Genomic DNA, 71,884 nt, shown 5'->3' on the forward strand with positions numbered 1-71,884 from the left:
TTAGGAACTCTAAATTTTAAATTTCAAAATCTATAACCTTCAAACACATATTTTGGGACACTAAACATTTTCAAATTAAAAACTTCAACTACAAAGTTGTAGATTCTAGTGAGAACTAAAACTTTTATATAGACTATGTCAACAATTTAGATTGTTTGATAATTTTAAATTTCATCAAAATATACACTCTTACAACAATATTTTGGGAACCTAAACAGTTTTAATTCAAAAACTTTTCAACTACAAAGTCGTAGATGTCATGGAGAGATACATTTTGATATAAAATTTGTCTTCATCCAAGTTCCTATAAAAAGTTATAAATTAATTTTGGTGTAATCATTAACCGAGGTAGACATCTCAAGACACCTGCCTCTGTAAATCAATTTACGGAGATGGACGCTTATAATGACCACCTCCAAAAATAATAAATTAATCGAGGTGGTTGGCTTACGTTGCCCACCTCGGTTAATGGAGTAATTGGAGATGGTTGTCGTAAGGCAACCGCCTTAGTTAATCATGGATTAACCGAGACAATTTGCTACATTGCCCACCTCGATTAAGCATTAACCGAGGTAGTTGGTGGACCGACTGCTCGGCCACGAATATTAGAGATGGCCAACCGGCCCAACCGCCTCGGAGCCTATTATGAAAACATCTCACACAAGATTTTGTGTAGTAGTGGTGGGGTCACAAATCTGTGGAGCTAAATATTTTCACCACCAGTTCAGTGCATAATCTGGAGGTGAAAATCGTGGTGCTCTCCACTACTGACCATACACCAAATTGGTGGTGAAAACATTTAGCACACCAGTTGTCACCCCACCGTGCACCACCTGTTTTGAACCAAGACATTTGAGGGATGGGGTGCAGATCAATTGATCAAGAAGTGAATAGTGTAGTCACTATTGGCTCAGAGTATGATATGGCCTAGACCTTTGGGTTGTGTTTTGCAGCCATGTCATACGTTGAACCGGCGGTGATCGCAGGTTACACTGATAGACAAAGAAATAGCACAACCTTCATACTATATATCCATTAAAAAATAAGATGGTCAGCAAGAATAGGACTATGAGAAGGATGAGGAGCAAATGATGTTGACAAACAAGTACAGGCCACATAACGTCATAGTTCACGCAGCCGTAGATGCCATTCTAACATTGGTTTAGCTTGTACTACTCTGATGGACAAAACTAAGAGGTCGAGACAACTATAACATGAGGTGTGACACAAGATTCTTACTACCCTCAGCTCCCAGAATTGGAGCATATGAGAGGCATCAACAAGATTCAGGAGTTGAGGTTTGTTCCCTTAGAGGACTGCTACTAAGACCCACAGAACGAGGGCCATTTTGGACTATAGTGCATGTTAGTTTTCTCATGGTCATCTAAGATGGAGGCATGAAGTTATGTGCTCATTGCTAAATAACAATTGAAGGCCAAGAAAAATTTGTAGGAATCACTGAGGAAGAGATGAGGGCCCATTTAGCATACATGCTAGGACTATTGGGCCTATTGATAGATCACAAGAATATGTGCTAGATTAGGTGAGAATATTCTTTACTACTTTGTGGATACCACGAGGATGTCAATACATTGAATTTATGTTCACAAAGGATCACCACCACCTATGTAAGAAAGAAATAGTTAAACCTCTAGGTGTTGGACTAGTTCCAAACACTCAAGTTCATCCATTATATGTTACCCAAGAGCACTACCTCCTCCTCATGCCCTTGTAGGTAGGACATTACCAGTACCCACTGGAATTGAATTGGTTATTTTAGACAGTTGTTCAGTATTGACTCTTTGAGGATACTAGGAGAACTCACACCACTAACATTTGTTCTTTTCCTCGCCTTCGAGAAGTCCCTATACCTAAGAGCTAGATTTGCTAAGGCAATCACAGTAATGCAACAGTGTTTCCTTTCTTTAGTGTTAGGCCACACTCCATTTGATGTGGTAGATTTGCTGGTTTGTGAGTGGGAAGACTAGATTGCTAACGGATTCAAGGGCAAGAGGAGGGTTCTGCATGTGCATGTCATTTGTTACCTGTAGACTAGGACTTTTGGATACATAGAATTGGAGATGGTCCTGAAAGAATTGAAGAGTATATGTTCCTTAAATACAAACCTCCTAGTCCTACTAATAGACATAGAGGATTCTATGGTCTGAGGATAGCATATGACTAGATGACACTAGCTGATCTAGCCAGTAATGAGGAAGCTGACTTAGCTTCGAGAAGGAGAGGCACATTCTGGACTTCAAGGTTTGATTAGCGCTGCACTACTAGGTAGCGATAATCAAGTACAAGGATTATACATTGCCTCAACCACCCATTCCCTAAACAGCAAGGTTCAAATGATCATGTAGTGGGATCTAGTTTTATGCCATCGATTGAGCCAAAAATAGCACAAGCACAATTCTAGCTGATTTAATCCCTATAAGATGAACTAATTCAGATGACAGAATCACAAGAAAACATGTTTGTTGCTATGATGAGAAAATAATAGAATCATAATGAAGCATTGGCTTCATTATTTTTAGGCCAGCAGCAATGCTTGAGTAGCCAAGGAAGGACAAAGAGCACAACAACTATCAGTTTGCTTACCTTTTCCACTAGATTGCTATGTTGCCGCCTCCGCTTATGCCACCTAGTATGATAGTTGTGTGACTATGTTAGTGATCCCTCAAAGGTTCATCGTCCTATGCTTCATGATCCCTAAAAGGTTGTTGTTATGATAGTTGTGTGACTTTGTTAGTGATTGATTCTCTCTTGGGTTTCTTTGGCATCTGGGCAATCTCTGGTGATGTGCCCTTTGTTCTCCCCATGGTAGAAGTAGTATTTCCTTTGGGGTTTCTAGCTTGTGTTTTGGTTCTTGTTCTAGGGTTTGCTCTAATTGCCTCTGCTATTGTCTTGTTGGTGTGGAGGCATGTTATCTTAGCTAGGCTGCTACTGGTTATGTTGGAGTAGTTGCTGATTTTGCTAGGAGTTGACATTGAAAACCTGTTGGTTAGGGCCTTGCTGAGGTTAGTTTTGACCTCAGTCAATCCTGGGAGGTTACTTACTATTTGGGATTAAGTTTGCTGCTTGAACTAGTTTTGCTCTTCCATTCTTTTGCGAAGGACATTATCAGACCTGAAGTATTTCTCAAACTCATTGTACAATTCTTCTTTGGAAGAAGGTTTCTACCTAGCCAATTGTCTAGCAAAGGTTCCAATGCAAAGGCCCTTGATGTCTGCCTCAATTTCTACTTCTTTGGGTACACTAGGTGCTCATGCTTTGATGTGCACAAATCTTTAGTAATACTGCTTAAGGGAGACTCATTGTTGTTGTTTGCATTGAAATAGATTGTTGGATGTCAAGGACTTGTTAGTAAATATTTTGAAATTTGCCATAATTTTGTCTCAAAGGTCTTCCCATGAGTATACAGACTTGGGCTTGAGCATGGAATACCATGCAAGGATGTTCCCTTCTGTCATGGTGATGAAGGATTTAGCTAGCATTGTCATTTCCTCTGGCAGATGTGATAGCTACCTTGAAGCTCATTATAAACTCATGTGGGTCTCTTTGCCCATGGAACATGGGTAGGGATATGGGTTTGTAGGTGGGTAGCCACCATGGTTTGGTTTGTAGACCTTTGAACAAGGGATATTTGTTGTCTATTTGTTTGGAGAGTGCGATGAGGGTTGATTGGTGTGCTAAAGATTTGCTAGGGTTGAGGGTGTGGCTAGAGGTTGGATTAGCTTTGTGTAGCTGGTGGAGGGTTGTTGGAGTTATCGGTTGATGGGGGAGGTTTTGGCAACAGTCAAGTTGTTGTCTAACCTTCGTTGCTTGTTAGGAAGCAAGGGTTCTCTTTGATTAGCAGCAAAGGTTGTAGCCAACTTGTCCCTTTCTTGTTGAGCTCTCTGTAGCTCGGCCTGCAACTATTGAAGTAACTACTTTAGTGCTGGGTTAGGGATTGTCTGCTCTCCACCTTGGCTCTAGACTGGTCTACCATAGGTACTTCCTCTTCTCTGACCTTTGCATTTTCCTGGGGATTAGGGGGTTGGCATACATGTTGCGGGTGTTGCACTTGGGCCTTCCCATGCGGAGGCCTTCCTTTTGGTTGGCACTGTGGGTTTGTGTGTGGCCTAGCATGGTGAGTGCTAATGTTGTGAAATTAGGGTCACAACAAGATGAAGGCAAGCATGTTGTGGATTTTCCTTCGATCACTAAAGACTTTCATAGAGGGGCGAAGTCCTTCGAGGTTAGAGACATGATTATCAAGGAGCTTTCTAGGGTTCTGAGCCCAAAATTCACTCTCTGCTTCATTAGGGGTTGAGCCTTCCTTTTTATAGTGTACAACTACATAATTTCCTTATTACAATAATGCTCCTATGCAAGCTAAGGCATATTCTAGTATATTTCTCTATTCAGAGTTCCTCCTTCGGGCCTTAGTACCATTTATATAGTCAACCTCATTTTTTGATAGGCTCTTGTCGAGCTGGACCTCTAGCCCAGTATGACCCCTAGGCTGGCATCTAAGGCTCTTTGCCATTAGGTGTTTGTCCTCCTTCGACTGGTGCCTCGACCACCAATTGCCTTTGACCATTCTGGCATGCCTAGGTAGTTCAAAGGCTTCGCTCGTTGTTTGTCTTGGCTCGGTGATCTTCTAAAGGTTGGAGGAACCGACTGAAGGCTTCCTGATGAGAGTCAAACATAGGGGCATGCTAAGTCTCTCAGAGAAAGACTCCCAATCGAGAGACCCCACCCCCACCCCCTGCCTGTAACATCTCGCCTCCATGAGGTCGGGCCTGCTTACATCTAGCAGCTTTTCTAGAACATAGTCAGCCCTCCCCAGTATTTTCTGCACACTTTGTCCTCACTCATGTGCACCCAGGAAGTACTTCATTATTGGTCATCCATCTCTAAATTTCTCTAAGCCAAGCACGCTTAACTTTTGAGTTCTTTGTAAATAGGCTTCCAAAAAAGAAGTTGCAACTTGTTTGTATGAGTATCTTACTAATCCTATTAATCCCTGGGCCAAGATGTTACATCCTCACCCTCTTAAGAGACTGACGTCCTCGTCGGTCAACCCCAAGCCAGGAACGTCCTCTCTTGGCCACATCTATGTGTCTAGTGCCAGCATATATGTCATGCTGTGTGACCACTCTAGGGTCCACACCAGCCATGCGCACCATGTTTGCGTAACTATGACACACGTGCCTGTCAAACCATGAGAGTCGGCTTTGATACCAGTTTTAACGTCTTGCCTCCATGAGGCTAGGCCCACTTACATCTCGCAGCTTTTCTAGGACATAATCCGCCCTCACAAACCAACACTAGTCTTTTCTGCACACTTTGTCCTCACTCATGTGCACCCGGGAAGTACTTCCTGGTCGGTCACCCATCTCTAAATTTCTCTAGGCCAAGCACGCTTAACTTTTGAGTTCTTTGGAAATAGGCTTTCAGAAAAGGAGTTGCAACTTGTTTGTATGAGTATTGTTGACGGTTCTTAAGTATCAATTTTAATTATCAAATAAACAAGAGATAGGACCAATATGCAAACAACACCTAGAATTAGGGTTTGATCTGACAGAATTCCACGAGTTTTGTTGTTTATCTATTTCTACAGGGGGTTATCAGGAAATAAGAAAGAAAGGCCCACATGTCGGGATTACATAGAGATATCAACGCACCGCGCAATTTTCTACCATCTAGAAGACTCCAGAAGCCACGGGAACAAAGCAGAGGCCGAAAGGGGCCTGGCCCAAGGCGCCCGCCCTGAGGACCAGGGCGCCCGCCCCCCTCTAGACTCCAATCGGGACTCTTTTCGCGGACGACGCTCCACCGACCTAAAGGATCAAGGATAACCGTCCAATCAATGTCGGTTTGATCCAATGGCTCACGTTCACTTGAGGGGACTATAAAACCAGACCCCCTGGCTCCTGGAGGAGACAAGTTCATCATAGATTGAGAGGAGCCCTCGAAGGAATACCTCTCCTCTAAATAAAATTTCTTTTAGGCTTAGCATCCAATGTGAGTAGAAATAGATCTTCTAGTTTCTACTAGATTGAGAGAGATAGAGTGGAGGTGTAGATCGGAGGAAGCCCGACCTGTCCGTGTCTACTCCGAGTTTGTACCTGCGGGATCAAGTTCTCCTAACCCAAAGCTTGCTCCTAGGATTCTTCAGTATTTTGACTTCTAAATTCTAGTAAGTTCTTGCTTTATTGTTCTTTGGTTTATGAGTTTACTTTAATCTCTTCGCGTAGAGTTTAGAGTAATCATCTCTAGCGTAGACGTGGTGTTTGGGCTAGGATACTCATAGATATTCCCTGACTAGCTAGACCGTGGTAGTAGCGAGGAACGTGACATTTCCGAGTTACCTTTGCAGACCATATCTCGTTAGCAGGAAGAATAGGGTTTATAGGTGCGGGTTGAACATCCTTTGTGGTGTCTAGATTCTGTTAGTCTCCCCAATAGAAGAGTAGATCATCCTTACCAAGGTTAGAAGGAGATTACGGTTGTAGTCTTCTCTATTTATCACTCACATCGAGAAACATTCTTTGTAGCCTAAAGGGTTAGTAGTAATAGACCAGATTAGTCAGATGCACTCTTTCTCCTGGTGGTAAAAAAATAAATACGATACTCTGGATAACCTCCCGGGTGAAGTGCTCACCGATATTCGTGCGCTTGCGGATCCATTCCTTATTGTGTTCCCAAATATTAACAAGCATTTCTAGCGCCGTTGCCGGGGGGAAAGACGGTTTGCTGAGATAACCTTGAGTCTTACTACTAGCTTGTATCTATACTTTTATCTTTTCTTATCGTTTATATTCTGTATTTATTTTCTTTACTCTTACCTTATGGAAAACCAAAATTCTAAATTGATCCATGAATTTGCAACACCTTCGAAAACTGACCTTTTACCATGGGAGTCATCACAGCCTATCCAAACATCCCAATATAAGTTAAGTTCTAGGTTGATTGCCATGATTCAAAACCTATCTTTTTCGAGAAAGGAAGACGAAAACCCTTACCTTCATATTAGAGATTTTGAGCAAACATGTGATTGTCTTCGCATTGAAGGCATTTCTAATAAAACTTTACGTTTGAAGCTTTTTCCTTTTTCTTTAAGGAGAGAAGCTAGACAATGGTATAGTCAGAAGGTAAGTCAACAACAAGGTGAATGGGGAGTTTTACGAGCCAACTTTTGTCTAGATTTTTATTCCCTCGACCGTATCGGCGACCTTAGACTCGAAGTCCTATATTTTCAACAAAAAGATAATGAAACTTTGGGAAAATCCTGGAAACGTTTTTCTGATCTTTTAGAATCTGGTCCAAACCTTAATCTTGAAGACCCTGTTCTTTTATCTCACTTTTTTCGAGGTCTTCAGAAAGATCATAAACAAATGCTACATACAATGTCTAGAGGTTCTTTCTTTCGCATCCCTACTGATAAAGCTAGAGTGATCCTAGATAGAATCCTAGAAGCTGAGATGGATAATACCCTTCATGATGAAACCCACGAAGCCGAAGTAGACACTCTGCCAAATTCTTCATCTCCTTTAGCTATCCCAAGTTCTGAGCCACAAAAGGAAGAGATTCCACCACCGGACTTCATGCTGGATATAGAATCTGATCTTTTTGCCAATTTTGGAAACATTTCAAACTACCATTCTACTAACAGACCTCAAAACGGCCATCTTAGCATTTGTTTGCCAAGTGAATATCAATTGAGAGAGCTTATCTCAGTCATGAGTAGCGAGTGGTTGGAGGAATCAGAGCTTTCCTCTGATGTGATCCGTTTGGACACACCCTCTATAACTATACGTTGTGTTTATAATTCTGATTGATTTGATGCTCTCTATAATCCTGTTGTGGGGATCAACATAATGTCTGAATCTTTTGCACTTAAATTATTTAAAAATCTTTGTTTAACCCCCACAACAAAGGTCATAAAGGAACCTTTGGGACGATTAGTCCCCAGTCTTGGAATTATTAATGTCCTACCTCTTACGGTAGAAGGCTCCATGGTTCATTTGAACTTCTACATCTTTGATACATGGGACTTCGATCTGTTGATAGGACAACCTTTTAGAAGACTTCTTTATGAGGGTCATACTAGAAAGCTACACATTTCTTTTGGAAAACCCTTTAAATTTCCCATAACAATTTCACACTCCTTAAACAATAAGGCCGAGTCATATCTTTTGCCTGATCCTATGGAGGAGGTAAAGGCTGCATCTCTAGAGCTTTTAGATGAACTAGACTTAGAAGACGAAACTCCTTTCTTCACAGAAGAAGAAGCTAAACCTTCTGAACCTGAACCCTTAGATGAGTTTGCAGAAACACCTAGACCTCCCATAGAGCTTAAAACTTTACCACCCGGTCTTATCTATGCTTTCCTCAACAATAATCCAGAGTTTCCTCTAATCATTAGTGATAAACTCACTCAGGAGCAAACTCTGAGATTAATGACCATTCTTGAGAAACTTCACTCAGTTTTCGGCTACTCACTCCAAGATCTTACAGGAATTAGTCCTATGATTTGTACCCATCGAATTCCAATAGATCCTTCTGTTTCACCTTCTCGAGAGCCTCAACGTAGACTTAACAACACTATAAGAGAGGTAGTTAAAAAGGAAGTTATAAAGTTGCTGCATGCAGGGATTATATATCTTGTGCCACACAGTGAGTGGGTTAGCCTAGTTCAAGTTGTGCCTAAAAAGGGAGGCATGACTGTTATTATGAATGAAAAGAACGAGCTAATTCCGCAACGCACCGTCACAGGATGGCGGATGTGCATAGACTATAGAAAACTAAACCAAGCCACAAGAAAGGATCACTTTCCCTTACCTTTCATAGATGAGATGCTAGAGCGATTAGCGAACCATTCGTTCTTCTGCTTCTTAGATGGATATTCAGGGTATCACCAGATCCCGATCCATCCCGATGATCAAAGCAAAACCACTTTTACATGCCCATATGGAACTTATGCTTACCGTAGAATGTCTTTTGGGTTATGTAATGCACCAGCTTCTTTTCAAAGATGCGTGATGTCTATATTTTCTGATACGATTGAAGAGATTATGGAAGTATTCATGGATGATTTCTCTGTTTATGGGAAAACTTTTGATAGTTGTCTTGAAAACTTAGACAAGGTTTTGCAAAGATGTGAAGAAAAGCACTTAGTCCTTAAATGGGAAAAATGTCATTTTATGGTTAGGGAAGGAATAGTGCTGGGACACCTAGTGTCTGAAAGAGGTATTGAGGTAGAAAAAGCTAAAATTGAAGTAATTGAACAACTACCTCCACCTATGAACATAAAAGGAATTCGAAGCTTTCTTGGCCATGCTGGTTTTTATCATAGATTCATAAAAGATTTCTCATTTATTGCTAGACTACTTACTCTTTTGCTAGCCAAGGATGCTCCTTTCGAATTTGATGATGCATGTCTAACATCTTTCAATTTATTAAAGAAAGCACTCATCTCTGCACCAATCATTCAACCCCCTGATTGGTCGTTGCCTTTTGAAATTATGTATGATGCTAGTGATTATGCTGTGGGGGCAGTTTTGGGACAAACTAAAAATAAGAAGCATCATGCAATTGCTTATGCCAGTAAAACTTTGACAGGAGCTCAACTTAATTATGCAACCACTGAAAAAGAGCTTCTGGCTGTAGTCTTTGCCATTAATAAATTTAGATCTTATTTAGTTGGAGCTAAAATAATTGTTTACACTAATCATGCTGCACTAAAATATTTGCTCACTAAAAAAGATGCTAAACCTCGCCTGATTAGATGGATCTTATTACTCCAAGAATTTGACTTAGAAATAAAAGATAAAAAGGGAGTGGAAAATTCTGTTGTTGATCACTTGTCTAGAATGTATTTTAAGAGTCCACAGGAAACCCCCATCGATGATTCACTCCGGGACGACATGCTCTACGGGATTAACAGGTCTGACCCCAGGTATGCAGATATTGTTAATTTTATGGTTTCAGGGTATGTACCACCAGGAGCAAACAAGAAGAAGCTTATTCAAGAAAGTCATTCACATATATGGGATGAGCCATACCTCTTCCGAGTATGCTCTGATGGCTTACTTAGGAGATGTGTGACCACTGAGGAAGGATGGAAGATCATCGACAGATGTCATTCATCACCATATGGAGGTCATTATGGAGCATTCCGTACACATTCAAAGATCTGTCAGTGTGGATTCTACTAGCCTACAATGTTTGAAGACATGAAGCAATACATCAGAAGATGTGGGCCATGTCAAAGGCACGGAAACATAAACACAAGAGATGCCATGCCACTCACCAACAACCTTCAGATTGAGCTCTTTGATGTTTGGGGAATAGATTACATGGGTCCATTTCCCCCATCAAAGAAGTGTGAGTACATCTTGGTGGCAGTTGACTACGTCTCCAAGTGAGTAGAGGCACTACCTTGCAAACATGCCGACAACATCAATTCAAAGAGGATGTTTGAAGAAATTATATTTTCAAGATTTGGAGTTCCCAGAGTAGTGATAAGTGATGGAGGAGCACACTTCATCGACAAATGCTTCAAGCAATATCTATCAAAACATGGAATCCGTCACAACGTTGCTACCCCCTATCATTCTCAGACAAGTGGCCAAGCAGAGACTTCCAACAAACAAATCAAGAATATTCTTCAGAAGACAGTAAATGAAATGGGAACGGCATGGAAAGACAAGTTACCAGATGCACTCTGGGCATACCGGACAGCATACAAGACCCCAATTGCAATGTCTCCATACCAATTGGTGTACGGGAAGACTTGCCACCTACCGGTTGAGTTAGAATTCAAAGCACATTGGGCCATAAAGAGATGGAATATGGACCTAGATGTCGCTGGAAAACATAGAAGAATGCAATTATCAGAATTGGAAGAATGGCGAGAGAAAGCATATCACAACTCGAAGATCTACAAAGAAAGAGTCAAAAGGTGGCATGACAAGAGAATCAAGAAGGAGTTCGCACCTAGAGATAAGGTATTACTTTTTAATTCTAGGGTGAAGCTTTTCGGGTATGGAAAACTCTAGAGTAAATGGAAAGGACCATTCAAGGTAATCAATTCATCATCCCACGGAGCTATCACACTTCAAAATGACGAAGGTACGTTATTCAATGTAAATGGTCAACGTCTTAAATTATTTTTATAGCCCAATAAAGAATTAGAAGAAATTGACGTAATTCATTTTTACCTTTCTATGGAGAATTAGAGACCGACCTTTTTGATGTGACGTTTTTGGGTCATATATATATTTTCCTAATTAAGTCTGCATCTAGAAACACGCTCGAGGAAGCGGGCCTGCAGAGGAGCCAGAGAGAGGGCGGGCGCCCTGATCAAGTGGGCGGGCGCCCAGCTCCTGCCCCCTCTCGGTCCCGATTTCCTCCGTTATGGAAAACACACTTATGGTAATCCGAATAATCCCTCAGATGGAAAATCTCTCACGCACATCGACGGGAGTAACCCGAACAACCCCTAGAGGCACTTTTTGACCCCCTATATAAACAGACCCCTGACATCAGTTTTCAAACACCAATCCACCCAAGCCTTCTCTTCTTCTTCAATTAAAGCTTGTTTAGTCCCTCGCTGCTCCAATGGCCGAGAAGTTCCACGATGATTAGGAAGTCATCCCCTTCAACCTCAACATGAAGCCTGTGGAAGACCCCGACGCCCGTGCTCTCGTCCCGGCCAACACAGAGCGACAGCTAGAAGCCATGCCATTACGCCAGCGCAGCTTCGCCCAATCCTATCATGCTCAACCAGTTCTCACCGCACCGCCACAACCCCTACTTCTCAAGGGATCATCATCCAAGACGAAGACCACCATCAAGGTGCCAACCGGCACGAGGATCCTTCCACCCAGACCCAATGAGAGGGTCGTTGGAGTCAAGACCAACCGGAGCGATGAGATCAGCAACATTCGCTACACTACGGAGGAAGAGAGACCTTACTTTGAAGGGATTAGAGCAGCAAAAGTCTGTTTCATCCCTCCAAAGGCAGCCCCGAAGCATGCTCTCAATGCTTTTGAGACACCTCCCAAGCGTCACAAGACCATAGTAGATATTGATGAGGACGTTCGCAGGCTAGACAGAGTCATCATAGACCTCCAGTCGTCGGTTAATTCCCTCACTAGGCAGCTCTCTAACCACAACACCGTTATACTAGGCCTTAGGCAGGATCTTGCCAGTGCCAATAAGAAGATTAAGGAATTAGAGCTTCGCTAAGTTATCTAGAGTAGATCTTGAGGTAATGCATCTTAGTTATTTATCTTTAAATTCGGTTTAGGTTTACTATTATCATCAGTTTGCTACTATTATCATCGGTTTGCTACTAGTTATTTGTAATAAATGTCTCACGATTAATAAAGATTATTATTATTATTATGTCTTGTATGTTTCTACTTTACTTTTGTGCAAGAAAGTAGAAAACAAGTATGGGGGATATCCCTCGACATGCCAAACACACTTCGACTACACCACTCCACGATTCAGGTACACACTCTGCACACTTTACACATACACATATCTTGGATTATGCAGAATACTGTTTCCGACATGATAAATTAAAAAGATTAAAATGTTTCTAATCATGATTAATCTCACTCTCTAATATGTCCTGAAACATGCAATTATTGAAAAATCATTTTAAAACCCTGTGTTACTAAGTCATTCTGGAATGTGAGATGGTAAAGTATGAGTTTCTTATTCTTGATATCATTTTTACTTGAAGAATTTATTTCAAAATCTTCAAAAATTCTAGCTACCATCCTCAGTGTTTTATATGCCTACTAAAACTGAAAATTAATTATAATCATAAAAGCTATCTACTCTGTATTGAGTTTGTTCAAAATGAGTTAGACCCTTGTTGAGAGATTTATCATGCTCCTAAGATCAAGACATTTATTCAGAAAGATTCACTCTTCCGAAGTATTATTGCATTAGAGGCATGGGCTATGCAAAAATAAGGATATTTTGAGGAAATAAAAAGGAGCAAGTGCTCGACAACCTCGCAGAAAAAATGGACAAGTGTCCGGCAGTAGAATTAGGGGTACCTCGGTATCCACTTAAAAAAAAGAAGAAGATAAAATGATAGCCCATGGTCCCTCTAATAAGCAATATGCCAGCAAGAGTTGACAAGTTTTTATTTAGTCTTTGATCTAAGAGTATGACATTCCCCTCCTCGGATCCCGTTTTGATCAGGCAATAAATGCAAAGTAAGTATGCTTGAGAATTTTTGCAAATTAAAACAGCCTCAGTGAGATATATAAAAGATAATGAGTGACCTGAGAGAACCGATGAGGATAAAAGGTATGCTAACTTTCTTTTCAAAAAAATATAAAAAAAAACTCCAAGTGATAGGATTGAGAAGAAAGGATATCTACTCTTAACCATATATTTCCCTGACTACAGTACTCAGTGGATCTTAATACCCTGCGAATATGAAGAGAATGTTTTACAATGTTTTACCCCAGATATTTTTCTTAACCATCCTTTTCTCGAGGACGAGTAAAAGCCTAAGTATGGGGGTATTTGTTGACGGTTCTTAAGTATCAATTTTAATTATCAAATAAACAAGAGAAAGGACCAATATGCAAACAACACCTAGAATTAGGGTTTGATCTGACAGAATTCCACGAGTTTTGTTGTTTATCTGTTTCTGCAGGGGGTTATCAGGAAATAAGGAAGAAAGACCCACATGTCGGGATTACATAGAGATATCAACGCACCGCGCAATTTTCTACCATCTAGAAGACTCCAGAAGCCACGGGAACAAAGCAGAGGCCGAAAGGGGCCTGGCCTAGGGTGCCCGCCCTGAGGACCAGGGCGCTCACCCCCCTTTGGACTCCAATCGGGACTCTTTTCGCGGACGACGCTCCACCGACCTAAAGGATCAAGGATAACCGTCCAATCAATGTCGGTTTGATCCAATGGCTCACGTTCACTTGAGGGGACTATAAAACCAGACCCCCTGGCCCCTGGAGGAGACAAGTTCATCATAGATTTGAGAGGAGCCCTCGAAGGAATACCTCTCCTCTAAATAAAATTTCTTTTAGGCTTAGCATCCAATCTGAGTAGAAATAGATCTTCTAGTTTCTACTAGATTTAGAGAGATAGAGTGGAGGTGTAGATCGGAGGAAGCCCGACCTGTCGGTATCTACACCGAGTTTGTACCTGCGGGATCAAGTTCTCCTAACCCGAAGCTTGCTCCTAGGATTCTTCAGTATTTCGACTTCTAAATTCTAGTAAGTTCTTGCTTTATTGTTCTTTGGTTTATGAGTTTACTTTAATCTCTTCGCGTAGAGTTTAGAGTAATCATCTCTAGCGTAGACGTGGTGTTTGGGCTAGGATACTCATAGATATTCCCTAACTAGCTAGACCGTCGTAGTAGCGAGGAACGTGACATTTCTGAGTTAGCTTTGCAGACCATATCTCGTTAGCAGGAAGAATAGGGTTTATAGGTGCGGGTCGAACATCATTTGTGGTGTCTAGATTCCGTTAGCCTCCCCAATAGAACAGTAGATCATCCTTACTAAGGTTAGAAGGAGATTACGGTTGTAGTCTTCTCTATTTATCACTCACATCGAGAAACATTCTTTGTAGCCTAAAGGGTTAGTAGTAATAGACCAGATTAGTCAGATGCACTCTTTCTCCTAGTGGTAAAAAAATAAATACGATACTCTGGATAACCTCCCGGGTGAAGTGCTCACCGATATCCGTGCGCTTGCGGATCCATTCCTTATTGCGTTCCCAAATATCAACAAGGATCTTATTAATTCTATTAAGCCCTAGGAAGGGATGTTACACCGCCTAACCCCTGAGGATCGCTTGGGGGCTATACCCATCGGTTACGCTCAAGCGTACCCTCTAGCTGAGGATCAAGCAGAGCCCGAGCATGCACTTTGCCCTTGTTTAGGGCTTGGGGCTCAGTAGAACCCTAGTCTCCCGACCAACGGTAGACCGAGCCTGATCCCTAATTTGACCATAGCCCAAGTTAGTGCTTGGGCATGAATCCTATGCTCAGGCATCAACCAGCCCATCAAGCATCCAAGGCTCGAGGGCTCCCTAGCGCCATTCTTTCCCACTCTTCCAATAGAGTCACGTAGGCAGCATGACACAAGAGGACACATCCCTCCATCGGCTCTAGGGGCATTGGGGCTCCCGGGCCCGCTCGTTAGCCCCCTAAGCCAGTTGCCTTCACCACTAAGAAAGCCTTGAGAAGGCTCACCCAGTCAAGGCCAGAACAAGCAAACAGCCCCTGACGGTCAGATGCGTTAGGGCCAGAAGAGTCAGGCAACGCTCGAAGCTTCCCTGACTCCACGACAATACCAGGGTCCATCCATGCCATAGCAGCGCCTTCCTAGACTTTGGTACACATAGACTACAGACTAGAACCCCCAAACCACCTAGTACCTAACCTTCTTCGGTATATAAGGGGGTCAATACATAACACATAGACCCAGAGCATTCCAAGCTCAGCCTAGGAATGACCGAGCATTCCTCTCCCTAGCAACCCGGCAAGAGAGGGGAGCATTTTTCTTCCTTGCAGGGGAAGAAACCTCACTGCCAATGAGCCTAAGAATAGCACCAAGCGATACCCTGCCAAACCTCTTTCTCTTTTGTTGTAACCCCCTCAATTTGAATGCTCTTGAATATAAAGAATAACCACCACTAGATGTAGGGCTCTGATAGCCTAGGATACATCACCGTGTCTTTTTTTGTGTTCTTGAATCTACCCGAGCCACTGGAGACCCACAACAAACCCGTGACACTTTCCACTTAGGAACCTCCAGCAAAGATTCTCTCGGGCCTTTGCTACTCCGTTGTCGGTACTGGCTCCTAGCCTACGGCTAGACCTTTGTCGGTTTTCCTGCTCAAATCCATACGAAGGTTGGTTATATGTTAGTATGTCTTCGGGCACGAGGCTTCGCCCAGCGAACCTACCAGAGGGTGATCTAGTGATAATGCCCAAAGGGCCAAGCGAGCTAGAGTGGCAGCAGGAGACGAGAGAGAAGTGACCGGAAGGTTTCATCTTGATGGTGACGTTGGGGCGGAGGTTGGTCTTGTGCACGTCGTGGATGCCCTTGGCAGCGTTGATGTTCATGTGTAGCACTGCTGACTTGTTGAGCACCACGACGTTAGGGTACGGTTCAGCACACGGAGCATGCAACATGGCTGCTGCCTTGCCTCGCTTGCTTCACCCATAGAGGTGTGTTGTTATGAACCAAGGCGAAGGGGGATGGGAGCAGAGTAGGGAGCAATAGGGTTCTGGGCGAGCGCGGGAGAAATGATACCAGCTAAACTCCCAAGTCCCAAGTCATGTGAACTTTATATATGTTGTACTACCCGAGAGACTCAATGCAAACATCCCTAATTATATTCGTCCTACAGCCGTTACATGCAACTAAACACTGCAGCGCAGCACTTTCAGCTGATGAGCGTCTGGTGAGCGTCACCCCTAACGCGCGACTATGTGCTACAGCACACGTTATCCAACGGCCCAGTTCGTGAAGGGTATTCACCCACCAATGAATTGAGAGAGAAGGGAGTTGACAACACAGATGGACACGTGTCATTCGTGGAGAGGTCGGTGTTGCAGCACATAGTTGTAATAATGTGTTTCTGCACGCACGAACACACAAAACGTGATGAGGCGCTGCATCGTCTCAGCCCTATAGCTTCATGCTTTGCAGTAGTCGAACCTTGAAAAGTCTGATGGAACTGAGTCTAGGATGTACAGTAGAGAGATTAAAAGAACAGAGGCAGCACGTTAGTAGCAAAGGCCGCAAGTTCGCACGTTGTTTGTGGTAATAATAAATTTATATTGCAAATACTCAGCAGTCCGTCCATCCATGATTGACCATATCAGGGATGGGATTGACAATTTGGCAGCACATCAACGTGGTAAAGGCACAGTTTGATGCAACAAGGGAATAAAAAGAAGAATAAAAGAATGTTATATGTTACACCCAGAATCGTAATTTGCTGGCATATGCAAACACCAGCTCACTTCCATTCACACGCAAGACCTTTTCTCATGGACGTGAACACTTTCAGTGTTGTTTGCTTCTACCAACGAAACAAACGCTGCAGGCACAATTCAAAGGCAGCGTTAGTTTGATGAAAAATGAGATAATGAAACTTGCAGTAGTGCAGGAAACATAGTTTCAGAGCACAGAAATCAAGTGTCTTCAATCCAGATTGATTTGCATATTAATTTCCAGTACAATCATGGAACTAGGATGACAGTATTAGACCATTATGTTTAAGTGAAAAAAACGTTGTTTTGTTTTCAGAAGAACGGATCACAGCTGTAAGTGCTTTGGGCACATAATGTTTTGTCATGAGTTTTCTCTCCAGGTGATTACCTTGCTTTTCTTCTTTTTCTTCTCAATGTATGCAACTATCTCCATTTGACGCTCAAGAGTCTCCTGCAAGGTCTGCAAAAACTCAAAGTCAAAGCAAGTTTTTGAACAGGCTAATTGGTTCAGAAATATGCTATAATCATTTGCTTCGTAGTGTTTCAGGTTATTGTTTTTGATACAGAAATATACGAAACCAGCATAATGATTAAAATTACTAATTACATAGTTTGTGGTTATGGTGTGGGTGTGGTAAAGTAAAACAGGGTTTTCCATCAAGGTGCAGATGATACCTTCTTTGTAGCTGCAAGCTCCTCTTCCAGTGCACTAACGCGGTTGACAGCAGCCTGCAGAATGTCCTCCTTGTCAACAGGCATTGATGCAGGTTTTGTCAGGAGTGCAATGACCTTCTCCTCAAGCTCGACGAGGCGCTTTGCGGAGACGGCATCTTCAGCTTCCTTCACAGCCTCTTCTGATAGCTTGGGTTGCTGCCGCTCTTGTATTTTTGATTTACTTTCTGAGAGGGTAGCAGGCTTACCTCCACCTATGGCAGCGCCAAGTACCTTCCCAGGCATGTTGCGGGTCACACGGACCATCGCTGCAATGCTCATCACAAGTGCTATGATGCCAGCATAGATTGGGGGCTTGGATTCATTAGAGGCATTTATAATAGCTGATAAAGAATAATGTTTAGTCAGTCTATCAGCGAAAGGAAACTTGGAGTATCACTATAATTCGTCAAAAGTTTGTTCATTCATAAACTTGAGTGGTGGTGCTAACCTTTGGTGATGGCAAGCTTCTCATCTGCTGGTGTTCCCTGGCTCTTGCAGATAGCGTCTATGGCCTTTTCAACCATTGGGACATCACAAGAATAGGGTGATCCAGGGGTCTGAAAAAGTTCACCAGAAATAAAAATTAAAAAGTGAGCATTAAGTTTGAGTTTTCAGCTAGCAATCCGTTTAAGTTTGGATGTTGATGTTCAACACTAAATTTCTAACTATAAACTTTGCACTATTAATGTCTTTGTTCATTATTGAATGATCAACAATCATGACAAGAATGACTTACAGGATGTGAAGTGGGCATAAGTTCCTCGTGAAGAGGTGACAACTGAGGATGTTCAATTCGGCTACGGGAAATTTTCTGTGACTGAGAACGCTGACCATCTCCAGCTAATTGTGTTTCCGCGTCGAATAAAGCTTGTTTCTTGATTTAAAAAACATTAAAAATAGATAGGAATAAATACAACCATTATGCAAATATGCAAGTTGTTTTCTTTGTTTTCCCGTACCTTAGGATACATGTCATCTTCACAAATCATTTTCTCCTCAACCTCAAAAGAGGACATACTGTGTGATCCACACCTCCCAGCACCACTTTGAACCATCTTCACATCAAAGTGGCATTAGGAATTGAGTTAGTGCCTTTTCCTTAAAAATTCGTGATTTATATTCAAGGTGACAAGGTTGAGGTCAAAGGACCAGATTGGACTAGTCCTCACCTTCATGATTTCGGGATCCTTCCAAGGGCCTTTATCAGCCTTCATGCAACCACCTTCACACTGGCAAGTTCCACCAAAAATTTCTGGCAACTCACTGAATAATAGAAACGTGTATATTTCAGTGGGCAAATGTGCCATAGAAGTTAGTTGACGAGTTCAGTAAAGCTAATAACTACAAATTAGAGGACTGGTTTCTTACCTAGCATCAATCACCTCAAGAAGCTTGCTCTGATACTTGTTACCCAGAACCTATAGAAATATGGAGATGATATTCTAGTTGAGTACTGGAATCATAGCTAAAGAACAAAAGTACAAAAAGATGAAAAAAAAATACATGAATCTTTGCAGTGGTCTTTGGATCAAGAAAGCTCTTCACTGTGCCCCATAGAAGCCGGAATCCCTGGCCTGCATTAATGATGAACATCCGGCACAGGGTCTAGCACCAAAAGAGAAGATAACTGGCATGGTAAGAACAATATTGTTTACAAAATTCAGATCAAATATCTGAATACAAAACACATATCAAAGGGATTACCTCTGGATAGTTGTCGCCATCAATCCTCTGAAGCATACCAATGAGGTCCCTTGCAGCTTTGCTGAATTGCTTCATCCCCTGAAAATGTGGCTTTGGTTACTCATTGTAAAATTGCAACCATTGAGTAGCGACCAATTTGTAAATACATACATACCACTCCTTGCACATCAAGAATTGTTGTGCTCTGATCAATATGGCGCTTCGCTGCGATTGAGCAAGCTGGGAACTTGACAGCAAAGTTCTTCTCGAACTCCTTGACATGGTTCTTGACAAAGCGATCCATTGTAGTGACCTGCATTAGCCTATTCACATCGATCTGTCCAAGCCGTTCAAAGTAGACAGGCCTGCCTTCCTTATCAACCCCATGGTAACCTTGAGGGTAGCATTCTGCCACCTTATCAGCTTCTTCGAATTCGAATTCCTAATATTGCATTAGAGAAAAGGAAAATGTTACAAAAGATTTATGAACTAGTAGCCTGTAAATATCGATGAGAAAGTACTAATGGAAATGAAGTTGATTTTAGCAAACTCTGGTAGTTATAGTTACCTCGAGAATGGTATCTGCACCAAACTCCTTTCTCCACTTGAGCATATCAGACCACATTTGCTTTGCCTTCTCGATATCAAACTTCCTTGCCTTCAGAAACCTTCATCATCCCAACTTTCAGCAGTGCTGCCACACATGAAAATGCAATCATACAATAGGATGGGTCATTACTATATCACACACCTTAGCATCATGTGGTAGTCATCATGCTGTGATGGTAGGAGCTCTTCAAGTACAAGAAGCTGGCGGAAGGCATCCACAGCCTGCACCTCCTCAGGTTCACGGTCATCCAATATTGAGATGGACATGACCTTGCTGCTCTTCCTCCCCCTCTTCATGGAATGCCTAAACTTCTGTGAGGCGCTCATAGCCTTCTTTTTCAGAGATGCGATCTTGGCTTTCTTTTCATCCTCTGAGTATTCCACATTGGATTTCCTCTTCTCGTCATAGTGTCCATCTAAGGCTGCAGATATCATCTCTAGATAAGTCAATTATGCGAGGTTCAATTTCAGGGACTAAAATTTGATTTGTAAGGATTAGGTTGAATTGTCCCTGATTGGGCGAAAGAAAAGTGTGTTGCCATAAGTGTAACTTTTCAAAAAAAAAAACCTACTATGCACACATTCAGACATTACAGGAACATCACAAGGTTTATTATTATTATTATTATTATGAGGACAAAGAAAGAAAGTGCTGTTGCAAGATATTATCTATCTCAGTCAACAAGAAAATGGTTATGGAGTTTAATTATATGCATACTCACCAGAGCTCAGATGGTGCTCATGAGATCCTGATAGAACTTCTGCCATTATTGGTTTGCCCTATCGGACCTGATAAAAGAAAGAAGAGGCCATATTGAGTTCCACACATTGACCAGGTTAACCGGAAAGATTAAGCTAATGGAAAAAAAAAGTGGACAATTCATTCACTTATACTTGGATAATTCTGAATAAAAACTTGTATGATGAACTCTTCAATCTCCTTTATACAATGATACGCAGCGTTTGTGCACATTCGAGAGAGAAAAGTCTAAATAAAAACTTTAAAAACATCATCGCCATTGCACCAATCAAATGGTATGTCGCCACACATGATCAATTTTCAAGAACAATGTGCTGAATATTTCAATGTGGTGATATATGCGCAAAAACAAAATGTGGTGATAAAACACCGGACATAATCTGATCGATTCACTGCCAAGTGGTAAGATTAAAAACATTAATTTTCAGGGTAACTTTTCTCTCTGTGGGCAGTTGAGACTAGATAATTCATAATTGGTACGTTTTAAGGAGATAATCGATACCTGATGATTAGCAATGATGTTACCAATACCCTACCTTAGAACGTGTGCATAGAACAGAGCACCAAGAACGACGAACACGAAAGCGGCCATGACTGATGCCAATGTACCAAGAATACGGAGGGGCGCGCAAACGCAGCTAGGGATGGAGGAGGAGGGAGGTGAGGGAAAAAGGAGGGAGGGAGCGCGCACGTACCTCCGAGAGGAGAGCCTTGAGGCGGAGAGGGGGGGCCGATGCTGGAGAGAAATGGCGGGGGGGCTAAAGAAATAGAGGCGGGGGGGTGGTGGCGCGCTCGTCGCGGGACGGACTGAACGGGGGCGAACCAAAATGGTGAGAGGCGCGCACGACGACCGCAGCTGGCAACGGGAGGATGTTAGCTAGCGTAGTAGCGATAACAACGGTTCTTCGGGCAGTTTGACTTTGGTTTGTCCGTCCGTCTCCTCGACGTCGCGCGCTGCAGCCTGAGATGGAATAATGGAAGACGGGAGGGACTCTCCCCTGTCCCCTCGCCAAGACGTCCTTAGCAGTTGGTACACGAGACGGGAGTAGTCCAACAATGGTGGATTGATCACTGGTCGGAGTTTTACCATATATTTATATAGTTTATTATATAACTTTATATAGCCTAATGCCTAAAGCGAGGCTTGAAAATGGTTGGCATTGTCGCTCAATATGTTTGGGCCGGGGGCAGATATTCAATCCAAGCATAACCGCATATGTTTATCAGTATTTATCAACATGCCTATCACTATATGGCATCGTTAGGTTGAGACTTTGCTGCACTCACCAGTATAGAAACAGTTTTTTTTATAACGTCGGTTTTTTTTTTTTACATAGATGATGACTCATACAAAGTAGACGTCACCGTATTGGTTCGAAAACATACGCTCAGTATAGACATCGGTTTGTGGGTGCTGCAAGCTCTGTTTTTGTCTCTAACAATTATGGTTCAACTCCTCTAGTGCTTACAGTTCGGTTTACTTCAACAACAGTAAACTTAAGTCGATCGCATATTTAAATCTGATTTTTACATTGACAGTTGACTTTAGTTTCTACACTAGACGTAGCGTTAATTCAACCGCAAGTGTATGATAATCTCTATACATAGCAGTTTCTACACTAGACGTAGCGTTAATTCAACCGCAAGGGCGCCTCCTGGTAAGAATTTACATTAGCAGTTTTCCTAATACACCACATGTATGATAATCTCTATAGATATCCTTCTTCCCTCTACAAACTAAAACTTATATAGACCGCGCCGCCTTTCATTATTAACGTCCTTGGAGTTCTAGAAATTGCAAATTACAAAAGAGGATTTTGATCTACATTTCTTTGAAGAAGGTTGCCCAACAAGTTTAGTAAAAGGATCTAGAATGACTAGAGCAGGACTGAATATACTATTAAAATTTCCTTCAGAGACAACACTAGGTAAGAAGATTAATACAAGAGATCGTCCAAATAACCACTACTTGTCTAGCCTAACTCCTTTTTAAGTATCTTGCATACAAATCAACAGTTAGCTTTTGAATTGAATAAGTTGAAATTATTTAAATACTCACACATATTACCTTGACATAGTGTTTATAACTTTCACCTCATGAGCGGTCGAAAATCAGAACATCTAAATATAGTATTTGTTCTCCCATCCTTTGCTTGGTACGATCTTTAGGAGGTTTTATGGATTTTGCAAATAAAAGCTTAAGTTCCTCGAATGGTACTCTCAGTCTGTCAATGGTGTATGGATCCTCATCAAGGCCATAGTGTTTAGCCTTAGGATCCTAGCTCTAAAGCTTATATGAAGTTCCTGGGTAAAGAATAAGTAAAGCATACTTGCATTCTATATATTGCTAAATCAAACACTTTCCATGGAGCAACAAGTCATACACTAAGATCAAGACGCCCAAGTGTGTGGAACATGATGGAAGATGTTATACTCCTTTTGACAATCTCTCTCTCTCTAGTCGATTTATTTGAGAATATGGCTATCTCTTCTCATCTTTCTTTTGCTTTTCTATTTTTCTTCTTTTTCTTTCTTTTATCATACTTCTTTTTCATTTTTATTTTGCATAGTTCATGTCTCTTGTTGCAAGTTCACCAGAGAGGTGAATCAAATTTTAACGTGGAGTAATTTTTATTTGCACTAATACACAGAATATCTTTAGAGCTGTCTTCTTTTTCTAACAGAAGTGGTTGTCTTACACGCCACCACTAAGTTTCACGGAAGGCACTGTAGCTATACAGCCTTTACTAGAAATTATTTTTAAGTATTAAGAAATTCGCCTCAAAAAATGAGTGATCTTCAATAGCGGTTTTATTAAGTCAACCGCTGCTGAAAATCTATTTTCAGAGACAGTTAAGACATCCATCTTTAAAAATGAGTGATCTTCAGTAGCGGTTTATTAAGTCACATGTTGCTGAAAATCGATTTTCAAAGATGGTTGATTTAATGAAACCGCATCTAAAAATCGACTTTTAGTAGCGGCCATCATTCTAGTAGTAATCAAAAAGGGCTTGCGCACAGGGCTGTTCAAAATTTCAGTTGAGTGCGTGGTTGAAGGCTATTCACATGTTCACACCAATATCCATATGGAACCCACCCACATGCATCCTTATTTCTCAACAGCCATAGTGAAAGGTCCTAATATGGCTAGAGGGGGGTGAATAGTCTATTTAAAAATCTACAAACTCACTAGAGCAAGAGGTTAGTAAATAACAAAGCGAAACTTTTTGCTCTAGCTCTAATGGGGTGTTTACAAGCCACATAACGAACAATTCTAGTTGCTTATAATTAATATACACACAAGAACTATGTCTCTACTTACACTAGAGAGCTACTTAAAGTTTCTATACAAGAAGTAAGCTACTCTATTTTGCAAGAAAGTAAGAGAGAGTGTTTGATCTTTATACCGTCGCGTAGAGGGGATGAACCAAACACAATAATATGAAGTCCAATCAATGGGAGAAATCCAATGAACAATCACAATGGAGACACACAATTTTCTCCCGAGGTTCACGTGCTTGCCGGCACGCTACGTCCCTATTGTGTCGACCAACACTTGTGTTGACGGTCCTTAAGTACCAAATATAATCATCAAATAAATAAAAAAAAGGATCCAAATGCAACCAACACATAGAATTAGGGTTTTATCTGACAGAATTCTATGAGTTTTGGTGTTTGTCTATTTCTGCAGAGGGTTATCAGGAAATAAGGAAGAAAGGCCCACATGTCGGGATTACATAGAGATATCAACGCACCACGCAATTTTCTACCATCTAGAAGACTCCAGAAGCCACGGAAAGAAAGCTGAGGCCGAAAGGGGCCAGGCCCAGGGCGCCTGCCCTCTTTCCCTGGGCGCCCGCCCTGTCCTGGACTCCGTTCGGGACTCTCTTCGCACACGATGTTCCACCGACCTAAAGGATCAAGGATAACGTAGTACCACATCGCCTACCGACCCAAAAACGCATAGAGGAGGAGGACTATATAAGGAGACCCCCTGGCCCTGGAGAAGACAAGAAGTTATCATAGAGATTGAGGGGTGCCCTCGAAGGAAAAGCTCTTCTCTAAATAATATTTCTTTTTAGGCTTAGCAACCAATGTAAGTAGAAATAGATCTTCTAGTTTCTACTAGATTGAGAGAGATAGAGTGAAGGTGTAGATCGGAGGAAGGCCGGCCTGTCGGTGTCTACTCCGAGTTGTACCTGCGGGACCAAGTCTTCTAACCCGAGGCTTGCTCCTAAGATTCTTCAGTAATTCGACTTCTAATTCTAGTAAGTTCTTGTTTTATTGTTCTTTGGTTTATGAGTTTACTTTAATCCTCTTCCGGTTGAGTATTAGAGTAATCATTGCTAGCGTAAACGTGGTGTTTAGGCTAGGGTACTCATAGATATCCCCTGACTAGCTGGACCGTGGTAGTAGCGAGGAACGTGACATTTCCGAGTTACCTTTGTATCCCATATCTCGTTAGCAGGACGGGTAGGTTTATAGGTGCGGGTCGAACATCCTTTGTGGTGTCTAGATTCCGTAAGTTTCCCCAATAGAACAGTAGATCATCCTTACCAAGGTTAGAACGAGACTACGGTTGCAGTCTTCTCTATACATCGCTCACATCGAGAAACATTCTTTGTAGCCTAAAGAGATAGTAGCAATAGATTTGGTTAGTCAGATGCACCCTTTCTCCCAATGGTAAAAATATAAATACGATACTCTGAAAAACCTCCCGGATGAAATGCTCACCGATATCCGTGCGCTTGCGGATCATTTCCTGATTGCGTTACCAAATATCAACAAGCATTTCTGGCGCCGTTGCCGGGGAGAAAGACGGTTTGCTGAGATAACTTTAAGTCTTGCTATTATCTTGTATTATACTTTTATACTTTTATTCTTTTATCTTTTTATTTTTATGGATAACTCAAATTTCATACCTATTATTAAATTCTTTGCACCTTCGGAGACCAGCCATAGACCATGGGAGTCAACAAGTCCTGCCCCTAATTATGATCTGTGCCCGGAGTTGATTGCAATAGGTCAAAACCAACCCTTTTCTATAGCCGAGGTCCTATCTTTTAATCAAGAAGATAATGCACTTTTAGCTACACCTAGGGAATCTGTTAATCTTTCTATAAATTCTGGTTTAGACCTAGCCCTACAAGACCATGTTTTTTCTCGATATTTTCACATTGGTCTTAATCATATAACCTTTGGTAGAGTCTTTCTTTCTTTATCTATTAGTAAAGGAAGGTATGTCTTCATTTGTGGACATCCTTCTTATACTAGTCTTCATAGAAAAATCCTAGAGATAGAGAAGGATTCATCTCCCAGACGAGGAAATGAAGTTTCAATAGCCGATTTCCAAACATTCCAATCCCATGATTCGGCTATCCAACCCATCCTTGAGCCTAATAATTTCTACTATGATCTTTCTCTTGAACCTCCCGATGATCCTATGAATCTCTCTAGACATCCCATGCATAAGAAGGAGGATCGAGAAGAGCAACATCAATGGCTAGAGGGCATTAAAAATCCATGTGCTATCACCATTGAATAGATAGATAAAACAATCTTGAGAGACAATCCTAGAGGAATTTTAAACATTCATGAAAAATCATCCTTGGAGTTTGAGAATGAGAGAAACAACAGTGAGCATGGAAGTTATTTCATAAATACCTCACCCAGTCCTTGCTCATATAAAACATCTCTCCAATCAATTAGTCTCTCCATCCTTATCACATTTGAGATCTCCAACCCCCTCTTCTTTTCTATTTATAAAAACTTTAAAAGGGCGGTTGTCGATGCATATGTCTATAATAAATATTGCAGATCTCGTTGAGCTGATCTTGATATAGGTCAGCGTCGGAGGGGAAACCACTTCGCCGACATAATTTGATGGTTTCCCAAGGATAAGCTTAGCGTCCTTAAACAAGCACTTATCAAATCGTAACATGAATTTGCAAGATTGCCTCGTGTATTGAGCATATTGAGATAATTGTAGAAATATTCCTTCGGGTATTCTTGCCATTAACCTTTCCAGGATTGGAGCAAGAAGATCGGATGAATGACAAGCACAAGGTATGTCCAACCAACCATCATACAACATTGAATTAAATTCATCCAAACTTGAATTTCGCAAAATTCAAGCTTGGGGGAGTACTTTACATAAAACATCCTTTGCCATGTTGCTATGTTGGTTGTCCCTACCTTTGAGAGATGCTCAATTTGTTAAGTACTAATCACACTACTTCATCTCCACTTGAGTAGATCTCTATAAATGCCATCACGCTACCTTTGTTTATCCTAGTAAGTGTTAGTTTGGAAGTACTGCACATACTTCTATTGGCTTTTAAATTAAGCATGGTGCTTAGGTTAAACATCCTTCCTTAATCTGATTAGACATGGAGTCTAGTTCGGTTGTTGAACTAAAAACTACTTGTGTAGACATTGGTATATTTTGTCGGACTAACCCCTGCAGGAAAACTTTCAATATCAACCTAGGAAGTCCTGAGATACAAACACACATTGGAGACAAAGGAATCACATAAAGTTTAACAATTTGCACAAGAAGGACATAGCTCATTCATCATCAAGAGATGATCCATGGAGGGTGCCGCAAACACGATGCACAACAGCTAAGAAAGGAAAGCTTCCACAAGGTGATACTATACCATCACTCTTCAAGTAAGGTAACATCTTAAGGTACTTGACTATCACTTTTATAAGCTTCTCCTTGGTTCTGGCGTTCACATGAATAAAGAGACAAACATGTATGATTTGTAACTCCAAATTAACTAACCCAATTAATTCAACATGTTTAGTCCTTTAATCTTTATTCTTAGTACTACCTTCGTGATTCCACACTCCTAATCATATAAGCTAAAGTATTGCACATTCAATCTTTGGAAGATATAAACAAAACATAAATATAGATAGATTATCTTTCCACTAGGTTGAGCCATCTGATCTGACAAATGTTTTAAATGCTACACTCATGATCCTATCAACTTTGTCTTGCTCACTATGCTTAAGGTTAGAGAAGAACAAACACACTTTTGGTTCTGTTGGTGTTTTTCACCATCAGGGCCCATGCACTTGATCTCTGCCTTGTCTCTATGAGCAGGAACATTTCGAGCATAATATGAAAGAGTTTTATAACTCCCAGACTCCACCAAGAGAAGAACCGGGATCTACGAGCACAAACACACTAGAGATACTGGACACTCAGGCAATCACTGCCCTGAGATGCTTGAGGACGTGAACTCCGTCCTCAACAAAATCAAGGTTGGAATCAACAGAGGCCTAATTACTCAGAGAGGTGATCCAGGACGCCACGTCATCCCAATCTCCACCGGCATGGTGGACTTCCCAGAAGCACTCTGCGACTTTGGCTCCAGCATCAACATTATGCCCAGGCTTGCAGATCGGACACTCAGTTTCCCAAAGGAAATATTGAAGAACCTCTACGTCCGAGTTAGTACCTTGTACGCTCTAGCAGACGTCGTGGGGATAGAGACTGGTACTGAGGAGAGGGCACCCATCATCTTAGGGAGGCCATTCCTAAACACAAGAGCTGTCATCTACATTAATACTACCAAGATCAGTTTCTACATCAAGGGGAAGAAGGAGACTTTCTTTCAAGAACAAGACTACACAAATTTCAGAGCAATCCCGACATGAACCAAGGAAGAGGACCAACAGGAGGAACAGGAACAAGCAAATATGGACCGAGTCAGCTAAGATGGTCACTGCAAGTCAAAGAGGTCAAGATCGTCGACTCAAGTCGCCTTTCCTGATCAAGAAGGACGACCCTGGTGTTCCAAGCATCAAGTGCAAAATCAATGGGTACTCTTTTCAGAAGGCACTCTACGACACCGGATCTAACGACAACATAATGGCCGCAGTCACTTATCAGCTCCTGCATGGAACTATGCCCCTACAACCAATATATATTCAACTCCAGATGATTTTCAGGTCATTGACAAGGGAGAAGACGAGTACGATCCACCTATCATTCTTAGAAGACCGTTCCTCAACACTATCAAAGCCATAATCTACATTGGAACCGGAGAAGTCCACATGCACTTCCCCTCTGAGAAGGTACGCCGCTATTTTACTGACCCTAACTATTTAGTTGAAGACTCTAAGTAGGTCAAGACAAGAAGAAGACGACGTAACCGCAAACAGAGGAGGCAAGTCATCAAGAGAGGCAAGTCATCAAGAACGGATGGGTAGACTACAAAGGAGAAGTGATAAGGACTGAAGACATACAGCTTGAACAGAACTGTCCTGAGGAGACCGTAGCACCGAGTCAGGTGTGGAGAGAGAAGATAGTTATACACGAAGAAGAGGCGCCGCCAGAAGTACCGACTACACCATCCAGCGAATCCCAGGACAACTGAGAAAACAGAGAGTCCCGTTCGGAGGACTTAAAAACACCGAACGCATTGCCAAGAGGTAAACTTGGTAGTTATCCTTTCTCTTTCAATTATTTTACTTAGTTAATCATATTCATACTATCTTAAAAAGAAAATAAAAATATGAAAAACAGTAAGCCCCATGTGAGTATACAAGTGACATAAAACCCATAAGTACATTCACTGTGGTGGCATAAGAATAAAATAATATTTCTTTTCTACTTTATAAAATGAAAATATAAAAATAGGGAGTAATAATTATTAAGGAGTCTCAACATGATAAAGGCTAGATATTTATGCTAACACTTAATCAGTTCCACAAGCTTTGTTGTCTATTTGAGCTCCACGGGATTTAAGAATCAAGAAGACTAGCAGACGGAGGACATTTTAATCGCTGTCAGAATGCTGCTGACTTTCAAATACACCTCTGCCACCTGCTAACTACATCAGAAGAAATTACGTCAAAATCCAGCTTGGGAGAGAGCACCCCATTTATCCAGCTAAGTGTTTCTACTCGCGTTTATACTTTACTCAAATAATAAAAGATGCATAATCATAAAAACCCAAATAAAGATTTTGTGCTTTTATATATATCTTTGCTTAGTTTGCTAAATAAATAAAGTTTGCTATGAACCTTCATGATAAACTCTCACATGGAAATGATGAATAGTTGCTCTGCCATGACTAGTTCTTAAAATTGAAATCTCTCTCAAGTTTAGGCATGACTGTTATGAAGTAATATTTGCTCTAAACCTAAACTTGTGGGAAGAGTACTTGATCTAAAGTCTAAGTTGTTAACGGATATGATATGGGAAGGTTGAGCTGCTGTTTATCTGTTCCTAGAGATGCTAGAATTCTGGAGAATTTTATCTTTAAAAAATCTTTAAAATATCACATGATGAGTTCCTGTATGATGAGAGTTTAAAATCCTACCACAGCCATATATACATGCTTATTAGACTTTGAGCCAAACATTTACTTTTTAGTGCTTATGAGCATTGAGTGTGGTCAAGCTGTGTAGACCCTTAGGAGCTTGTCATGTGGTTAAAATCAAGATTCACTTGCATGTTCACTCGTATATGCTGCTTCTACTCCGGAAGTACGCATCCACATACATCCACTCATTTCCATCTCCAGATTCACCCAAAATTATTCTACTCCTAATCCGGGAGAGAATAGCCAAAAACATTTTCCTATCCCTGTTATTCCCTGTGAAATAAATGCTCCAGATATTTTGGTTACTACCACTTGCTACATTATTTTAGGAGATGAGTGCTCTAAAAAAAGAGAGAAAAAAATATATAATACGAGGAAATAAAAAGGGGCAAGTGCCCGGAACCTCGAAGAAAAGAAAAAGTGAGACGAGAGGTAAAAATGGACAACTGTCCGACAGTAGAATTAGGGGTACAAGATACCCACCTGTGAGGAAAGAAAAAGAAAATATAGAGCATCTCATTCTCCTCAAAAAGCTTCAGAGTGCAAGAAAGGTATGTATCCTCTTAAAAGAGAAAAAAAATAGAATTAGACTTTCACCATTGTTATCACCATCATCACCATACACCATTCATTCGCCACACATGCACATCTTGATTTGACTTATTGACTTGTTTCTCTGGATCCATGGTTTGACTATGCAATAAATGTCTTGTAAGTATGTATTAGCTGTCTCCCACCTATGAGCTCCAGATATCAAAACCTTATTAGAGTAGGGTGAGTGAGAAGGCAATACCACTATGCCTTATACCAAAAATACCACATACTTTGAGAGAAGGCATATATCATTACTGTCTTGGCAAGGATCCAGAAATACCACAAAAGAGAGATTTGAGAGAGTCATACAAGGAACCTCTGAGTTTTATTTGAAAATCTGCAAAAACTCCAGAGCTATAGCTGATCAAGAATAAGAGACATGAAGCTGGACTTGACCGTTCTATCTTTTAACTGCTCAAGACACAAGTGACGGTTACAAGCCCCATGGTGAAAGGTAAAATGAGTAAGTTTTAAGTCTTAACAGTTTATTCTAACTCAGAGATGAGATCTTGCTTGAATGCGTGTGTACTTTTAAGAAATGAAACCACTGCAGAAACTCTTGAGTTCATCCTTGCTCAGGGACGAGCAAGAGGTAAGCTTGGAGGAGTTGTTGACGGTCCTTAAATACCAAATATAATCATCAAATAAATAAAGAAAAGGATCCAAATGCAACCAACACCTAGAATTAGGGTTTTATCTGACAGAATTCCACAAGTTTTGGTGTTCGTCTATTTCTGTAGGGGGTTACCAGGAAATAAGGAAGAAAGGCCCACATGTTGGGATTACATAGAGATATCAACGCACCGCGCAATTTTCTACCATCTAGAAGACTCCAGAAGCCACGGAAAGAAAGCTGAGGCCGAAAGGGGCCAGGCCCAGGGCGCCCGCCCTCTTTCCCTAGGCGCCCGCCCTGTCCTGGACTCCGTTCGGGACTCTCTTCGCACACGATGTTCCACCGACCTAAAGGATCAAGGATAACGTAGTACCACATCGCCTACCGACCCAAAAACGCATAGAGGAGGAGGACTATATAAGGAGACCCTCCTGGCCCCTGGAGAAGACAAGAAGTTATCATAGAGATTGAGGGGTGCCCTCAAAGAAAAACCTCTTCTCTAAATAATATTTCTTTTTAGGCTTAGCAACCAATGTAAGTAGAAATAGATCTTCTAGTTTCTACTAGATTGAGAGAGATAGAGTGAAGGTGTAGATCGGAGGAAGGTCGGCCTATCGGTGTCTACTCCGAGTTGTACCTGCGGGATCAAGTCTTCTAACCCGAGGCTTGCTCCTAAGATTCTTCAGTAATTCGACTTCTAATTCTAGTAAGTTCTTGTTTTATTGTTCTTTGGTTTATGAGTTTACTTTAATCCTCTTCCGGTTGAGTATTAGAGTAATCATTGCTAGCGTAAACGTGGTGTTTAGGCTAGGGTACTCATAGATATCCCCTGACTAGCTGGACCGTGGTAGTAGCGAGGAACGTGACATTTTCGAGTTACCTTTGTATCCCATATCTCGTTAGCAGGACGGGTAGGTTTATAGGTGCGGGTCGAACATCCTTTGTGGTGTCTAGATTCCGTAAGTTTCCCCAATAGAACAGTAGATCATCCTTACCAAGGTTAGAACGAGACTACGGTTGCAGTCTTCTCTATACATCGCTCACATCGAGAAACATTCTTTGTAGCCTAAAGGGATAGTAGCAATAGATTTGGTTAGTCACATGCACCCTTTCTCCCAGTGGTAAAAATATAAATACGATACTCTGGAAAACCTCCTGGGTGAAATGCTCACCGATATCCGTGCGCTTGCGGATCATTTCCTGATTGTGTTACCAAATATCAACAACTTGGTGGTACGGCAGCTAAGAGGTGTAGCACGAACCTCGTCCTCACTAGGACACCGCAAGAACCTACCCACAAGTGAGGTAGCTCAATAACACGCACAATCCACTAGAGTTTCCTTTGGCTCTCCGCCGGGGTAGGCACAAACCCCTCACAATCACCGGGAGATGGCCACGAACAATCACCAACTCGTGCCAATGCTCCTCCGCTGCTCCAAGCCGTCTAGGTGGCGGCAACAACCAAGAGTAACAAGAAAACCGCAGCCAAATCGATCCCCAAGTGCCACTAGATGCAATCACTCAAGCAAATGCACTTGGAATCACTCACAATCTCACAAAGATGTTTAATCTATGAAGGAGATGAGTGGGATGTGTTTGCTTAGGCTCACAAGGATGTCTAGTAGTCAAGAATGCCAAGAATGAGCCCTAATCCAGCCAACAACTATTTATAAGCCTCTCAAGCAAATAGAGCCATTGGCTCTTTCACTGGGCAACAGTCGAGGCCACCGGACGCTCAAACAGGAGGCACCGGACGCTCAACCCCTGTGTCCGGTGCTTCAGAAACAGCCACATGTCACCCTTTTCACTTTCGCGCGTTGATCTCTAATGGTCACCTGCAGAGCACCGGACGCGTCCTTACTCACCGGACCCATGGGCAGAGAGGTCTATAGAGACGTTCGATCACCGGATGCTGAGCACCGGACTCGTCCGGTGCTCACCGGTCTCATACGCAGGGAGATTCTTAAACGGTTCTCACACCGGACTCGTACCACCGGACGCACCCTGAGCGTCTGGTGCTCTCAGTCAGAGACGCCCACTGAGGTCATGCCACACCGGACACACAAACAGGGTCAAGCCCACGTCCGGTGCCTGGCGTCTGGTGCCTAACCCTAGCTGAGCCAGGCACTGATAGCACACCAGACGCACAGACATAGCATCCGGTGCCTCCGCAACTAGCGTCCGGTGAGTGTTTCTGAGCGAGAAACACTCCCGCGACTTCTCCAAATTTCCCATCGGTGCAATAGAAAATATGCTCTTCATTTTCTCAAAAAGCGCCGAATCCCGCCTCGCAAGCTCGGCGGAAGGGAGAGAAGAACCCAAACCCTCTCTACCCTTTAGACTCCACCTCCTTCTCAAAGTGTGCCAACACCACCAAGTGTGTGCCAACAAGTGCACGTGTGTTAGCATTTTCACAATCATTTTCTTCGAAGGAGTTAAGTTAACTCACTAGGTTCTAAATGCATGCACATGAACAATGACACCTAGTGGCACTCGATAACCTCTTAGCCAAAGAATTCCCCTCTTTATAGTACGGCTATCTATCCTAAATATGATCACACCCTCTATGGTGTCTTGATCACCAAAACCAAAAACCCTAACCAATACCTTTGCCTTGATCTCCATAGGGTTTTGTTTTTCTCTTTCTTCTTTTCCAAGTTGAGCACTTGATCATCTTGTGGTCATCACCATGATCATCACTTGCTCCATCACTTGGCATGTACCAACCTCATTAAGTCTACACATACTTAGGATAGAGGTTAGTACTAGGGTTTCATCAATTATCCAAAACCAAACTAGGGCTTTCACATAGCACTTATCTTCATGTGTTCTATCTCTTTGACTCTCTCAACTCTTCAACTTCTTCCTTGTTTCTCTCTTAAACAATAATGGCAAAGGAGCGGTACAAGCGAGCAGCACGGTGAGGCTAGCGTGGAACCAGCAATGGCGATGGCGAGCTGGCCAACCTCAAGCTCCAAAGTAGCATGGTCCTAGTTCACAGCCAAGGCATGGTTGCGACTGTGTGGTAGCAGTGACAACATTGGTGATGGGGAGTTGGCCAGCCTTGAGCTTGACAGTTGAAAGCCCAAGTTTGGTTTTGGTAATTAATGACACCAAGTTGCTAATGCCTTGTGTTTAAGTGATTTGAGTTAGGCATAGCAACACATGTGATGAAGGTGCATGGTGGCATGGAGAGGTGGCCACATGACTACAAAGAGATGAAGCTTGATGTGGAGATCATGATGATAGACGAGGAGCAAAGTTATCAAGGCAAAGGTATAAACATAGGGTTTTACTTTTGCCGGTCTAAGATGAGTAGAGAAGTGATTGACCGGGTTTAGGATAGATAGCCGACTATCAAGAGGGGAAATCACGGTCATCTCTCGAATCAAGTGCTACTAGGTCTACATCTTGAGCATATGCATTAGGATCTAGTAAAGTGCTAACTTAACTCCTTTGGAAAAATGTTTGTGAAAAGCTAACACACATGCACTTTGGTGGTGGACACTTGTTGGTGTTAGCACTTTTGCAAAGGAGGTGGAGTTCCTAGGGTTGAGAGGGGTTTGGGTTCCTCTCTCCCTCTCGCCGCCCTAAACCCTAAACCCTAATCCCGCCGAGCTTGCTTTTGAGAAAAATAATGTTTTCTCGCTGAGAAACACTCACCGGACGCTGAGTGCAGAGGCACCGGACGCTGGCCTCAGAGTCCGGTGTGCTTGACCCTGCTAGGGTTGAGCACCAGACGCTCCCTGAGTGCGTCCGGTGGTTAGCGTCCGGTGTGCGGGCGTTTTGCGACCCTCTCTGCGCATGGGTCCGGTGAGCACCGGACGCTACCGGTGTTTAGCATCCGGTGACCCGCAGGATTGCGGAACTCTCTACGCATGAGTCCGGTGTGCACCGGACGCGTCCGGTGTGGACCTGCAGAGCGTCCGGTGATCCGCAGGTGACCGTTAGGATCTGACACGCGAGATTCAGGACGGACACGTGGCCAACTCCAGTGCACCGGACGCAGGGAGTCGAGCGTCCGGTGCTCACTTGGTAGCGTCCGGTGCCCCCGATTCCAGCCCAGTGAAAACAGCCAACGGCTAGTTTCTCTGAGGGGCTTATAAATAGTTGGTGGTCGGCTTTGGGAGGTTCTCCCTTGCACATTTTGATTACTTGAGACATATATTGAGCTAGAGAACACTCCCTCCACTCATCTCCTTGCTTGATTGCTAATCCTAGTGAGATTGAGTGAGATTCAAGTACATTGCTTTGAGAGTTGCATTTAGTGGCACTTGATTCTTGAGTTTGCTGCGGATTTCTTGTTACTCTTGGGTGTTTCCTGACGCCCTAGACGGCTTGGAGCAGTGGTGGTGTTGAGCTCGTGATTGGAGATTGTTTTGAGCCTCACCAAGTGATTTGTGAGGGGTTCTTAAGCCTTCCCCGTGGGAGATCGCAATTGGCTACTCTAGTGGATTGCTCGTGGCTTGGAGGATCCCTATCTTATGAGTGGATGTGCGGCACCCACTGAGGGTTTGGCTTTGGATTGCCAATTAGCTCGCGATCCATCAAGTGGGTGTATCGCCACAACGAGGAGTAGCTTGCCGGGAAGCAACTGAACCTCGCTAAAAAATATTGTGTCATCTCTTGCCGAGGATATTCTATTGTGATTGTGATTGTGATTGTGAGTGATTGGTTGGATATATCTCTACTCTACAACGTTGGTATAACCATCACTCTCCACTCCCTTACTTACTTGTATATCTTGCTAGTTGTGTAGCTTGTTTAGTATAGTCTTCTTGTTTAGGAGTGTAACTAGCCTTCTCTTGTTGTTGTGCTTTAGTGTTTAGCCTTGTTCTAGTTTCTATAGGTGGCTTGCATAGCTTAGTTGAGCTAGTGCTAGAATTGCTTCGCCATTTGTTTTACTAACTCACTTGCTTAGTGAAGTTTGTAGAAATTTTAAATAGGCTATTCACCCCCCTCTAGCCATTTGGACCTTTCAACAGTAGCATCGACGCGCTAGTCTGTTGGCTGGCTGTGAGTTGTGCAGTAGCACCTACGACTGCAAGCACCCGTAAGCTAGCCTGCTGGATGACCGTGAGTGGTGTAGTAGCACTACGTGCGAGCACCAACGAGTTCTGCACTATGGTGGCTCGGTGCCGGTATGCAAGCCGTCGTGGCAGTGTAGCCACCGGCGAGCCTTTTTTAGTGGCCGAAGAATAATTTCAAGGCTGGTTGTCATAGCACAACCATTTCTAAAAAGGCATTTTCAGGGGCAGATTTTTCTAATAGAACCGTTGTAAGTGCATCTAGCCCTTCAGTGGGTTTTGGCAAATTGAATGACAATACAATTAAAGGTCTAACAAGTTTGCTATGTGTATCAAAGGTTCAACAAGAAAGCAAACTTGATGATATTTCACATAATGTTCAAATGAAGGCCAAAGTTGTGTTTTGTTATAAACTAAAGCTTGATTGATACCAACACTCATATCAAGGAGATATTCAAGCAAGGATCACAACATTCAAGAAATGGTTCTTTAATGGATGCTTAATATGATGTGACTTGAGTATGACTCGATAAGGTGTAGATAGCAAGGAAAGGGCTTCGAGGGACTAAGCGAAGGTGAAGGGCAAGTAATGGCTTGTAGACTGAGGTACCATGGCTAAGGCGAAGAAGAGAGTACTAGCATTGAGTCGAGATACTAATCAAGCTATGAGGAGTCATATTGTGTTGAGGATCAAATCATTAGTGAAAGTGACTTGAAGTCATGGATTGAACTCACATGTGTTGAAATGATTCAAGTCACATGCTCAAGCTATATTTGCTCCAAGAGAGAAGACAAAGTGGATTGCATCCCTTATGAAGTGATATTGAGAAGAAGTGGTATATGAAGGCATTAAAGACTCAAGTGCTTGAAATGGTTATATACCTTTGACCTTGAGTTTAGGATTTGCCCCACTATAAAGAGGGATGCAAATTTAGTTGGTTTGAGGAAGATAAAAGTGCTCTTGTTGACCTAGTTTTTGGCTGAGCGACGAGCATCGGAAGTTCCGGTCTCAGACAGAAAGTTCTAGTTGCACTTCCGGTCCTAGATAGGAAGTTTCGGTTGCACTTTCGGTCTTCATCAGGAAGTTCCGGTTGTACTTTTGGTCTTCATCAGGAAGTTCCTGTTGCACTTTCGGTCTTCATCAGGAAGTTCTGGTTGCACTTTGCGCCAATCGTTCGCATTTCAGAGAACTATTCCGGTCTTCATCAAGAATTTCTGGTCCTAGACCAGAAGTTTCAGTCCCAGACCGAAAGATCTGGTTAGTGAAGTTTGCACGAGCGTGCGCGTTGCAGAAAACTATTCTGGGCTCAGTCCGAAAGTTCTGGTGGGCCCGAGTTACCCCCAACGGTCAGATCTTGATGGACCGGAACTTCCGGTCCCTGGCACCGGAACTTCCGATGACACCCTATAAATAGCTCTTCCCTCATTTCTAACCTGGCTCACTCATTCACTTACGCCACAGACCTCAGAAGAGCATCTCTCTTGCTCCAAAAGCTCCTCTCATCTATCCCCTTTGCTCCTAGCTTCAAATCTTGCAAGGGATTGAGTGAGAGAAGGATTCTTGGTGAGAGAAACATCAAAGCAAAGCTTGAGCACTTGATTTCTTCGTCAAGCTAGTTGGATTTGTGTTTGTTACTCTTGGAGCAAGGCTCCTAGCTAGCTAGGTGTTGCCCATGGAGCTTTCAACTTGTGTGGTAACCCCGGGAGGTTTGTAATCACTCAAATCATCTAGTGAAATCTCCCATCATCTCAAGAGGTTGCTCTCTTGACTTGAGAACGAGGATAGGGTTGAAAGAGACCCGAAAAGCCTGTGTGGCTTCCTCAACAACGTGGACATAGGCAAGCCTTGGTGGCAAGCTGAACCACGGGATAAACACCTTATCTCTTGTGTTATTGCTATTTTTGTTGCTCTCTACTTGTTTATTTGTGATTCTAGTGTTTGGTCCCAATCTACAACTTGATGTGGTGCCAAGCCTTGAAGAGCTCAACTTCATCATAAATAACCTCTAGGAGGGTGTGGTAACACTTAGATCTGAATTTGTATCTCGTTTAGGGCACTAGAAGTTCAGTTGGTCTGCACCGGAAGTTCTGGTATCCTTGACCGGAACTTCCGATCCAGACCACCGGAACTTCTGATCTGGTATTTAACTTCTGCAAATTCGAGTTTGTGAGTTTCAGGTTTTGTAAAAAGGCCTATTCACCCCCCCCCCCCTGCTAGGCGACATCAAAGTCCTTACAAGTTACAACCGCCCCTGAAAATATATTTTTAGGGGGGCAGTTAGAAGTCTGTTGTTGTAGATGCCCAAATCTCCCATGATAGTGGCACTATAGTGGTTGTGTTGACCACCTCTGAAAATCCATTTTAGCCGCCACTAAAGAAAATTCGTGTAGTAGTGTTGGTGCCAAGAGAAAATTATACACTTTGAACAAATCATGCAATTTATGTGGAAAATCAATTTATACAAGACAAGACTGTATACTAGAAAGATCTTGCCTTTCTACTTACTCCTCTCATTCCAAATTATAACTTATTCTAGATTTCTTAAATAAAGAGAAACTTATATCCATACTTCAAACTTAGCTAGCTATGTTATCCCAGTTCCTAACTCCTAAAATATCTACTTTTGATCCCCTGGACTTGGCTGGCTATGCCAATACCAGTTTCCTAACTCCTAAAATGCCTACTTTCAAAATGTCTTGTTTTGGTGTCCAACTTTCAAAATATCTATTGGACTTGGTCCTTGAACTTGGTTGGCTATGCCATCCTGGTCGTCCAACTTTCAAAATGTATATTTTCGGTCATTGAACTTAGTTTTGGGTTTCATGGGTCTAAAGTTGGTGTAACTCGTAGCTTGACGTGTCATGTTAATTGTGTTTGACCACACGTGAGCCTCACCTAGAATCCTACCTGACAGTTTTTAGTATGAGCCTCACCTAGATTGCTGGCTGGCCATCGGCGCATAGCCACTCAATTTCCTCTAGGAGAACAGAGACAAAATTCCTAAAACCAAAGTGAGCACATAAACTCATCATTTGTTGTCATGACTACTCTCATGGGATCATTGAACACAAAATATAATTGAGTTAGTTTAAGTTTAATCATAATAATTAAAAAAATATATCTAAGAGCTACGATATTATATACTTTTGCTTTCAGAAACAAGTGATATTCGATACATTTGCTTCCGGAAACAAAAGGCAAAACCCTGGTCCTTCAATTTTTAAAATGACTATTTTTGTCCTTTAAACTTGGTTGGTCATGCATCCCGGTCATCCAACTTCTAAAATGTCTACTTTTGCTGAAAATATTGTTCGTTAATTTATTATGAGAAAAAAACACTGTTAGCTGATAAAAAAATACAATTTATAAGACAAGCGAACAGACTCTAAAATAACCAAAATGACAACCAAACAATTTAGAATGGAAATGAAGTGAATACACTAAGCTGCAGCCTGCGGGTGGAGGCGCCCAATTTAGAATGGAAACGAAAACGAAGGGCGTGTTTGTTTGACTGGATGAAGGGTTGCGTCTGCTGTGGGCATGCAGGTGGAGTTGTTTGTTTACCTGGACTTGTTTTGGGCTTGGCTAGCACGATGATTAAAGCACCCGCCAGTCAGGCTCGGAAGCAAAGGCCACTCCCACCGTTTCTAGTGAGCGAGGCCGAGCGTGTGTAGGCATGGGCTTCATTTGGCGCTGGTTAGAAGGTAGTTTGCTACATTGCCACCCAATGCAAGTAAACAAACATCCAGACTAGTCCAGCCAGACTTAACTGGAAAGTGCAACCAAACAAAGTGCATTGCACCATCTGCCCTTGGCCATTTGGGACGTGGCTAGAGGGAACCGGCCTGGCTGGGAAAACCCAAGCAAGCAAACACGCCCGAAGTGAATACACTAAGCTGCACTGCAGCCTACAAGGAGAGGCGCCCAGGAGGAGGAAGCCACGACCTATTCACTTGTCTAAAAAGTTATACCTAAAAGTATTATTCGCTAAATTATTGAAAAAAACACTGTTAAAAGCATCTCCAACCATTTGACAAAATCCGTTTCTCAAATCTTATTATTTACCAACTCCTCGAATAATATGAGAAAAAAAAAGATCTCATCTCCAATAGTTCGGCAAATTTCATTTCCAAAAACTCGAAAACCTGCTAACAAAACGAAAAGCCCCGCTAAACGAATGAAGAGCCCACTAAGCATAAGAAAAAAGATTGATGCTAAGCACAGAGCCCACGGCTATAGTTGCGTGCTAAACAAAAAGATATAAACTAGAAAAACTGAAAAATTAAGATGCCAAATTATTAAAGAGAGTTTTTTCTTATTTTGCTAAAAAAAATATGGATGGGAAGTCATTTGTCAAACATAACTCAAGCGACAATCTGGATATAAGGTCTTGTTTACTTCCACCCAAAAACCCAAAATTTTTCAAAATTCCCCGTCACATCGAATCTTTAGACCCATACATAGAGTATTAAATATAGATGAAAATAAAAACTAATTACACAGTTTGGACAAAATTAATGAGACGAATCTTTTGAGCCTAGTTAGTCTGACAATAATTACCACAAACAAACGAAAGTGCTACAGTGTCCCGAAATATTTTTGTAACTAAACAAGGCCTAATAGCGCCGTTCCAGGAAAAAAGAAGTGTTGCGCCATCATTATTAATTAATTACGGTATATGGCTCTCTGCGCTCGTTTCCAGACAGGTAAGCATGGGACAGCATGCGGGTACAACGCAAGCACACCTACAGAAGAGGGGCAGGCAGAAGGCACACAACAACTGCCGCTTAGTGTTACAACTTACAAGCATAATCCAGGTTATGCACTTTACACATTTTTGAGCTACGGTACTATATGGAAACAACCAAACTGTAAGTTTCCAATGTATCTAGTCCTTCAGTATCGACGGGCGCCACCAGTCGACAAGAGCACTCTAGTTGCTTTCTTGCCCTTCTTCCCAGTGCCATTTGCTTTCTGCATCTCCGAGTTGTCAGCTGCAGCCACGGCTCTACTGGAAGATATGATGCTGGCAAATGATAATGCAGGTGTCGCTAACGGCCCTGCATATAACAGAAATATATTGCTACTGCCAGGACTCATTGGTTCTAATTGTAATACACTGACAAGTGTCCAAAAAACCTAAATCTCGTACCTTGGTCTCTCGAGTTTTCACTTTGGCCATTGGCATCCCCAGTTCCGAGTCTTAGGGGAGGTGAGTCTTGAGCAGATGCAAAACCCAGGCGTGTTACGTCAGAGAAAAGCTTCCTTTCACTGACTCGTGGACTGGTGGATGGCCCAGCATTGTTTCCCAGAGCTTCAGTGGAAAGAGACATCAAAATAAGCGCCAACAAGAATGGACCCAATGTGGATGAGAAAATGGGCAACAGCCAAATGCAAACAAAAGACTGTGATATTAAGGATATCAACAACAAGCAGGGGGCTCAGACTAATTATGGAACTCCATTCAAAGTTCAGTAAATTTACCTTCGAAGTCATCCAGAGAGAACATGACATCGTTGTGACTTTGAGAGGAATTTGCATACTCAAACCGCATAGCTGATGCCTGCACAGCAGCAGCAACTTCTGCCTTTGCTCTCTCACTTTCTTCCTATAAAAACAGAGGAAACATGTGAAAATGAGCATTTAAATTTCCAGAATGATAACCTCCTCGTACTGTATTTAGATTCCAGTTGCATTTAAATTTCCAGAAATGGCCAAGGTCCAAATTAACCAATTAGGTAAGCAATTTGTAGGTGATAAGCATTTTGAATTAGAGTTGCAAGGCGGCATGTAATCAGACTGTTTTTCTACCTATTAATGAAATGACACACAGGCTCCTGTGTGTTCGAGAAAAAAAGAATGAGAGTTACGAGTTATATTATGCCTGATGATTCTGCGCTCATCCTTGCTAGACATATACTAGGTTTCATGTGCCTCTTTAAAAACAAACTAGCTGCCAAAACCAGTTGTAAAGGGCTTCACCATCCTCCAGATGGGATTCTTCCATACTACTTTTGGGGAAGAACCAATAGATATAAGACAAAACCAAGCAGTAACAGGAACAACTATGCGTTGTACAAACATCATTGTTAAGCAATGAGAAAGCCAATATCCAAATACCTAATATTCATCAACTAACTCTTTTAACAGTTACCCAATTCAGGGCATAATTTAGATCTGGCTAATCCAAAGGGGTTGACTGCTACATAGCACAGGCAAAACAAAGTGACATTCTTAATGATCATCAGATTTTTCAGATCCAGTTTTCCAAAAACCTGGCCGCTTTCACTACTAAACAGTTCCAAGGCATTTATGTCATGACTCCTAGGATGATCCATATTTCAGACCCCAAAAAATTTAATTTGCATTTTTTGTAAACTAAAATCTGTAATTGACTGTCCTCCACCAGATAACCTGCTAATAACCTGGTGGTTTTGACCCCCAGTCTCTACTACCCTGATGCACATGATAATTCTGAATGATTCAACAAAATAATGTGTAATGCAGCCAACAGACTTGTTACCTTCTTGGCGGTTCGTCTTCTTTGTTTCTCACGCTTCTTGATTTCATCCAAGAATGGAGCCAATGAGCTAGGAGATACTATATCACTCAGGTCAATTTCACAGAACTGCATAATGCGTCAGATGTGAGGCATGGTATTGGCCAAGAGCAAAACTTGATCTTCACACCAACTTCACCTGCATGTGGATGTTAATACGAATACCAAATTTACCTGGAATGTAGTTGTTAATGAGAAATGACTCAAAAACCGATAGCGCTTCCTTATAGCCTCAGACTGTGTTACAGTTTCCAGCTCCAATATTTTTGCAGTTATCCTGTGTACAAATTAGCAAAGTCAGTAACATCAACGTGATTCAAATACCAATCAAAAACAGCAACAGTATTACAGTGTCAAAAGATACTGGCATTGTGGTAGCATTTCAAACTAGTTCTTATTAAAATAAAAAACTATGGGGCTGCAACAGGAGAAAAAAATCATAATTTTCCACAACGGGTGTGACGCAGAAAATAATCCTAGAGCTACATGGTAACCAATGGCTACAGAAAAATTGACTTGAAAGAGGGATTATGGATTGAGATAATTGATACTTACCTCTCCAGTCAAAAATACTTGTTGCATTTGACCTTGCAAGGCCTTTGATATGAATCTTTGATCACTAGTTTCTTCTAGTAATTTTTTTTTAAATCCTTCAAGTCTGATATTTTTGCAAGTCTACTTGAATACAAAACTACACATATATCTTGCATGTTTCCACCCCCAGATCCACCGTGCAGTGACCCAGGACGGTCGCCCAGGCTCTGCTGGAGTGCAAAAGAGATGTGTCTCGTCTAAAGGATAAACATAATATGTTGTAGGTAAATACTCCCTCCTTTCAAAAGTCTCCAACGTATTAGCAAATTCCTTTTTTTCAAAAGTCTCCGTCGTTTTAAGTCTGGGACCACGCCCCTGCATCGTTCCCAGGCACCCGCGCAGCTCCTCGTACGCGTGCGCATTCACTGCTGTGCCGTTGCCCGTTGCTTCGACTGGCCCCTCCGTTTCCTCCCGTTAGAATGCAAAGCCTTTCTGTTGCTTCAAATACTCCCCGTCGCCTCCAAGTATTGCTCCATCTGCCGATGTCCACAAAGAACTCAACTGTAATGGACCAGCAAGGAGACACCGGCCATCAACGTCTCGTTCGTGGCGTGAACTGGGTGCCGGACTCCGAAGATGAAGCCGACGATTCTTCCGTGAGCAGGTGCGTTTTGTTATGGATTCTCTGGCCGGTGACACTGAAGTCCCTAACTCCGAAGAGGTTTCAATTTTGGCTGCCAACAAATTCAGAATCTGATGATGTTCGAGGGCACGATTAGGAAGGAGCGCTCAATCAGGGCCGCGTACGTGAGCACGGGTCAAGCTGGGTTACGTGAGGGCGGGAGAGCGGGGTTGCATAAGTGAGCACGGGCGCGCGGTCTTGAGCGCGCTAACGGCATTTTCAATGCTGTTTACTCGGGCAAACGAAGGGACGCCGGGCATTAAGACGTGCATGGCGATTAAATGAAAATCGGCGCTTGTGGCTGCATGTTTCCATGCTCCTTGGTCATTGCATACAGGGCTTAAACGACGGAGACTTTTGAAAGGAGGGAGTACTCTTGTATAGTGAGGATCAACCAGGCTCCAAGGAATTCCTGGATCCGACACTTAATATTTCCAATTCAATAATCGAAAAGTTATGTATTTGTACTTTTTATTAAAGTTTGACCAATATTGTCCTAAGCGACATGTTCTTATGACAAGACGGAGTAATAAATTGGCTTAAGGCGACTAAAATCGCATACAATTTAACGATTCACACACATTTGTGAAAGTCCCAAGCGCAAAACATCTTTGACTGGACCAAATACTGCAAATAAATATGCACATCAAGCCCTCCCACTAACCTAATTGTCACAGGTCAACTGTAGCTGCAGAGTACAGCATGCTTCACACGTTGCATGTATGCACTATCTGTGCTCTTGGACATTCAGGTAAATTGTAATGCTAGAAGCAAATAAGGGCATTCTAAAGTGCTAGAAGCAAATAAGGGCATTTTAAGTCAGTATCTTGAAGTCCTTATTCCTTAAATAGAATGCAAGTTACACTACCATACTAGAGTTGCACATGCACGGCAACAGCGGTGTAAGATACTAGAACTCAAACTTTAAGGGAATAAACAAAGATCATATTACCTAGGTGGAAGCATATCAGAACCTCCAAAATGGTTTAGAAGACATCTCATGTTTAGTGGATGAAGAATTAGGTGTTGGCCATCTGACACCTGCAACAATATTTAAAGCAATCGGAAACTCTGAATAATGTGAAACCACAACTTGGAAAATTCATCAGTATCAAAATCCTGAAAATCTCAGACCTGGTAAAATATGTATGGATCATGTTCATTTGAATCAATGGTGGTGGTACATTTCTCATTTACTTTAGACATTGTTCCTTTACCAGAGTTTGTGCTCAACTCAGGAGACATGGAGAGTTCTGAAATACCACTGACCATATCTCTATCTGAAACAGAGATCTTGCGGCCGCTGATCTGGTGAGAAGTATTCACATCAAAAGAATTCCTAGACTTGAAACTAGATCCAGGAGAGAAGCTATCTTTTGATGGAGGGCTACCACCATAGTTTCTGTACTCAATCCAATGTTTCATCCTTTCTTCCAGTTGCTCCAAAGCAGCAGAAACATATGGAAGTTTCTCCAAGTCATCAACAAGGCCTAAGTCTGCCATATGCAACCAATTACTAAGATCCAATTTTGCCTCTCGAACAGACAACTCCACGTCAGATGTCACAATAAACTTTGAGAAAACATTATATGGATCTTCATCTGCTGTAGAACTTTCACTGGAGGAGATTTTAATGGAAGGAGTGAGTGAATTTCTTGAACGACTCAGAAGTGTAAATGTGGCAACGTCACCAGCACAGAAATTCTGGACTTGAGTAATTTGTATTGTATACAAATCCTTTGTTGATACCATCATGAAACACAGAGGACACTTCTTCCAGCATTCACCTCTATAATCCTCTTTGCCCATCGTTAGATAATGCAAAATGCATGGAAAGCAATATATGTGTCCACATGATGTGATCTGTGGGCACAATGGGCTTTCCAAACAAATAGGGCATTGTACCTCAGAAGGGCTATAGTACCTTACACAGATAATATCTTCCCACTGAAGCATCTTATCAGGATCCATTGATTCAATCTGGTAATTCCCAGTATCCAACACAACAAACTTATAGTTTGCTTGGAGGAACAGATCCTTGTTGTAAGGTTTGATCTTCCTTTGTCTTCTGGGAGGATATGTTCTAGGGCCTCTGGGCTGTGGCCGAGAAATAGGATCATACTGGAAATTCAGGAGGTGATTGGCATTCACGGACTGATTCTTCCTGGCAGCTATCTGAGTCCCATTACCCTGATGTCCAGTAGAACCTGAAGCCAAATGGTCAGCCTCAAGGGATCCCGCCATTTTAGGTCTCTCAGGATATGGCCCAACTGAACCAAAATTATCTACAGGGAAACCCAAATTCCCCTGTTCTGAAGAGTGGCATTCTTCAATACTGCCAACCTCTTGAGTAATTGTCTCTTCCCCAGATATTATAAATCCAACTACCTGGAAGTTATTGCATTTTATCAATATGTTAAGAGCAGTATCTGGAGTATTTAACGCTAATGTGCAAAGAAAAGATGAAAATGGCAATAAGCTCCTCAAGCACTTCACCTTTTCGGGAGCATTAATAGATTCTCTAATAGCTGGAACCACTGGGTCTGCAAAATACGAATTGCATTGTAAAGATTAATCTGAAAACAGGAGGGCTAAAATTCGCGTGGTATCATCGATGAGAATGCAACATGAAGTTATGCATACTAGTCTAACAAGAAGATAATGAAAAGGCTGACTTAAGATCTTAATAACAACCAAGTTGTGAAAGTGAAATAATGAATATGATGACACCACAACAGCATGTATAGAGCGGCTTGCCGGCTTGATTGGAAATAACAAGCAAATCAAAGGCAAGTATCTCCATCGCCATTGGAATATTCACTTCCAATATTAGTACTACACTGGGAATGGGAGATGTCCATATGAAAACCAGTTGTTCAAAATTCAAAATGCTAGCACTAGAGCTTCAGTAGCATATTTGTTTCACTAGCTCTAGGCCCTGTTTAGTTCCCCACTCAAAAAATTTATATCCATCCCATCGAATCTTTGGACACATGCATGAAACATTACATGTAGATAAAAAAATAAACTAATTACACAATTTGGTTGAAAATCACGAGATGAATCTTTTAAGCCTAGTTAGTCCATGATTAGCCTTAAGTGCTACAGTAACCCGCATGTGCTAATGACAGATTAATTATACTCAATAGATTTGTCTTGCAGTTTCCAAATGAGCTATGTAATTTGTTTTTTTATTAGTTTCTAAAAACTCCTCCCGACATCCTTCCGACACATCCGATGTGACACCCAAAAATTTTTCATCTCCAATCTAAACAGGGCCCTAACAGAACCAATTGTAGGGTAAAAAACTTATAAATTAAATGTCACTGCTGATCTAACTATAAGACGTTCCATTTTATGAAAATTTGTAACTTGAATCAGGTAAACATTCAATATGAATTTCAGCCATCGATGCGCTTACACAAAATATGGTCAGATTTAAACATCTAGATCTAGACGACCTGTACACTAGACAATCTTCTTAATGCAATGTATTGAATCATTGTCATACATAGAGTTAGGCACACAGATCATGACCATATTGTACACTAAAAACAGAGTGTGGCCATCAAATATACATGGAGAAACAATGGCTATGATGAAATCTAAATTGTCGCTACTGTATTTTCTGCTGTATAAGAACTGAGTCAAACGGAAAATACTATCACCTGGGTGTATGAATCTATCTTATACTTTAGTCCTTCAACACAATAAACAGCAACTCAGCAAATGTTTTGCATCCAAATTCAATCAAACCTAATAGTAGCGAACACACAGTAACTACACTATATAACCGCCCCCCTTGACCAAGCCCTAAGCCCACGAGCATTAGGCACGCCAAATTTGTCCCCAGGCTATCAAATCATTCTCAGCTCAGCATGAAACCTAGAATCCATGGTCAATCACATGAGTTAAGCCGCTGAAAATCTCAGCCCCTAATACGCAAAGAGAACACTGTAAACTTGCTAGGGAGCGAAATTGCGAAAATTCCCTCCAAGCTTGTGCTCAGCCAGGCACGAGCTGGCGCCAAATAACGGCTCGCAATCAAACCAACACCACAGGTCCACAGCAGCTGGTAGCTCTCAAAGTAACAAACAACAGAACCTAGACTAGATCCAGCCTCACCGGGAATAGGCGCGTTAAATCGATCTACGGGCGCAGGGGAACGAGTGGGAAGGAAAACTCACGGGAGCTCGAGCCGACCCCACCGTCGCCGGCCGCCGCAGCGGCGCCAGGTGGCGAGACGGATGCCGGAGGGGAGCGGCGGCCGTGGCGGCGTCTGTCGCTGCCATGTTGGGTACTAGGGCTAGGGTTGTGCGGGCGCGGGTAATAGTGTCCTCCGGTGCGTTCGCGTGGGGAGATGGACATGAACCCGCGCGGGAGCTCGTGGGGTGGGTGAGCGGCGCTCGGTCGGTCGGCGGCGACGGAGAGGGCGGTGGCGCGGGGAAAGGGACAGGGTGGCGTGGGATTAATACGGTCGATGGTGCGTGGTAGGGTGTTAGGCGTTGGGCGGGCAAGGGCCGCGCTCACGTGGACCAACCCACGTGTGGGGTGATAAGGGGTGAAGAGAAATGTGGGGCCCTGACGTCAGTAACGTGGTGTTGGGGAATACTGTGGACTGCGTTCATGCGATGTGGCGGGAGGTCGGGATTTGGGGACAGGAGTAGGAGGAGATATGCGGGGCTTTTTTATATTTTAATCATTTTTAATAAATATTTCAATATTAATCCTCTCAAAAAATACATTACATTACATAGCTTTTTGGTCGTGCCAATCCCGCTTGTGCGACCAAATAACATAGTCGCGCTCGTGGCACGATATGGCACTTTCAATGACGTTTTCACGTGGAAAAACTTGTCGCGCCACATGCGTTAGCATGACAGTATTGTCTTGTTGCGCCATCAGGAATGGCGTGAAAACACCAAATTTTTAAAAAAAAAATCATAACTCTTCCATACAATGTCGGATGAAGATAATTTTTATATAAGAATTGTAGAACTCGATGAGATCTACAACTTTGTAGTTTTGAGTTTTTTTATTTCATAACGTTAAGGTGCTCGAAAAATTATATAAAATTTCAGCACCATAATAATCACATACTTTCGCTTGTCACATTAGAAAATTAATATCTTTTTTATATATTATCAAATAAAGAAATATTTTATATCAAAATTGTAGCACTCAAATAGATCTATATTTTGTAGTTTTGAGTTTTTATATTTAAAGTTGTTAATGTGTTCGAAAAAATATATAAAATTTTAGCAACTTAATATGTTGCTGGTTCTTTATACTATTCTCTCGATATCGTAACAACTTTAAATGTAAAAACTTAAAACTACAAATATGTAGATCTATTTGAGTGCTATAGTTTTGATATAAAGTATTTCTTCATTTGATAATATACAAAAAGATATTAATTTTCTAATGTGACAAGCAGAAGTACGTGGTTATTATGGTGCTAAAATTTTATATATTTTTTGAGCACCTTAACGTCATCAAATGAAAAAACTCAAAACTACAAAGTTATAGATCTCACTAAGTTCTATCATTTTCATAAAAATATCAATTTCATCCGATATCGTATCGAAGAGTTATAATTTTTTAAAAATTTGGTCTTGTCACGCCATCCCCGATGGCGCAACAAGACAATACGCGACAAGCTTTTCCACGTGGAAACACTGTTAAAAGTGTCGTATCTTGTCACGCCAATGCATGTGGCGCGACTATTTTATTTAGTCGCGCCAGCGGGATTGGCGCGACCAAAAGAGCTATATGATACAATATATTTTTTGAGAGAATTAATATTGAAATATTTATTAAAAATAGATTAAAATATATAAAAAAGCCGATATGCGGTTGAGTAACACATGTAGATTTAAAAAACAAATAACCTTTTTAGAAAAGGTATTTTTAAAATAATGTGTTTAAGTTTGTTTAATATATATATAATTATTTAGAATGAGTGAAAGTCATTAGAACAGCATATATAAACTACGCAAAATGTATGAGTCCCGGAGCACAAAATGTGAAAGTCACTAGGACAGCACAAAGTTCTTTAGAGTCTCTTTCAATTCCCCTCTTTCCTTAGCAACCATAAAGATCAAAGCCAGGAATTCAACTAGAAAAAAGTGAGTGATATAAAATTCTTAGAGCACCTCATAAGCAAGAAATGAGTGCTTCAACAGACAATAACTAATCAGCTAAGGTTCCAAGAACCGAGAGTAATAAAACAAAAAAATCACCGTAAGTGCCACAAGTGCTCAAGATATGGAGGGCTTGTTTGGTTCACGTATGAGTAAAGCCTAGCTTGTATCTCAGAGCCATGTTCATATGGGACAAGCTAAATGCATGTAACGCTAGCGTGAAAAGAACAAGTGATATGGTTTGTCTATTGCTAGTGCTCACATTAAAAGCACATCTCAAGGGGTGAACACAAGCTTGCAAGCTTGTTACTGCTAGCAGGAGGACCGAGCGACAAGCTTATTCGCTTGCCTCAATGGAGATTAAGTCGTTGGCAAGTCACCAAACCTTAGAATAGAAGTCATCATGGGTTTGCATCCCCTACACTAGCTTATTTTGCTTGTTCATATTTGTGCTAGTGTAGTTACTATTGTACTAGTTAACTTGTGTAGCTAAGTAGCTTTGCTATCTACTTTGTGCTTGTGCAGTGTAAGTGGTTGGATAGTGCCAGTGTAGTACTAGTGTACATTGTGCTTTGTATTTGCTTGCTCTAGTATATGTGTAGGAGCTCCCACGCCTTTGTTTGACTAGTTACAAATTTCCTCTGTCTCGATAGACTAGACGCTTTAGCCTTCAACTAGTGGAAGTGTGCGCCCCTGCGCGCATTTGGTAAGGGGATGTGAAGGTTGATTCTAAATATTGTAGTTGAATTATGTATGAGGTTAGTGAGGGAAGACGTCGGATTATACTTCTGATGTGGTGCTAACGTTAGGCAGGGAGGGGAGAGGGACTAAGCAGCCCTATGCCTGCTCTCACACGGCTAAACTCTAGATGGGAAATGATACTAAACAACGACGATAGTAACAAGCAATATACTGGAGGTATGAACGAAGCAAGGATTTCAAGGAGATGTTATCCAAAGTTATGTGTCCATATGATCTTATGTTTTGTTGTATATATGGAATGATAGTGTGCACGATATTTTGTAGATAGGAAAATCATGTATATGGTTCAGTGGATAGGGTATTGAAAAGTAACAGGTTTAGTACATGTTATAAGTGATAGATGTAGTGTACAAAGCATTTGGCAACATATGCATCAAGTATTATACAAAGTGGGGATTCATGAGTTAAGGGGTTTTGTAGTTTGTTGCGCTAACAGTGCTATTAGCTATAGCACATTGCTTAGTCGAAATCCCATGCTTGGTCTTCATAGTTTATAACGCTGGTGGATGAGTCTGTGTCAGGATGATGATGTTGTTTATCTGCAATGAATGAGGAATAATTTGGTTCAGTGTCACCTACTCTGTTATTTGTGAAGATTGGAAGAGTGAGGTGCATTTGTATGATTACCTTGTGCTCGGGATGTTGCTTCTATGTCATCACCTGTTAAATGAAAGCAAAATTTTGAAGCCTGTGTAACGATATTTTTGGTGGATGTGGTGTTATGAGAATATGGTTGTTTACCTGAGTATGTAAATGCTTCATGTCGATGTTCTATATCTAGATCGGTATCTCCTGTTAATGATAAAGTAAAAGATAGTGAGACGTACGAAAGGCTTACTTATTTTGCTTTTATTTTCCAGAATATGTTTGCTGGCTATTATTGTTAAATGATACTGAATTTAGTGTACATACCTCCATGCAAAGATGATACCGGGTTGTTGGATGGTGAAGCGAGCGGGTGGAGCATGTCTTCTGTGTAGATATCGTATCATACTAACCATATACTGAGGAGATATTACTGGTAGTTTGTTTGGCGAGTGCTATATGTGCTATCTGAGGTATAAGGGTTTGTGATCCATAGACATTGACTGAATATGTTAGTGTTGCTGGTTGTCGGCGGGCGTCAGCGAGCAATAGAGGCAAGAAAAGGAGAACAAAACGCAAGACATGAACCGGCAGGAGGAAACAGGGAAGCTGAATAAAAAAACAGAGAAGCAGCGCACACGGCAAGTGTCTCTGTAGCATGCTATTGCGACACGGATGCATGGAGAAAGTACTTTGTACAATAATAGGATATCTGCATAAATCTAGCCGTCAAAACAAGGATCAAACGGTGCAGAAAGTTCAGATGACGTGGCTAGCGTGCCTGCTCAGGAACCTGTTCACAATTGAAGAAGTGAATGAGGTGCAACAAACATTGACTGAACTTAGACGGTAGTGTATTTGGATGCATTGAATCCCCTGCGAACCTAGACACTTAAAAGCAGTGCCAAATAGGCCAATATTATGGAACAGAGGGAGTAGGCTTGTATAACCTTGTAAACTTAAATTATGTAGCCAAGGTCTCACTAGCTCAACACCTTAGAATTACATTATGTAGCATCTTTTGTAGGGTGTTAGTGTTAATACATAGAGGGGTGAAGTTTTGACTAAAAGATTAGTTTAATTCTGCTACTTTGATCGGCTGGCCACAACAATTAGATGTAGAAACAACTATTCATTCCCTTTAATCGGCCATTTGACCTAACTGTTGGGGGATGACCGCACCCTTCCCCCTGGCAGCGTCTAAGGATGCCCTTCAAGCCAAGGAACCTCCGACCTCGCAGTGTCTAAGGATGCCCTTCAAGCCAAGGAACATCCGACCTCTGAAGTGTCGGAGGATATCCTCCACCCAGGGAACCTCCGTGGGGTTGCGTGCGGAGGACCCTAAAGAAAGACTAATATTGATGACTCGTCTTGTCGTGCTAAGTGCGTGCAGGGACTGCACTAGCGGAGGCCCACAAGCAAGGAAGAGAGTAACCTCCGGCCCTCTCAAGTCCGAGGACGGTTGAGGACGCGGCGGAGGCGAGGGACCCCCGACGCGTCCAAGTCAGGGAACCTCCGACGGAGACGCGTCGAAGGATCGGCGGCCGGACGAGCCAAGGAACCTCCAGGACAGCTGAGCCGAGGAACCCCCGGCGCGCCCGAGCTAAGGAACCTCCGACACTTGAAGTGTCGGAGGATCCGCGACCGGGCGGAGGATCCAAGCCTCCGACCGGCTGAAGCCCTAGTCAGGGGGAAGGCGTGGGGTTTGTAATGTGAAATTACGCGAGTGACTTGGAGTCGGTAGACTGTAATTGGAGAATATGCTAGGATATTCCCCCACCGTCACGGGGCATTTTTGTAAATGTCATTAGGTCGGTTTCTGAGCCCTATATAAGGGGTGATGCCGTTATTAATAAAGGAGGAGAGAGCATTCACTGTATTCAACTACTGTCCGTCAGTGCTCAAACCTCTCACGGCACCGAGTGAGAAGGTTCTCGATCCACCGCATCGCTGGGGAGTGCGGAGAGCCTTTTCCCAACATTGGCGCCCATCGTGGGGCCACGAAGGATCACCTACGATGGCTGGAAAGAGAACTAGCACCACAAGACCTCGGGCAGAGCCCCCCAGGAGGGGAAGGCCGAGAAGGGCCGTGCGGAGCACGTATGCGACCGTAGAGGGGGAAGGCTCTGAGGGCGAGCAGCCGGAGAACGAGCAGCCGGAGCCCAGCCAGGAACCTTCTCCCGCCGCAGGCCCGGCGCAACCAACGGCCATGCAGGAGCTCCAGCTACTGCAGACGCAGCTACAGAACCTTCAGCAGGAGCGAGACCGAATCGCTGCCGCCTACGCCGCCAGCCAAGAGGCAGCAGTAGCCGCAACACAGGCAGCTGAGATCAGGCAGCAGCTTTCAATCCTGCAGGCGGAGATCCTTAGCATGCAACCTCCACAGCCGACGGTCCAACCCACTGTCATACCCGGCGCCGGTCCGTCAGTAAGTGCGCAGCTAACGAGTTACGGTGGCGCGCCGAGGAGCACATTGGACCTTCGTTCCCCCTTATCCGAAGGATTGCAAACCTCACCTTGGCCGGCAACCTACAAACCAATCACGCTCCCCAAGTTCAACGGAAAAGCTGACCCCCGACAATTCCTGATGAGTTTCGAGGCAGCTGTAGCCTCAGCTGGAGGGAACGAAACTGTAATGGCGAAATCCTTTGTGATCGTGGCCGAAGGAGATGCCTTGGCGTGGTACTCGATGCTCAGACCCGGGTCGATCTATTCATGGGAGAACCTTCGAGACAAGATTTTGGCGAATTTCCAGGGGTTCGCAGTTGAATCACTAACCTCCACGGACCTGTTCCAGTGTCGCCAGAGTCAGGGAGAGGCACTGCGGGAATACTTCCAAAGGTTCGTGCAGACTAAGGCGAGAGCACCCGGCGTGCCGGAGAAGGTTGCCATTGAAGCGGCCATCAAGGGTCATCGCATAGGGCCCTTCGCAGCTCACTTGGCCAGAGAAAAACCAGCATCCATGCACGAGCTGTACCATGAGTTTGAGAAGTATTGCAGGTCAGACAACGACTACCGCAAGAGGTTGGAAGACCAAAACTCTCAGAAGAGGCAGAGCAATGATAGAAACTCGCAAAAGAAGAACCTTAGCCAGGATGAACGCCGGCCACAGCGGGAGGCTGGTGGACAGATGATGAATATTGAGCAACCAAAAAATGACAGGCCGGAACATAACCGTCCACCGGCGGAAACGCGAAACTCGGAACGCAGACCCAATCAAGCTGGAAGAGGGGGCCGAAACGCAGGATGGCCAAAAAATCAAAATCAGCGGCCACGGAAGCAATATTGTTTCTTCCATGGGGAGGAGAAGGGTCACTCCACCAGGGATTGCCCGGATGCAAAGGAAACTCAGGAGAGGATCAAGAGCAGGTCAGCTCCACAACCTCCAACACCAGTCGCTCAACCTCGGGAGGTGAATCACACATTCCCTCAAACCTTCTACCATTCATATGTCGGAGGATCAAGCCAGCAACACCCTGCTCCAGTTCAGTCGAACGCGCTAGCCTCCGCTTACTATCCCAGCTTCCTACCAGCTTGGCGCCCAGCACATCAGCCTACAGATCACAACCTTCCACCAAACTATGTTCCTCCACGATCCCCACATATTACATACATCGAAACCCCGCAGCCCCGCCAGCAGTCACTACCTCCTCCCCCAAATCAGCTACAGCTACTCCAAGCCCCACCTCCACCAAAAACTGAACCCCACCCCGATAATCAAATCGGCCCTCATACACCCCTGCCCACGATTGGAATGATCCTACCAATAGCTGGAGGATCCTCGATGGAGTTCCAGACAAAGAAGCAGAAGAAGGATCACCTCCGGCTCGTCAACAACGTCGCAGTTCAAGGGCTGGTCAGATGCACTGATTGGTCCAGAACCCCGATAACCTTCACCGAGGAAGATCTAAGGTTGGAAAGCTACCCACATACAGATGCCTTGGTCATAACAACGAATGTTGCGGGTTGGGGAGTGAGCAGGATCTTAGTGGATTCAGGGAGTTCCGCAGACATAATATTTGCCGGAACCTTCGACCAAATGAAGCTCAGCAGAAGCCAGCTCCAACCTTCGGAATCACCTTTGATTGGATTCGGGGGAAAGCAAATACATGCTCTGGGGAAGGTCGCCCTGCCCGTATCCTTTGGCACGTCTGAGAACGCAAGAACAGAGTATGTCACCTTCGACGTGGTAGACCTGCACTACCCATACAACGCCATATTCGGGCGAGGATTCTTGAACAAGCTCAATGCGGCCGCCCATATGGGATACCTGTGCATGAAAATCCCGGCTTTGCACGGAGTGATCACGGTTCACGGAAGTCAAAAGGAGGCAAGGAACATAGAGAAAGAAATCTACAAGTCTTTCCGGAACATAAATTCTGTGGACTCCACACAACAAGAAGCTTCCCAGCCACCAGACATGCCAAGGGGGAAGACAGACCTGGCTGATCAGGAGGAAACGAAATGTGTCCCTCTGCAGGAGGCCGTTCCAGATAGGAAGGTCACCATCTCTGCCACCCTCAGTAGAGAGGAGGAGCTCGAGTTGCTGGACGTACTGCAAAAGAACCAAGATATCTTCGCCTGGAGTGCTGCCGACCTGCAGGGAGTCAGCAGAGATATCATAGAGCATTCGCTGGACATCGATCCGAGAATGAGGCCGAAGAAACAGAGACAAAGGAAAATGTCTGAAGAAATAACCTTAGCCGCGAAGGCAGAGGTACAAAGACTTCTTGACGCAAAGGTCATCAGAGAGGTCATGTACTCGGAGTGGTTGGCAAATGTGGTCCTGGTCCCCAAGAAGAATGGTAAAATGAGAATGTGCATAGACTTCACAGATCTCAACAAGGCTTGTGTCAAAGACTCCTTCCCCTTGCCAAGGATAGATACCTCCGTTGACAAAGCCGCTGGTTGCCAGAGATTTTCACTACTGGATTGTTTCTCCGGATACCACCAAATTTGGCTCAAAAAGGAAGACGAGGGGAAGGCAAGCTTCACAACCCCGTTCGGCACGTACTGCTACACCAGAATGCCGGAAGGTCTTAAAAACGCTGGAGCAACCTTCTCCAGAATGATGGGGAAGGTTCTGGGAAGTCAGCTGCAGAGAAACATCATAGCCTATGTTGACGACGTTGTCGTCATGAGCAAGCGCAAAGAGGATCATATCAAGGACCTGCAGGAAACCTTTGTCAACCTCAGATCCGCTGGGCTGAAACTCAACCCGGAGAAATGCATATTCGGGGTCAGCAAAGGAAAAATGCTGGGATATATCATCAGCTCTGAAGGAATCAGAGCTAACCCAGACAAGACGAAGGCAATCATGTCAATGGCAGAACCTTCAAGCAAGAAAGAAGTGCAAAGATTGACTGGCCGAATAGCAGCCCTCAACAGATTCATTTCAAGATCCGCAGAACGAAGCCTTCCATTCTTCAGAGTGCTGAGAGGAGGAGGCAAAACAGAATGGGGTCCGGAACAATCAGAGGCCTTCAGGCAACTCAAGAGCTATATTGCGACCAACCTGGTGGTAACCGTGCCCGAGCCAGACACTCCACTACTGCTGTATGTGGCGGCCTCTGAGCACGCCGTCAGTGCTGTTTTGGTACATGAGACAAGCGATAGCAAGGGAACACTGCAAAGACCCGTCTACTATGTGTCCGAAGCCCTGTCAGGAGCAAAGTTGAACTACACGGAGATAGAGAAAATCGCATACGCAGTCCTGTGTGCATCAAGGAAGCTCAAGCATTACTTCTAAAGCCATGAGATTAAAGTACCCACCTCTCAGCCCTTAGGTGATATCCTTAGGAACAAGGAAGCCTCCGGACGTATAGGGAAATGGGCGGCCGAACTATCACAGTTTGACATCACCTATGTCCCCAGAACCTCCATCAAATCTCAAGCCCTGGCTGACTTCATGGCAGATTGGACACCTTCGAACAAAGAAGAGGAGAAGGTAGTCGACCAGCCGTGGTCACTGTATACAGATGGCGCCTGGGGGCAAGCAGGAGCAGGAGCAGCAGCCGTCCTGATCGCACCATCTGGGCTTAAACTAAAATATGTTGCAAGACTCGAATTCAAAGCGACAAACAATATAGCTGAGTATGAAGGTCTCATCCTCGGGCTGAACAAAGCTAAGGCTTCGGGAGCAAAAACCCTGCTCATCAAAACAGACTCCCAGGTGGTGGCAGGACAAGTGGAGAAGGAATACCTAGCGCACAACCCGGAGTTGGCAAGATATTTGGTCGTCGTAAGGGGCCTGGAGAGAAGGTTCAAGGGATTCACTCTGCAATACATTCCAAGAGCTGAGAACCATGAGGCAGACGAGCTAGCAAAAGCAGCAGCCAACAAAACCCCCTTGCCAGAAGGAATCTTCTACCAAATCGTCATGGCACCAGCAACTGAATCGTTGCCGAAAGCTTTTCGCCCAGTCCTGCTGACAGAAAGCGAAGATTGGAGGCAGGCAATAACTGACTCCCTGAAAGGCAAGACAGCAGCAGATGATGAAGCATTAACCAAGAGAATGGAGGCAAGAGCAAGAAGTTACACCATCATTGACGGAACCCTATACAAGAAAGGTGTAGTCCAACCTCTGCTCAAATGCATATCACAAACCGAGGGCAGAGAGCTCCTGCAAGAGATACACTCTGGAATATGCGGGTCTCACATTGGACCTCGCGCATTATCTGCTAAAGCATTAAGACAAGGCTTCTACCGGCCAACTCACATCAAAGATGCTGAAGAAATAGTGAAGACTTGCAAAGCCTGCCAAACCTTCTCACCAATTCAGTCAGGACCTTCGGCACCAACCCAGCTTATACCAGCATCATGGCCATTGCAGAGATGGGGAATGGACCTAGTAGGACCAATGCCAACTGCCTAGGGGGGAAACAAGTTCGCCGTCGTGGCCATCGAATACTTCACAAGATGGATCGAAGCTAAGCCACTGGCAACCATAACCTCTGAAACAATCAGGAAATTCTTTTGGTAGAACATAATCTGTAGATTCGGGGTTCCAAGGCTGCTCACAGTTGACAACGGAAAACAGTTTGATTCGGACAGGTTCAAGGAATTCTGCCATCACATAGGAACCAAAATTGCTTTCGCGTCTGTCTACCACCCGGAGTCAAATGGGGCCGTGGAGAGATCAAACAAAATAATATTCTCTGCAATCTCCAAAACCTTACTCAACCTACGAAAGGGGAAATGGGTTGACGAGCTACCCAGAGTTGTGTGGTCTCATAACACAACAGTCTCAAGAGCAACCGGGTTCACCCCGTTCAAACTCTTGTATGGGGAAGAGGCAATGTTGCCCGAAGAAATCAAACATCAAAGCCTGCGCTCCATGAAGCAACAATTGGCTGAAAATGAAGATTACTGCAAGGAAACCCTGGAATCAGCAAGACTGGAGGCAGTAGAGAACATTACCAAGTACCAACAAGAAACCAAAAAATGGAGAGACCGCAAGGTAGTACGGAAAAACATACAAGATGGGGACCTGGTACTTAGGAAAAGAGGAGATCACCCAAATGCTGGTAAATTGGAACCCAAGTGGGAAGGACCTTATACAGCAATGCAAGCGGGAAGGTCGGGATCCTTCTACCTAAAAGACTTCGAAGGTAGAACCTCCACCCACACGTGGAACATCGACAATCTACGAAGATTTTACATTTGAATGTAAGGATGACCCCTGCGAAATAAGCGGCGGCATCCATGTCTTCATACACACTTGTTTTCTTTTTCTCTCCACCTTTTTTGCAATCCAAGGTCTGCACTCTTTTCCTCACAGGGGTACTCCTACTAGGAGGTGAGGTTTTTAATGAGGCAGAACCTATGTAAAAACCTCTGAAATATAAAGAGGAATCCACCCCAAAAGCAAAACTCAAAAGTCGAAAAACAGCTAGCAGCGAGGCTGTAGCATTCGACAAAACATCACGTGATTACGAGGACCCTCCGCAGCTTTCAATCAAAGTTTAGGAAAGCTCGGAACGACCTCAAAGGTGGACAAACACCAAACTCCTTAGCAGAAGACCTAGCCAAGAGCTGGGCAGCAAGGATAGCATGGCCAAAAGTGAAAAAGACCTGTCCTCCTCAGGCATCACAACATGGCCAGAAGGAACAGAACCTTCAAACGTGACAAAGACCTGAGGACAATCAGGCATCAGGAGCTATATTATTTCTGCCAAAAGGCAGCGGAGGTTAAACATTCACAAGAAAGACCTCAACGAAATTTACATAACCTTCACCAAAATAAGGTTGAAGGTATTCTGCTACTCTAAGCACACAAAGCGTGAAAATAAAACAAAACTACAATAACCCTCAGTCAGGTACAGCAAAACCAACTACCACAACAACCAACAATAACTCGAAAATAACTTCTAACCTAACAAGATACGCGCGATAAATGCACGAAACCCTATAAAACCAGGCACACCACGCCCCTCCTCCCTCAGTCAGGATCAGTATACACAGACCCAACCAACAAGTGCAAACCTAGCAATCAAAAAAGAAAAATCCTAGGTCACCATGGAAGCAGGAGTTAGCCTCACAGCAGCAACAAAAGTTGGTACTGCACGAAGCTTCGTAATGTTAGAACCACGGCGTTGTGATGAACATCGACCACAGAGTCGTGTACAGCCACAACAAAACAATTCAAGTGAGACTCAGAGGTCTCTGAAGGGTATCGCACGAAGTCTCGTAACATCCCTTCAGAACCTTCGACACACATACACGAAGGTTCTCCTCGACAACACTCCACAGGAGTTGAGCAAAGGAAAAAAATAGCACAATTCAGCAGAGGATCCTCTGCACCAGAAAAAGCGAAGGTCCTAAGGCCAATAAGTGGAGATCCTGCGCACAAGAAACGACCACCATCGCCTTCGCAATATCAAACATCAAGCATGAAGGTACCACAGCAAGACAAAGATCCTTAGGATCAACACCACCGTGACGTTTCAATGTATAAACACTGTGTACAAAATCGCGAAGGTTGTAATAGAAACACAGCTAAGAGTGCGGAGAGCGTAGCCAAGGCAATCGTAAAAATGACTGATCTTTATTAAACAATGCGCAGAACAGCAGTTTACAACCAAAAACGGAAAGCATCCTTCGACCGTCAAAAGTCGAAGGTTCTAAGACTCTCGCACAATTTTTACATACGAATCCGGAAAAAGCCTAAGATCATCGCAGTAATCTTCAACAAGAAAATCAACTAAGTCATCAATACTATGCGTAGGATACTTATGGCGCCACCAATCAATTAGATAACCCCTCGCGTACAAATCTCCACGCTTGAACGTCACCGGGGTAACGTAGCTTCCTTCGACAAAGTTCGAAGGAAGAACAACCTCCGGAGCAGATCTCACAATCTGCACAAAAAGAGCAATTTCAAAACCAACCCTAACGAAGGATAAAACAAAACGTATAACGAAGCTTTCGAACCTCCGGAAAACCATGAAGAAAAGGCTCAGCAACATCCTCGGGAACCTCCGTCACCCAGCGTACCCTATCCTTCTCACCAAAGATGCAAAGGATAGGATATGGCAACTGCATAAACACATCAAACCATGTCAAACAAATAAACGCATATTCCACGATAAGCGAAAAACAAGACAAAAACAACAACCTAAGCCGGAGGCCATGAACCTCGGCGCGCAAGCGACCGGACGAACTCAGATCGTTCGTCATCTAGGTCGTATCCAACAAACTCAAACATATCCACCACTCTCATGTTGGGGAAGGCAATCCGCCAGTACTCCCACAACTCGCCAGAAACATAAATTCCTTTATAGAAAATTGAAAGCGGAGTTTCGCTAAGATCCTGCGTAGATCCTCCGCCAGAGACCTGCGCAGGATCAAAGTGTAAAACAAAGGCTTATCCAAAAACAACTCTTTATATTACATTTTTCAACAGTCTTTACAAATTATTCAGAACCTTCGGCCTTACAAAAAGCGTCACACATACAGACGCAAACAAGCTAAGAAAAAATCTACAAACTAAAAAGCCTCACACCTGAGGCAGAGGAGGGGCAGAAGTCTCGGGCTGCGCCGAATCCTTGGCGCCAGATTCCTCTGGAGCCTTAGCACTTGCGTCACGAACCTCCGCCTCAGCCTGAGTCGAAGGACGCGCTTCGCTAGCGGGACGCGAAGGACCGGGCTTGTCAACCTTAGCCGCCCTCTTGGCAATCTCCTGCAAATCAACAAGCTTAAGAAACATTGTAAAGTAGCAAAACATAATACAAAAAGAAAAACCAAGTCAAAGAATACCTCAGCGCGACGAGCCTCCGCCATCTTCTTCGCCTCAGCCCGCCCAAACCTAATCCAGAACGAACTAATGAAGTTCCGGATAGATTTGCGCAGGCTCGAGGTGCCCTCGCCAACATCCTCCGCCGACGCGAACTCCTCCTTAGCAACTCCCTCCGCGTGGGAGCAACCTCCGCGGCGCAGCAGCTTAGCAAAGGAGCTAACCGCGGCCAAAGCCCCAAAATCAACAGCACCCCCGACAAAGTCAGGGAGCATGCGGATATGAGACTTCAGCCATGCGAGGCCAGCCCCAACGTCGCCGCTAGGCGGAGGAGCAGAGGTGCTGCCCCCAAACTGCGCCAGCGAGTCGGCATAGAGCCCAACAATAGCTACAGCCTCCGCTTCCGCCTTCTGCATGCGCGTCTGCAGCTCAGCCGCAGACGTCCGCTCAGCATCAAGCTCCTTGCGAAGGCGGTCAGCAATGTCCTCCGCCTTCTCGGCTCGTTGTAGGGCCAAGTCCCTAGCTCTCCCCGCCTCAGTGACATTCGTGCGGAGGACAGCCGCCGAAGCTTCGGCATCTTCTTTCTCCTTCTTCAAGACCTCCGACCCAGCCTTATAATCATCCCTTTCCTTTCTCAGGGACTCAATTTTCCGCCGGACGGAAGAAAACTCCCTAACCTCCTCCGTCAGGCGAGCCTTCTCAACCTCCAAGGTCTCATTCTCCTTATTCAGAGCACCAATAGCCTCGTCCCGGCAAATAACCTCCCGGGAGCAACGCTCCTCCAAGGCGGCAGCCATGTGATGACCCTGCTCAAAAAATAAGAGCTACAACCAACCTCCGAGCAAAAAACGGCGAAGGAAAATATAACACATCGCAAACGTACAAGGCTATGGTGCTCATATTGCACGCGGAGTAGCGTGTCAAAGTCCATATTGCGAAGCTTCTGACGGAAACGATCTCTAAATCAAAAACAAGTAAGGAAAAAAATTGTAAGAACCAAAAACCCATTAGCGGAGGCCAGACTACGAACCTCCGACCAAAGAATGAACCTCACGCAAGGCATCAGTCCAACCTGTGATCGAAGGATCAGAAGCACCTGCGCAAAACAAAAACAAACCTTAGAATAATATACCAAAAAATAAACTAATTAGTTGAACAAAGAAGAAACTCACCGGGACCAATAACATCAACAGGCGAAGGTCTGCTGGCCAACGCAGAAGGCGCAGGCTCGCGCCGCGGAGGAACAACAAGTCCTTCCTGCGCAACGCTGGCACCTTTAGCCAACTCCTCCGCGGTAGCCAACCCAGCAAAAACATCCTCTGAAAAATACAAAAATAACATGAGACCAAGTCAATCAAAAAAAATAATAATATACAGAAAAACAAGAATCAACAAAAATTTTTACCCATGTACAACGAGTTTATACCATCTCCAGCCGGACGCGAGATATCCTCCGCCCTCTTAATCCTCCGAACAGAGACAGACTCTGCATCATCACTGGATTCCTCCCGCCAATCCTTCGGCGGAGATCCTCCACCAGCTAAAGCCTCCCGCGCAGGACTCTCAGCCATCACAGGATTTGCCTCCCGCGCAGGACTCGCCTCAGGGGCCTCCGCGTCGGAAGACTCCTCCCCAAGAAGGGACGCAAAAGGCGCGCGTACAGAAGAGACCGCGCGTGAGGCATAAACCTCAGGAACTCCACCAGCAGGAGCGGCCTCCGCAGGAACAGAAGCCACCGAGTTAGACTCGGCAGCAGAAGAGCGAGCGGAGGAAGACTCCACAGGAGTCTCCAGCACAACCTCCGCCTTGCGCTTCTTCGCAAGTTGCTTGACAGCACCACCACCCTTCCTTTTCTTAGCCTCCGCCGCAGCAACGGCCTTGGAGGAATCCTTCTTCTTCTCCAATCCCAACAAAACATCCGGAGGAATAACATAATCCTCATACTTAATCCCCAACTCCTCAAACACTCGGTTGAAGCGAGGCATCGTACCAAGTGCAGACCTCCGCTGGAGATACTCCTTCTCTGAGATCTTCCCGACGATCCTCCGAGCAAAAACCTCCACGCGGTCAAGGAAGGACTCCTTAGTCTCATCCTCCGGCAAACCTGCTCCAAACCGGGGAAACGGCAATCCCTCCGGAGGGCCAAAGACCGGCACTTGCACCATTTCAATGGTGAATTCGTCAGTCCTGCGGCCAAGGGGCCAGTAATCAGCTGCGACCATCTCCTCAACTAAATCCCGACCTTCGGAATATCGACAGGCCAGAGCAAAGGCCTTGTCGCAGGCCAGTCGCGCCTCCAGCTGCTCCTCCGACACCGGATTCGAAGGATCAACCTTGTGGATAGGCCTAAGCGACTTCATCTCAGACGCATAAGGATACACCTTATCAACACTGTCGTCCTCCAGAGTCCTTGACGCGGTGGGGGTCTTCACGTAGAACCAGGCCCTCATCCAATCCTTCTCCCACTTGCCCTTCTGGCAGTAGGAGATCTCGCACCTAGACCCAGGCATTGTGCGGCGCGGCATGAACGCGCAGCTTCCAAACTGCGCTATATGTTCAACTCCTTCGGCATCCTTCACCTTCTTAGGCTGGCGCTAGAGTTCAAAATACGAGCAAAAAGTATCTACGTGAGGCACAGCTCCGTATGATTCACACACCCAGGCAAATTTGCTAAGGGTCAGTATCCCATTGGGGCTGAAATGTTGTAGCTCCACGTTGAAACTCTCCATCACTTCGCGAAGGAAATGATACGGAGGCATCCGAAGTCCGCAGGTGAAAAAATCCCTGAAAACCACCGCATAACCCTCTTCAGGCACAGGTACCGTCTGACCCGCAGGTGGAGCCTTCGCTCGACCCTCCTTGAAAAACCTAGCCTCGACCATGTCGGCAATATCCTCCTCCCTCACAGTCGACTCACCAAATTCAAAAGTGATCGAAGCCATCTCCTCAAATTCCTTCGCACTAATCAAATCACCAACGGAAGCTTCGACGTCAGACAGCGTCTCCTCCAGGTCTTGAGCTGCAGCCACCTCAAGCATCCACTCCTCAAACCTCCGCAGCCAACCTCCAGACCTCACACTAAGAAAATTGCGCAAAGGACCAGAAAAATCTGACCTCGAAGGACGCGGCGGAGGAAGATGAGCCACCGTAAATCCTCCGACAACACTTGGTAACTAAACACAACCAAAAGGCGCGCGAGCAGCTCAGAGAGCAAGATGTGGCGAAGGAAAGTGTGCAGGCAATGAGAGACAGGGGTGAGAGCTCAAAGCTCCCTAGCATCCCCTTTTATAGGGGGGGCCTGCGACCGCGTGACCGTTGCGATTCCCCGCGTCCAACGGCTAAAAGCGGAGGATCCGCGACCGGGCGGAGGATCCAAGCCTCCGACCGGCTGAAGCCCTAGTCAGGGGGAAGGCGTGGGGTTTGTAATGCGAAATTACGCAAGTGACTTGGAGTCGGTAGACTGTAATTGGAGAATATGCTAGGATATTCCCCCACCGTCACGGGACATTTTTGTAAATGTCATTAGGTCGGTTTCTGAGCCCTATATAAGGGGTGATGCCGTTATTAATAAAGGAGGAGAGAGCATTCACTGTATTCAACTACTGTCCGTCAGTGCTCAAACCTCTCACGACACCGAGTGAGAAGGTTCTCGATCCACCGCATCGCTGGGGAGTGCGGAGAGCCTTTTCCCAACACTAACAATGAAGAGCGATTCTAGTGGAATCTAAATATTATGAGTACCTTGTGTTTGTTTCAGCTCGAGATCAAGCGCTCACATTGGAGATAGGCTTGCGGCCTTGGAAGCTTGATAGAGAAGCAAATGAACCTTGGTCTCCCCAAACCAAACACAACCATTTTGTTAAAATTTCGATGCTTACATGGTCTTATACTTCAAAAAAAATTGAGTGTTTTCGCAAAGAATTGTCTTATAAGTAAAAAAATTTGGGCTACTTAGGTTGTGTTTGGTTCATCTTGTGAAAAGTGCTTCTGCTGCTAAAAAACAGAATCAACCAAATGGGTGCAACTTGATGCTATTTTCATAAGCAGCTGATTTCACGAAGTAGCATCTTGGACCATGTTTTTATCTATCAGTTTTTTTCCAAATAAATAAAAATAAAGAGATGTTTTATAGCAGTTTCAAGGCAGATAAGAGAGAAGATAGCTTCATATTTTGTTTCTAAGTTACAACCTTTTCAAAGCACATTGCTCAAGTTTTTTCACAGCTCATAACTATACTAAAAACTCACAATTAAAATTTCAAGACTTCTGAGAACTATTGTATGCTTCATCAATTCTAAGGCCCCCTTTTGATTGTAGGAAAAAACAAAATATATATATATATATATATATATATATATATATATATATATATATATATATATACGATTCACATTCCTATGGATTTAGTCACTATAGGATCCTTTGATTCACAGGAATTGGCTGCAGGAGAAACGTAGGGAAATTTCCTTTGCATTAGAGTTCATAGGAAAACAATAGGAAAAAAGATCCACTCAAACCTCATATTTTGGCTTCCTGCGTTGCTTGCTTCAGGGCTCAGGCTATAGCCAGAACTCATCAACCCACTGAAAAATAACTTTTGTTTTCGATTTCGAGTACACATCACAGTATCACGCGCGCACATGCACAGCCATCACAAAAAGGTCAACTATACACAATTGCATTGCTGAGAATAATTACTCGCCTCCCTATATAACACAGCCCCAGAATCCACCGCAGCCACACAACTGAATTCTGGTAGTCCACACATCATTTGAGTGCTATGAACTGACTTCCCTATATAACACCCCCCCTCCCCCAAATACAGAATTTCCAGAGCCGGCCCAAAAAAGAATCGAATGGCAATAGCCCTATACCAATCTGTACATTCACTTACAAATGTCATCTTCTTCCTGCTGTAATTATTTCTGTCCACATATACACCTAGGTGACTGACTGACTATAGCTTATCGGCGATCCTGCCAAGGGCATCCGCCAGCCTGCCGAGCACGAGAACTAGGCTGTTAGCTTGGTCTTTCCTCTGCTCCCTGTCGAGCTCGCAGTTTTGGTTCTGCGCCTCCAACTGTGCAGCCACCAACCGGCTGTTCCGGTCTAGGATCTCGATCAGCTTGCTCTGCAGGTCTGCTGTGCCTTCTCCAGCCCCTTCGTCGGTCCGCGGTCTCTTCTGTCCGCCCTGCTGAGCCGGTGCATCCCTCTCAGAGCTTTGCTCAGGCTGTGTGTCTTTCGTTGTTCCTGCTTAAGAGATCACATCATTATCTCTTGTGTGTTTTAAGTATTTCCAACTGGTGCAACACTTTGCAGATAACAAGAAAAAAAAGGAACTTAGATTTAGCTCAGCTGGTGATAGGTGGTTTGAGTAACTGGGTATACACCCCTATCTTCTCGGCTTGAGTCCTCTTCTACTCGAATTTGAATGCCTATTTCTTTTTATTTAAAATGAGTTCCTCATAGATTGGTCAAGTTCTTTTTTAAGCGCAATAAGAGGTTTCCAAATTCCAACCTAGTCACTACGTTCAAAGAAAGCATGGTATCTGCAAGTGAAATGATAGTTTCAAACATATTCTGTTGCCATTGGACATTTCAGAGTTGCTCAGCCAAAAGAAAAAAAAAACATGTGAGAAGCTCCAGCAGTTTCATGATTCATCACTAGCTAATATGACACCAAGGGATGTAACACTGGTCAGTCCCATTCACATGATTTCAAATTTGCAGTGCCAGGGCGAGCCATCATCCCAGTTTGTCAAATCAAAAACAAAAAAGAACCAGAAAACGAAATCAGCACAATGGTATCAGCTACACCCATTTCTGATCCATGCACTTCCACAATTTAAATATTTTCTCAAAAGAAATCCTGGATATATACCATGTTAAAATATAGATACCACCAGAACTATTAAATGAGTTCATATTTTAACGTCATTGTGCATTTTATAAACCTTTAAAGAATACTTCAAAATGTTCAAGTGCATAGGCCTATGACTTTCAGTTCTTCCCTACTTTTACTACTATTTACACCAATACTCGGTGCTCACTCTTTTTTCTAACTTCCATTATGGAAACTCTTTACCCATTTTAAGGCAGTCCTACGTAGGTTCTGTCAGTAGATAGCTACTAAAAGCAAACTTTCTCCCGTGAGCCAAAACGAAAGAATCTAGTTGAAGTGTCAAAGTATGTGCAACATAAAGGTGAGCATTAAGTGTTGATGCAAATACAATGACTAGTTCCGCCTAATGAAAATATATTGACCGAAATATCACACCATGAGACTCCTCAAGAGTCTATGCCAAAGCTTAAAGCCAATCTCACAAAGTTATACCAAAATCGAGGCATTTCATTATGTGTACTAATCAATTATTAAAAAAAATAAAAACTGATCACTTGGAAGATTCATACTTTGAAACAGTATCACACAGAAAGGAACTGATAACCAGGATTCATCCAAAACTGCCAATATAGAAAAAGTTTGATGGACATGGTAACCACCAAAGAGAGCCATTTGTGGTTGCTCACACTTTCGTATAAGCTGGCAATTTAGGGCAGTATCAGTTTGGTTTCAGCGACCCCACGACCACAAAGCAACGTGACAATGCCTATTATAAGTTATAACAATGGATAGCTCATAGCTGATGATACAGTTCAGACTAGTATGCAGACAAACTGACAAAGACATTCTACAGTCCTCTTTTTACTGAAGCCTTGCTGAAATTTGAAACTTCAAGTGCAAAGTGAATTTCAATAATGAAAAGTTGTGCATCTGACGCGTGCTGTAATTATAATAATTGCTGAAATACCACATTCATCACTAACGCAACACTCAAATTAGTGATATGCATATAATAGGTTAATGAAGCCAATGGAACAGTAAAGTTCTTCAGCGATGCTAAAAGATCTGGAATTGCAGGTTAAAAAAAAAAGAGCATAAAGGAACTAGAGAACAGTAAACCAATTAAAAGTCCATGTACCTTGCTCGGCGCTCTGTTGTTGCCTTGATGCCTCGGGCTTCTCTGAAATGGAGAATTCAAGCCATTAATCAAGACAAAATCAGTGGACCTACCAATGAAATCGACAATACAAGAAGAAAGTACACCAAATGAACACAATCAGAATTAAGAGATGAATCCGAGAAAGTCACTCAAGCTCCAATCTCAAATCCAAATTCTAGCACACCAAAATGATAATCAGACCGAAATATCCAGAAGCAGAGCAACCGCTAAATGATTCCACTAAAAAAAGTTTCTTGTAGAAAAGAAAAGGAACACCAAGAACTCGAAATTCTCCACCTCGTTAAAGCACAAAAATGAAGAACACAAGATACATCTCATAACAAGATACTAAGTAGGATGTCCAATCAAGAGCATCTGATTTGAAGGAAGTTGTTGTGCTTACAAGTAAACATGAATACCTCAACTTTAGCATGGACAAGAACCAGAAAGCCTCCCACCTTTTACCTCCAACATGAACAGCGGCAAAACGAATTCGCAATCAAAAGGTTCTGATTTTTTTATATATAGCACCAAAAAAATTAGGAAGAAGTCGAAACCATCAAACAGTGGAGTGCAAGCAAGCACCGGGAGGCAGAGGCAGCAAAAAGGCGAAGCGGAAGTCAACGAGCAGCTCACCAGATACAGGCACGGCGATGACCGGTGGTGGAGGGGGAGGAGGGGCCACCGCCGGCGCGTCCTCTTCTTCCTCCTCCTCATCCTCCGAGAACAAGGCCTCCTCGGTGGCCGGGCGGCCACTGTCAAAGACAGCCTCCGGGACCTCCGCCTCCTTGCCCTCCTCGACGCGCACCAACACCAGCTCCTCCGCCGCGGCATTCCGGGCGGAGCGGTCGTCGAGGATGGCCCGGCCCCGGCCCTCGAGTATGTCGTACACCTCGCGGTCGAAGAAGCCCGGGAGGCGTCGCTCCCTGCGCGCGTCGTTGCGCATAGCCCAGAAGGACGGCTCGCGCGAGGCCGCCGCGGCCCGTTCCCACTCCTTGATCTTCTTGTAGTCTCCGGCGAGGTTGCTCCAGCGCTTCCGGCACTGCACGGGGCCCCGCTCGACGCCGTGGCGCCGGCAGTACTCCGCCACCGCGGCCCACTTGGGCTCCAGCGCCGCCGACGCCGAGGCCGAGGCCTCCCCCGACCCCGACGCCGCCGCGGCCGCCGCCGCCACGCGGCCCCTCCCGCCGCGCCCGCCGCGGCCCTCCACCATGCGCTTGCCCTCGATGAGCACCAGTATCTCCTGCCGGGTCCACCGCGGCAGCCTCGGCGCGCGACCCGACGGGGTGGCCGCCGCCGCTGCGGCAGCAGCAGCTGCTGCTGCGCCGGCGGGGTCGCCGGCGGTGGACATGGCTGGGACAGGGCAGGGCCGCGTGTGCTTTTGTGGCGGAAGTTGACGTGACGGCGTGAGGCGGGTGGTGTAACGGCAGGTTAACGACGGTAGGAGAGAGAAAGGGAAGAGAGAGGAGGGAAGGGACGGGACGGGACGCGTGGGGGAGAGAAAGCAAGGAGAGGGGAGGTGGAGGGAGAGAGAAAGAAAGGGGTAGGAGGGTGAGGGAGGGTTGCGTTGCCTTACTTAAGCAAGGGGATTAGGAGCAATGGGCGTTTAATTAGGCACTCACTCATGTGACTTGTGATAGGAGTACCCAATTCCAAGTGGTCCGTATTCTCTCCCTGGTACATAACACCGAATTCCCGTGTGGCCGTGTCACATAGGGCGTGTTCGGATGGCTTCTAAACCACGCCGCAGGCCGCCGTGCTGCACATACAACACGCCACCGCCACAATTTGCAGTTTTGGTGCGTGCCGCAGACACTAGTGCAAATCGTGCGCCGCAACACATCAATAGCTGGGCGGCCGTTTTGTTCGCCGCGCTGGCGGTGCGGCCATAGATATGGCAGCAGCAAGTCTGGCGGTAGCCAAGCACGCCCATAGTTTCTCACCATATCCGACAAACTCAAAGACACCACTAAATGACTTCTAAATTTTATTCTAGTTTAGCCCCTTTTAATTTCTCATACTCAACTTATCTTTTATGTAAAACATAATCAACTAATTCTATATGATGAGATGCCTCATCAATGTGAATGAAAGGAGAGAGAAAAGAAAAACGGAGCTAGAGGGAGGCTAGAAGAGAGTGGATTAGTTGGAGCAGGGGATAGGGAATCGGTGCCCAATACCAAGTGCCCATGCATGATGCGTCCTCCTATGTCCACCATGATGTAACAGGCAAAAGGTGCCTCAATCCAAGGCCTGCAGGTTTCGTTTGTTTCCTGGGAGAAGAGAGGAGAAGGTGGGGGTGGCCTTGCGAATTGCGATTGCAAGGAGTGGTGGAGTGGTGCCTGTGCCTTAAGCGGGTGGGTTAATTTATTGTGCGATTAGGACCTGTGAGTGATTAGAGCACAACAATTGGCGGCCGCCTCCGATCCCAACGCAACGGTCTCCATCTCTGTGGACTGTGATGGGATCATTTCTCTCTTTCTTTTTTTTTTCCAAAGGATTTTAGGTCTTTTTACAGCAGTAGCATAGATAGGAGGCACACCTGAAATTTTTTTTGACGGGACGGAGTATTTGTGTCTCTGCTTTGGGATGATGATTATCGGCGACGCGTGTCTATCGGAGAGACGGCCGGAGATGCTCTTCGTTATGTGCGTATTAGATTAGATGTGCCGTTACACAGCTTATTTGGTGGGTGTTAGCCTCATTCACGCACCCCCCGGCCCACTGCGACAGTGTTCAGTCAAGCTTGCTGCTCTCTTGGTAGTGCTCGCTCAAATGGATGGCCATGTAAAGATGCTGTCATGGGGATATGATGCTAGATCTTTTTCTTTAATACGTAAAAATCAATTCTACCTTTTGAAAATATATAAAAATAAAACAAGCTAAGTAGTTTCGTTCTGGAAACATCTTGTCTATCCTCAGTCCCATGACAAAGTTTCAGTGCAGTTATTTTAGGCTTTGTTTAGTTGTAAATTTTTTTGGAAATCGATACTGTAGCACTTTCGTTTGTATTTGACAAATATTGTCTAATCATGGATTGACT

General features: G+C 43.8%; 3 protein-coding genes across 4 annotated transcripts; all 3 read right to left on the reverse strand.

Annotated features, from left to right (window-relative positions):
- Nucleotides 16,821-21,541, reverse strand: LOC8059595 (phosphatidylinositol/phosphatidylcholine transfer protein SFH3). Of its 2 annotated transcripts, XM_002453855.2 has the most exons (15): nt 21,461-21,541; nt 20,728-20,794; nt 20,148-20,427; nt 19,965-20,064; nt 19,572-19,838; nt 19,418-19,495; nt 19,217-19,318; nt 19,082-19,131; nt 18,883-18,976; nt 18,673-18,768; nt 18,450-18,587; nt 18,162-18,270; nt 17,675-18,054; nt 17,388-17,459; nt 16,821-17,106 (listed from the first exon to the last, which is right to left on the reverse strand). In XM_002453855.2, the coding sequence occupies exons 2-15, from the start codon at nt 20,771-20,773 to the stop codon at nt 17,089-17,091; spliced, it is 1,830 nt and encodes a 609-aa protein (XP_002453900.1). In that variant the 5' UTR covers nt 20,774-20,794; nt 21,461-21,541; the 3' UTR covers nt 16,821-17,088. The 2 variants fall into 2 exon arrangements, with proteins under 2 accessions (XP_002453900.1, XP_021314166.1); XM_021458491.1 differs by lacking the exon at nt 16,821-17,106 and having other exon boundaries at nt 17,208-17,459.
- On the reverse strand, nt 40,975-48,584 carry LOC8059596 (RING finger protein 10). The gene is made up of 9 exons (XM_002453856.2): nt 48,304-48,584; nt 46,613-46,659; nt 45,251-46,504; nt 45,069-45,157; nt 43,075-43,177; nt 42,865-42,969; nt 41,826-41,949; nt 41,494-41,655; nt 40,975-41,401 (listed from the first exon to the last, which is right to left on the reverse strand). Exons 1-9 carry the CDS (start codon nt 48,482-48,484, stop codon nt 41,238-41,240), a joined length of 2,229 nt encoding a protein of 742 aa, XP_002453901.1. The 5' UTR covers nt 48,485-48,584; the 3' UTR covers nt 40,975-41,237.
- On the reverse strand, nt 66,425-70,428 carry LOC8059597 (trihelix transcription factor ASR3). Its single transcript, XM_021460613.1, has 3 exons — nt 69,478-70,428; nt 68,821-68,862; nt 66,425-67,090 (listed from the first exon to the last, which is right to left on the reverse strand). Exons 1-3 carry the CDS (start codon nt 70,190-70,192, stop codon nt 66,798-66,800), a joined length of 1,050 nt encoding a protein of 349 aa, XP_021316288.1. The 5' UTR covers nt 70,193-70,428; the 3' UTR covers nt 66,425-66,797.

The sequence above is a fragment of the Sorghum bicolor genome, chromosome 4, assembly GCF_000003195.3.
Source record: "Sorghum bicolor cultivar BTx623 chromosome 4, Sorghum_bicolor_NCBIv3, whole genome shotgun sequence".
Classification (NCBI taxonomy): domain Eukaryota; kingdom Viridiplantae; phylum Streptophyta; class Magnoliopsida; order Poales; family Poaceae; genus Sorghum; species Sorghum bicolor.

Coding starts and splice junctions, on each gene's coding strand:
- LOC8059595 (XM_021458491.1), bottom strand. CDS start 20,773: ATGGCAGAAGTTCTATCAGGATCTCATGAGCACCATCTGAGCTCTG. Junction 19,319..19,417: donor ATGGCGACAACTATCCAGAG/GTAATCCCTTTG, acceptor TTTTGGTGCTAG/ACCCTGTGCCGGATGTTCAT. Junction 18,055..18,161: donor GAAGCTTGCCATCACCAAAG/GTTAGCACCACC, acceptor ATTCTTTATCAG/CTATTATAAATGCCTCTAAT.
- LOC8059596 (XM_002453856.2), bottom strand. CDS start 48,484: ATGTCCATCTCCCCACGCGAACGCACCGGAGGACACTATTACCCGCGC. Junction 46,660..48,303: donor TGGGGTCGGCTCGAGCTCCC/GTGAGTTTTCCT, acceptor CGTATTTTGCAG/ACCCAGTGGTTCCAGCTATT. Junction 43,178..45,068: donor TCTGATATGCTTCCACCTAG/GTAATATGATCT, acceptor ATTTGTACACAG/GATAACTGCAAAAATATTGG.
- LOC8059597 (XM_021460613.1), bottom strand. CDS start 70,192: ATGTCCACCGCCGGCGACCCCGCCGGCGCAGCAGCAGCTGCTGCTGCC. Junction 68,863..69,477: donor CATCGCCGTGCCTGTATCTG/GTGAGCTGCTCG, acceptor TCTCCATTTCAG/AGAAGCCCGAGGCATCAAGG. Junction 67,091..68,820: donor ACAACAGAGCGCCGAGCAAG/GTACATGGACTT, acceptor TCTCTTAAGCAG/GAACAACGAAAGACACACAG.